Below are 71,777 nucleotides of genomic sequence, written 5' to 3'. Positions count from 1 at the left end.
CCGCGTTCCCCGCCGGTACTTCGCCCGCGGCGGCCGCCGGTGCTGGTCAGTAGCCACTTTCCTCCTTGTCCCTATCTTTCTTCTGTCGGACCTGCTCCTTCCTCTAAGGTGCTGACCTTATATTATGCAGTTATGAACTTCACTATGGTGCTATTGACATATTGTACAAGAGTATGCCTCTATCCGATTGATGTTTCGTTAATTTTGCTGTACTCCGCAAATGTGTTATTATGTATGATGCTCTGATTTGATGCACAATGTTGTTTTGGTGATGTTGAATCTGCCAATAAAGGTTTTCAAAAACAACAACAAAAAAGTGGTGAACCTAGAAGACATACACAGTAAAAATATTGCAGAGTAGATACTTTAGACATAGGGACTGTATTTTTCTTGCATTTTTAGAAAGCGTCCCTGTACAACCGTACAACATGTTATCATGATAGCAAAGTAAACAAATGAACAGCTTTATGCCAAATAGTGAAAATCCCTGTGCCTTTTTTATGACAAAGTGCCTGATTTAGAACTCGGTGGACAGGTTTCTCCATCACAATAGTGACAGATATCCCATCCACTGAAATATAAATCTCATAAGGTGTAATGGGATTTATATTTCAGCAGGCAGGATATCCGTCACCTTTTAAAACATTTTTTTTTATTCTTTTACTTAATGGATAACAACAAGAGAGAGAGGGAAAGAGGCACTCCTAAACCCCCTGTAAATTAATAAACAACAACAAAAGAGTGACTATAGTAAAACCAGGAAACTCCTGGTTAAACAAAACAACCGAGGACAAAAACCAGTGTTTGTAAAAGAACCCTCACTCACCGACCTGGTCGGTGACATGCTTCATCATAGGGTTCCACCAGAGGGGCCTAATGCCTCCCTGGTGTGCTTCCAAGCCTGGTGTACAGCGGAGCAGGAAAATTCTAGTACATGTGTGCGTGAAGTGAAAAGGAATGTGAAGTGAAAAGGTGACTGGTTCTGGCCTATCAACTAATTTATTAAAGCTGAACAATAACCATTAAAAAGAGTGAGACGGACGTGAACTGGTTCTATAAAGTAGCCAGTAACATCCGATTTAAGTGTACAAAATTGGTCGACATGTTTATGCTGGTATATGCAATTAGCTAAGCATTCTTCAGGACCTACTATCAGTTCCACGGCGGTATGCGCACCCTGAGGCGCACCCTAACCTGAGGAACAATTGGTGTAGTACAACACACAGTTATACCGGTGTGTTCTCTCGTAGAGTCGTAGACCGTTAGAGCCTGGAATAAAGAATCAAAAGAACATATATTCAACGAAAATTTATTGCGAAACAAAAGCAGGCAAGTTACTAGCAAACATACAGGCAATAATGTCCCAAACTGTAATTATGCAAAATGCATTGATGCATTTGGCAAGACACATGTATATAGGTGTTTCAAAATGTCTCACAAACAGCTATGACAGTCTGTCTTAGTTTAGCCCTATTTGGGAAGGTTTGAGTCTATGTTGAGCTTGCTAATACAGTAAACTATATGTATAGCACAACAGGGCAAACATCCCATTGGGATATGCAGGTCATTCTCACAAAAAGCTCATAGGGGCATATGTAGGTAATTTCCATTTTGCGATTCTCAAATAGCGATTTTTAAGGAATCGGTATTTGAGAATTGCAAAATGGAATGTAGGTAATAATTCGCAATTTTTTTGCAAATCTGTAAAATTCCTTAATTGCGATTAGCAAATTGCGAATCGCAATTAAGGAATGAGTGTCCCATTTATTCCTATGGGCAAAGAGGCCCATAGGAATGAATCATAGGAATGATTGGGGATACATTCTCAAATTGCGATTTTCTATGAGAAAAATCGCAATTTGAGAATCGCAATTCCAAGGGTGCCAGGGTGTCCAAAGGACACCTGTTGCACCCCTGGAATGTGCATGTAAGTACATGTGGCGCACATACATACACGCCTCATAGTTTCAAAGGCGACAACATACTCTCAGAAATGCTCATGTTAAAAAACGCTATAATCCCATGTTATAAATCGGGATCAAAAACGTACATAAATTAAGAACAACAAACACAACATTATGTGGGAGAAAAAGGCTTACATTGATTTGTGAAGTTAATTACTTCATGGGTCCAGCAGGGAGGGGAAGTGAACACCTGGGTATCTAAAGGGCAAGACACAACGGAATTATCAGCCCGTCAAAGTCCCGATAGCGAAGGTGAAAGAAAGTGCCCTCCTTTAATGTACTTACTTCCCAACTGGTGTGCTCCCGTAGCGGACCTTCAACAGTCCCCCCTGGTCAAAATATTAATGATTGTAATGACTTCCTGATACAAATACAGTTTCGCGGTCACATGATTGTGTGAAGCAACTTGTGACAGTTAAAAAAAAAAACTTTATTGGTACTGTGTGCACAAGCTGTTTAAAAGCGCTGGATATTTCATAAAGCTGTGTATTAAATGTGTGTTCTATTACCATTATACTTGGATTAAAACAACTAAAATGTTGCCCGCTCGTAAATAACAGTGGAACCAAACTTTATTAATACTGTGCGCACAAGCTGTTTGGAAGCGCTGGATCTTTGAAAAAGCTGTGTATTAAATGTGTGTTCTGTTACCATTATATTTGGATTACCGGGATCCTAAATTAATCCTAGTCTGATGTGTCATCTTTGCCTAGGATAATAAAGGTATTCATTATGACCGACAGTGCGGACCTATATTATCGTATATCTGTGAGTCTAAGCAGCAATGAAGCAGGACCAATAACTACATTAGTATTACTCAAAAACCAGCCTTAGTATCTAAGTTATACTATGTCACGCTTGATGCTTAGCAAAACGAACATCAATTGTTGCTTAATGCAACAGGCGGAAACTAGCCCTGCAAGGGTCTAAAACGGCTCTCTTTTTTAAGGATGCGAGCTAAGGGTCAGCTAGAAAACAAGGCAATCACCCACCACTATATTAGCAAAAAAACTGAAGTGTAGTAGTTATTTAAAAACTAAAACATTCAGGGGACACATTCATCTCTTCTTTAAAATATTCAGTGCACACATTTATAGAACCACAAATACTGACTACTAAATTTGGAAAGCACAAATCAACGTTTCAGGACAGAGTCCCATGGGATGTTATCATTTAGTCCCGTCTGGTGGGTGGACAATCGTTAAATCCACCTTTGTACTTTTTCAAAAAGAGACTGTTGAGAGGTTGTTCCTGGTGGTAAATGCTCTATCACTGTTCAGTGTAGATCATTAGTGGTGTGATTCAGTAGAAGAAAATGGTCTGTCAATTTCGTGCTATTTTTCTTACAACTAATATTGCTACGATGCTCACATATTCGTTGCTTGATCTTTCTCGTAGGCATGCCCACATATCTTAACTTGCACGGGCAGGTAATTAAGTAAACCACATTGGTGGAATTGCAGTTAATGTGGGATTTTTGCAACCATTACTTTCCTTGCTCCAGGTCAAGTTGTTTAGATGTAGTTGTCAAATGACAAACGCTGCACGAACCGCAAGGAAAGTGGCCCACCACCGGTGGTAGCCCCCATGCATTCAGAACAGTTGTTTGCTGGTCAACGATTTCAATCCTGGGACGAGTATGGACTAGAGTGTCCTTTAGGCTTCGTGCCCGCTTGTATGAAAAAAGAGGTTTGTCCCAGTGGTGATTATTGCTCTCCAGAATCCTCCAATGTTTGCGGATTGATTTGCTAACAGCATTGGACGCAGCATTGAAGGTAGTCACACACGTTAGCGGGGCTGGTTCTGAATCTATGGTGATATTCTCATCCAAGAGAGCTTCTCTGTTTAGATTACGAGCTCTTTTGCAACTTTTCTTGAAAATTTTGTCAGGATAACCTCGATTCTGGAGTTTCTCAGTTAGTTCGTCAGCTTGACTTTTAAAAACTGAAACCTCGCTACAAGTCTTCTTAGCCTTAAAAACTGGCCAAAAGGGAGATTTTCCCGTAAGCGAGGATGGTCGCTCGTGAAATGTAGCAGATTGTTCTTAGCCATTAGCTTATGATGTGTCCTGGTTTGTAATCTATGGCCGACTTTAGAGATTACTACATCAAGAAACACTATTTCATTCTTGTGATATGAATGTGTGAATTTCAAATGGGCATCACATGTATTAATCTAAGTAAAAACATTGAGGAGGATATTCTCAGGGCCTTGCCAGATGATAAGCACATCATCTATGTATCTTCCCCAGAAGAATACATAGGGAAGATATGGATTGAGGTCAGATAATATGTGCCTGCGTTCGAAGTCGTGTACATATAACCCGGCCACACTGGGGGCAAAAGTACTGCCCATTGATGTGCCAGTTGATTGGAGGTACAAAACACCTTAATATTCAAAAAATAAATTATTTCAGTGCCATAGTGGCACAATCAATGAAAAACTTCTTGGGTGTGGTGTACTCCCAAGTGCTGTTTTCCAAAGTGGCCTCAATCACTCTAATAGTAGAGTCCTGAGGGATACATGTATAAAACCTCTCTATACCTAGTGTTACCAGTTAAGTGGAATCTTCTGTGATCACAATGTCTCGAAGTAGAGCAAGCAGACTTTTAGTATCTTTCAAATACGTACTAGTGGCTTGAATCAGGGGTTTCAAAAAGAAATCGCAATATTGCGATAATGGTTCCAAAAGGGAGCCCATACCTGCCACTATGGGCCTCCCTGGGGGTGGCAGCCCGTTCTTGTGAGTTTTCGGCAAGGTATAGAAATATGGTATAATACCTTTGCTAGTCGTGAGAAACTCTGCCTCATGTTTTGTGATATTTCCTTGACCTTCTGCCTCATTCACTAGGGAAAAGATGGGGTTCCGAAGAGCTGGCGTTGGATCCACAAAGAGGCAAGTGTAACTGATTTGATCCGATAAGAGGCACCTGCACTCCATATCGTAGGCCTTTGCATCTTGTACCACTATACCTCCGCCTTTGTCGGCAGATTTGATAACAATGTTCCGATTGTTTCTCAAAGATTCTAAAGCCTGGAACTCACAGGCCTTCATGTTCTTAAATACAGCTGTATCCTCAAAGGCTTCAATATCGTTAAAGACAACTTGCTCGAATGCTGTGATCTCAGGAGGGATAGTGTGAGGTGGGGGTACAAAAGAAAATTTTACCCGAAATCCTGTGTCACCCCGTGTGCCTTGAGTACTTCTGTTTCTTGTTTCTCAAAAAAACTCTTAAGCTTCAATTTGCAGAAAAAATCCGCAAGTTCGCAATGCAGGTTGAAGCGATCCAGGCATGCAGTTGGTCTGAGTCCCAACCCCTTCTCAAGTACTGCTTATTCATCTGGGGTCAAGATGACTGACGAAAGATTGGTGACTAGGCTTTCTTGTAGCTGGGGCCTGCATGCTGCTCCCGTGCTTTGCTCCTGGTGTTGTCTCCCACTGCTTCTTCCTGCTCCCAATGTACTTGATTGGAGCCTCGCCTTTGATCCCGTCCACTCTAACCCCTCTCTAAAAAAGGGGGGCGGTACATATTCTGCTGAAATTGTGGGTGAGGTAGGAGAGCGGGATTCCACCCCATCATAGGGTGGGATTGTGGTGATTGGAAGGCGCTGGGATAACTAGCCCCTCCGGGTTTGGGGGGAAGGTGGCCAAGCTTGTTGATACTGTGGCTGTCTCCTGTTTCTGCCCCTTCCACGTTGGCGGGATCGATAGCTGTCCCCACTCAAGCCACTGGCAGTGGAATCATCATCAGAACCATCCGTGCTCTGGTCATTCCCGGTAGGTGGACTGTAGTCTGGACTGGTGTAAGGATAGACCTTCGTATAGGAACATCTGGTTAGGTCTTTTTGAAATTTTGGAGCTTTTGACTGAGTGAGTGAATCTTGATACTCATTTACTTCTTTCTCAGTTCATCCAGGCACTTTTTATACCCCGTCAGCGTGGTTCTAAAATGTGTCTCTGTTAGTTGAATATCAACCAACATGGCTTTAGAAAGTCTGAGGGAAGTTTTTATGATCAGCACTAACCAGTCGCGGGTACAGTGCCACACGATGTGGGCCCATTCTTTTCTAAATTGCGCATCAGCTAAAAAGATGCGTGGGACATTAGTCACCGGGAGACCTTTTGGTGCTACATTGTTCCTCAGGTATGAAGCTAAAATTGTGACATGTAGAATAGTCTGTATGCGGTTCCTTTTTTGATCAGTTAGTTTGTCCCACTCTGTAGTTTGTGAGATTGTTTGAGCAATTGAGGGGTCAGAAAAAAGTGACGGGTCTGCCAATAAGGCATCAACCTCCTCATTTGAATAAGACAAGCCTAGGTTCTCCATGATGTTGTAAATGTCGTCGCCCAAAAGGAGAGCAAAAAGTGAGAAGAGCTAAAACTGTGTTTGAATACAACGAAAGAGAAAAAGAATCTCTCACAGCTGCACGCTGCCTAATATAATGGATAATGATCCAGCGCTCTGACTGAAAAACTGTCTCAATAACGCTACCTATCACCACAATACTCACCATTAATCATGAAACACAAATAAGGCCCATAACACCAATGAGACAATTTTGAGCGACTGAATCATGTGGCCTGATTAATAAAACTACACTTATGCTATTTACACTATTATATACAACTGCAGTTTAACTGTTTTCACCATGGTTTTAAAACAATTATCATTTATAATCAAGCCACTAAAGGCGATAGAATCAACTTATGGTAACTAGATCATGAATAAACAAGACCAGCTTGTCATTTCAAATCTAATTTTTATTAACTTTATTATTCATAAAGGAAAAGTCATTTACGTTTAAAATCTTTATTTTATAAGCAATCAAGAAAGCAGCATTTTAATGAGAAAGAGAATTAATAAACTGACACTTTCAAAGCAAGATCAAAAACATGAATTATTAGCAAAATAACAGTTTCCATTCCCTAAATCTATTTCTCTGTCTGATTCTCTCTCCACCTAGAAAGGAAAAATCATTTAAAGTCTGCTGTCCTTACGTGCGCCAAAAGTCCGACAGCCTGTCAAGTCAATCAGGAATGGCAAGCAGAGAGTTTTTTCTCCACTCCAAAGGTCAGGTTTTATACCTTTCTTTCTAGCTAAACTATCAACTTTTGCATTCTTTCACGTAAATCCGATCTTCTTATTGGCTGAGCCATGTCAGTCCACTGTTAGGTCACCTCCGATTTTGACTATGTCCAGGCTTCACATAAGCACCTTTGTTTCACACTTTAACGTCTTCTAGCTTCCTCAGGATTGATACAATTTCCTGGAGTTTCAAACTTTTACTTCCTAGCCTTGGCAGTCATAACAAGTTCCTGTCCTTGAGCTTTTCTCCGAGTGCACGTTCAATTGAGCTGAATGTCTGCTTTTTCATATTATGATGAATATGCAGTAAAAGTCTTCATAGCTGCGCATGTGCAAGGCATCGCTCTGGACAAGTTTTCATCTGCGACTCTGTCTGCCAAATCACTTCTAGGCCTCACTTCGGAAACTATTATTAAACAAACACAAGACATCAATTAATTAAAGAATTGAAACCCATTCTGTTACCCACCCCCTTTGCTAATTAATCCCGTTAATTAAGTTACCTAACTGAAGCACAATTAAGCAGCATCATATTTACCATTCCTTTAGGAACTGCAGGAACTCTTTTATGCATTTTTATCACAGAAAAGACATAACATAAGCACACAAAATAAGCACATGCCATTAGTTAAACAGCCGCATTTAATACTGACAAAGACAATAGACAAGGTTGGTTTATTATTTTTCCCTTTTGCATTTTGCAACATAAAGCACATTAGTTAACCCGCGTGTACTGTTGAATGCATTTTTTAAACTAGGTTGATTAGTAATTTCCCCACATACTTATTAATTCTGTTATAATTATGAGAGATTAACTTTGCAAGTTTGAACAAAATATTGTTCATCACCTTGCTCCATCAACTCCCTCATCTGGTGATTTTAAAATCACCAAATTATACCCAAAAATTTATAAATTTTCAACCCTTGAACATGTTTTGAACTTTCTTAATATTAGTATTTCTAAACTTTAGATTCATCTGTTTTTCTGCGTTTTTCATATTGTGTTCTCCGAAACTCTTCTAATTCTATTTCTTTTTCTTTCTCCTTTCTAAGTTTGCAAATTCTTTTTTTTCAATTAAATATTTTCTTCTCTTGTGTATCATGCAACTAATTTTTAACAAAAGTATCACTATAACTATGATTATTAAAGGAAAAACTATTTTACCTATAATTGAACTACCAATCTCTTGAAACCAGTCTTTAATTGATGCAAATCTTTTACTTAAACGTTCTGAAAAACTATCATCTTCTAGAGGTTCTACCTCTTCATGTAATTCAGTTATGTTTCTAATGTACATTTCTATATCCTTACTCTTGTCTGGGATATAAGTACAGCAATGTTGGACGTGTAAAATTCCACAAACTCCACCTTCTTTTGCTAACAGAATGTCTAATGCAAGACGATCCTGCATTACCATGGTTCTTAAGGCAATACGCTCTGTATTCACTAATTGAAATCCACTAGCAGTATCTGTCGACAATCTATCAACAATTGTAGACATTCTTCAGATTTTTCCCGCATTCAGGGTTATTTCTACCATAGGTATTATAGCACCAAATATGTCTCCCATTATTTCAGAAAAACTTTCCCTTTTAAATCTATTCAGATGATTGCCAATTTCAAATGAACCTTTTGCATTTCTATCTACATGAACATTTTTGGGAAAAACTAAACCTACAAGCATGTCCCATACCAGTGGTCTGGGAGATTGTAATAAGCTTTGTTCCCACAGACAAAATAGATTCCAGGGAATATTGGATCTTTGCCTCCTTTAAATCCCCAACCCCCTATAATTCGATAAGTGTCTTCACATTGACTTGCACCAACAAAATAATTATCAAACAAAGTATTATCTCATCTAATACAAAACTTTCCACGAACAGGTGTATCTATAGGAATTGCAACATTTTCTTTTCTACCATTGAGCTTTTCATCTTCCATTTGCCAAAATATAGACTTAGTATGTTTCAACATCTCATTTTGCTTGTAAATTGCCCTTCTCTCTTCCACCAAATTTAAGAACAACTTTTCTTCAGCCCTCAATTTACATGTCAAATTATTTCTAAAAGCATACTCATAAGTGAGTTCACTAGTTACTAGGAAAAATTCCCTCATCTATTTAGCAGTTTTCACATTATTCAAGCTATCTACAACCTTTAAATTTGCAAAAAATCTCATCATAATCAGAAAAGTAATACTCCAAGCGTCCAGTCTGATTAAACAAACCAGCTATTACACCACAAGTAATGCCATAAGTAAGAGGAAGCATTTTGTAAATTACACCTTCAGACACAGAAGTAGGTAATTTTACACAAATGTAGCAATCTTTTGCATCCATCACCTTAACATATTCAGATAAAAGTCTTGAAAAGGTATTACTAGAAAAATCTCCTACGGATCTATCTTGATGAATTTCTGGTTTATGTACAATGATTTTATCAAGTTTTTTAGCTTTTTCATGATTAACCACAACTTTACTAGTCATGTTAGCTTTATACAATTCTTTATCAATTCCAAAAGGAAAAATGACAGCTAGAATTAACCAAACTAATATTATCAAGATTACACATATTGAGGAACATTTTTAACACCTTTTTAAAATAGAACATCTCGAATTATTATTAGTATAAGGCATCTTAAAAATAAAACAAAAAAATTAAAAATGACTGAATATACTCCCCTCTTTTTTTTTTTAAACAAATAATTTTATTTTCTAACAGCTTTTCTTCGACCTTATGTCATACATCAATGTGTTTTCCAGCTAACACAATTTCTTCGACCTTGTGTCACCTAACACAATATCTTCAACCTTGTGTCACCTAATTAATAAAATCAATCATTATCACTTATATCATCAAAATTATTTTGATTACTATTTACTTCTACCATCGGTGGTATGATGATGTAGGTCCACTCAGGTGACTTGTACTTCTGATTTGGCTTTATTACTCTTTTTGCTCTGCTGTTTATCACTTCTTTTCTCTTGCCTGCTTGAACTTTCTTATTTGAGACTTCTTCTTTTTAACTTGTGATCTCGTTTACCTGCTCTTTTTCTAATTTAAACTTTAGGCCTTTGTTTTCATTTGGCCAATTATCTCCTTTTCTTGATAACTTCTTTTTCGGTTCTGCCAAATTATACTCCACTCTTCAAGCTCTTTTCCTTGATCTTTTCACTTTCGACTCATCTCCACTTTCATCTGTTTCACTTTCTGTGTTTTCAGGTGATTCATTGATAATCAACTTTACTGCATCAGATTCTTCTTTAGATTCAGGAACTTCTTTACTCAGCAGTTTCACTCTGTTAGGAACATCATCCTTATAGCTGGTACTTGGAACTTCTTCTTCTTCTTCAATTACTTCCAACTTCCCAGTTTCAGAACTTTCGTTCCTGCTTCCAGAGCTTCCAATCTGCTTTTCAATACCCTCCTGATCTTGATCTTAAATCACTATTTCTTCAGCTCCTTTTTCTGCTTCTTGATCTAGCAGATCTTCATCATTTTCAGAATCTTGTATTACGATCTCTTCATTTTCTTCATTCAATGCCTCATTCGCAATTGAATTTTCCAGATGTCGACTTTCTTGTCGATCTTCAGGATCTGGATTTCTTTCAGGTTCTTTTTCTGAATCTGAATCAGCAGTTGTTTCACCTTCGTCAGGATTCTCAGGTGCTGGCACTCGTATGGTATGGCTAGCATGAATCCATCTTTTCAATCCCCTACACTTTACTGCATTTGTTGTGACTAATATCACTTGTCTTGCCTTCTGACACCTTGGTACTAGGCAATTTCTTCTTAGATGAACTTTTGTCCTCACCCAGTCACCAGGTAACAGATCATGTGCTTGTTCTTTCTCTTTTGTAATTACTTCTGTTCCCACCTGATGGAACACAGAAGTCACCACATCAGATAGGTTTTTGCAGTAGTCCATTATGATGCTCTCATTAATGCTCAACAGTTTATCAACAAATGCCTGCCTCATGACCCAACCCATTAAAATTTCATGAGGGCTCAAACCTGTTTTTCTATCTGGAATGCTTCTCAAAGACATCAAAACAAGTGGAAGTGCGTCTGTCCATTTCATTTCTGTTGCTAAACACATTTTTGCTATTCTGTTTTTTATTGTACCATTCACTTGCTCAACAACACCTGATGCTTCTGGTCTGTAAGCACAGTGTAGTTTTTGCTTTATGTCCAGAGCTTCACAAACCAATTGTAGCAATCTGTTTTCAAAATGTATACCACGATCTGTCTCGACCGTTACAGGAAATCCATACCTTGGTATGATTTCTCTCAAAAGCAATTTTTGCCACAGTAATTGAATCATTGCGGCGTGTTGGGAATGCTTCCACCCATCTTGAAAACAAACAGACTACCACCAAAACATATCTGAGTTTATTGTGAGGTGGCATGTCAATATAGTCAAGCTGTAATCTGGTAAAAGGACCACCCTCCCGTCCTATGGTTCCCATGCTCACAAAAGTTTTTCTGTTTGGGTTGATCTGTTGGCAGATAAGGCATCTCTGACAAAGGGATTCTGCAATTATTATGAATTTTGGATTGTACCATGTTTGCCTAAATAATCTAATCATAGAATCTCTGCCAATATGTCCTGGACCATGGTACATACGTGCCATGTCATTAATCATACTGTCTGGCATAACTACTCTGTCATCTTTGTAAACCCAAATTTCATCTTCTTCTCTCTGTCTGCAACCTGCTTTTAACCATGTGTTTTTCTCTTCATCATCTGCCTCATCTTGCAACTGTTTTACTCCTTGCCAAGTCTCAACTACAGATGTTAACATAAGTGAGTTCAAAACATGTTCATTATCTTTTTCCCGATTAATTGACACATTATTTTTAGCCGGGAATTTTGCTATTTCGTCAGCATATGAATTTCCTTTTGTTATGTAATCCTCTCCTTTTTTGCGTGCAGTACACTTTACAACTGCAATTTTTTCTGGTAGCTGGATTCCAACGATTAGTCTTTTGATCAAATTTGCATTTCTGATTGGTGATCCTGCAGAAGTTAAATAACCTCTTGAGACCAGAGCTGGCCATAGTCATGGACTATACCATAACCATATTGACTATCAGTCACTACAGTTATTTTTTGCTCTTTTCCCAATTCACATGCACGAATCAAAGCAATCAATTCTGCTACTTGAGCTGAACGAATTCCTTTGAGACAAGAGGCTTCAATCACATCCGCAACTGTGCATACCGAATATGCTGCATTCAGAACACCTTCATCTGTTCTTAAACATGAACCATCAACAAACAAAACAAAATCTGATTCAGCTGACAGGACATCTTTTATGTCTTGCCTAGGTTTGGTGCAATATTCTAATACATCCAGGCATTCATGATCAACTTCATTTCTGATTTCTGTTTCTGTACCATCTGGTAATAATGTGGAAGGGTTTAAATTCACACATCTCGCAATTGAGACATTATCCGAGCCAAGGATAACCTTTTCATATATTGTTAGCCTACTGTTTGTCAAATGTTGTGTTCTGCTTCTTGTGAGAAGAATATCAACTGAATGTGGTACATATACTTTTACAGGAAATCCCATTATTATTCCTTCACTTTGTTCCAGACTTACACTAGTTGCAGCTACTGCTTTTAAGCAGCCTGGTAATGCTTTTGCAACTGGGTCAAGAACAGCTGAGAAATATGCTATTGGCTTTCTCAGTCTTCCATGTCTCTGAATCAAAACTGACAATGCACATCCTTCTCTTTCACTGCAATACAGCTCAAACTCTTTTTCGTAGTCAGGCATACCCAATGCTGGAGCTTCACACAAACTTCTTTTTAACTGTTCAAAAGCTTGTAATTCAGTATCTGTTAGACTAATCGGGTCTTTTATGTCTGCTTTTGTCAGTCTCTGCAGTGGCTTTGCAATTACTGAAAATCCACTAATCCATTGATGACAATAACCAACCATTCCCAGAAACATTCTAACCTGTCTCTATGTTTTTGGAGGTTGCATTGCTTGAATCATTTTTATTCTTTCTGTTGTCACTTGTCTGACTCCTTTTGCAATTCTGTGACCAAGATATTTTACTTCTTGTTTGGAAAACTGTAATTTTGCAGGTGATACTTTATGTCCCTCATCTGCCAGATGATTTAAAAGAGTAATGGTATCTATTACACAATTATCTCTTGTTTTTGCAGCCACAAGGAGATCATCAATATACTGCACTAACATAGATTTTCCAGGTAAATCTAGATTTTCCAAGGATCTCTTTAGCAATTGATTAAAAATAGATGGACTTTCGGAGTACCCTTGAGGGATTCGACACCATACTAGGATACGCTCTTTGAACCTGAACGCAAAAATTTGTTGGCTTTCTGAATGCAATGGAACAGTAAAGAATGCATTACATAAATCAATAACCGTGTACCATTCTGCATCATGCGGAATCTGATATAAAATTACTGCTGGGTTTGGTACAATTGGGCAACATGGAACAACAATTTTGTTAACCTTTCTCAGGTCTTGAACAATCCAGAAAGTTCCATTTGGCTTTTTAATTCCCATAATCGGTGAATTACATGGGCTACTCTCAATTTCTTTTAGAACACCTTGTTTTATGAATTTGTCTATTACAGGAATAACTCCTTCAATCACCTCTGCTTTCATTTTATACTGTGGAATGTTTGGATAATCTGCTCCTTGTTTCACTGATATTTTTACTGGATCTACATTTTTCATCAAACCTATTTCATCTCCAGTGAAATCCCAAATTTTAATATTCACTGTGTCTTTTAATTCTTCAGGTAGATTATTCTTATCAAACACAGGAAATAGTTTACTTTCCTCTGCCTCAATCATTGACATTGTTAATTTATAAAGTCCATCTTCTTCTGGTGTTTGTAGCTCAATACCATCCGGCGAGCAGTATATTGCGCAATTCATCTTACAAAGGATATCCCTACCTAAAAGATTTACAGGACTGCTATCACAAACTATGAATCTGTGCTTGTCTTTAAATTTACCTATTACAACTTCAACTGGTTCTGTTAAATCTGTTTTAATTTGCTGATTAGCTACACCTACTACTTGGATTTTTTCACCAGAGAGAGGTAGGTTTTCTATTTCCACTGATCTAACAGTAGAACAGGTAGCACCTGTATCCACTAGGAAAGTAATTTTTACATCATTCACTTTACCATTTACAAATGGACCAGACTGATCTACCTCAAGAGTGGCTCCAAGCACACACTCTTCCTCCTCTCTCAGGCACCGTCAGAAGTAATCATCAGATTCACTCCCACCATCCTATTTTAACCATTATTGTTGTGACACATTCGACACATTCACTCTTGGTGATCTGTTTACCTGTTCACCTCCGTGGAATCCTGTTTCTGCACATTTACACAGTTTGGAAGTGGCGGTTGTGGTATCTGATTTTGCTGAATCACTACCTGTTGCTGTAGCTGTTGCAGCTGATTAATCTCATTCTGCATCTGTGGATTTAATGATGCATTTTTAAAATTTCTGGGCGGATTCTTACACTCGCGCTTCCAGTGTCCAATTTCGCCACAATTAAAACATGGGAGTTTCTGTTTTAACTCTTCTATATTTCCCATAAATTGTGGCTTATTATAATTACCTTTACATTTTCCTTGATTTTGGTCAACATTTTTATTTCCCAGATTTGCCATTTGTTGTTCAGCCACTTTTACCTGTGCCCACATAGCATTTTCTTTTAGCTTCTTTTGTTTTGCATCTAATTCATCACTACAGTATTTTGCTTTTCTCAAGATTTCATCTACTGTGTTTGATTGCCAACCAACTATTCCAGATCTAATCATTTCACCAATGTCAGGTCTTAAGCCATATACAAACCTGTATATAAAATGGCTCATATCTTTTTCGCTTAAATTTTCATAACCACTGTATTGTTTAAATACCAGCAGTAATCTTTCATAAAATGAATGTACTGATTCTTTTGGCTCTTGGGTTGTTCTATCTATTTTAACCCAATCTACCTCTTTTGGGGGAATCTTATTTTTCAACCACGCAATTACCTTTTCGTAACCTTTCATTACATCTGATGAAGGAGCACCTGTCACTATATGTCGAGGAGGTTCTTCTTTTGGCCAATCTATAGAAATTGTGCATTCTGTCCATACATCTGATGGGACAACTATATCAAAGAATCCATCAAGATCAATCCATAAGACTTTTGAAACTTTCACAAATCTGTCTACCTGTCGATACCATTCTACAGTTTTTTCTCTCAATCGAGGGAAATCATTCATGAACAGTAAAATGTCCTGCCTTGTACAAGGAACATGCACATACCCTCCTCCTGGTATTTCTCTCATTGGTAACTCGCTTACTACCTCTTCCTTCTTTTCTCTGATAGGAAAAGCTAAACTTGTTCTGTCTTCATCTCTTTTCTTTGTCCATTTCACTCTCCATTTACTTAGTACCCAATATTCTCAAAACCACAATTAAATCTTTTACATGAATGATTCTTCCTGTGGTATTCATATTTTCAATATCCTTTTCAGAGAAATCTACTCTGTAATGTTTCTGCAAATTCTTTTGCTTACTCAAATCTACTTCTAATTCGGCAGCCAACTCCTCTAATTGATCATATTTGTTTTTCGTTTTCCAAGTTATGCTTTTGCAATAAATAATAATTCATCATCCTGATATGCCTTCAAACTGTCAGTTCCAATCGTTCCAATTATGAATTCCTCCAAATCTGCTTTCAATTTTGCAACATCAAGTAATTGACATTCGGGGGTTTGTGTTAAATCTATTTTATTCGGACTCTTTTCCGGAGTTCCAGAGTCAGATTCTGCACCAGATGGAGTTTTACTTGACAAACTTTGATTAAAAGTTAAGTCAGGCATCATTAATTTCTCTCGATGAATTTCAGACAGATCTGAATAAAAATTTTCAGTCACCTTCTGTATTTCTGAATTTAGTGGAATAGTCAAAGCTGAATGTCTAATTTCTTTTTGATCAAATACTGGAAGAACAGGCCCAATCGTTACTGGTACTGTTACTGCTTCCATGCTTTTAGTTAACTGCTGTATTAAATCATCCTTCGAACGAAAATATTCTGAGGTGTTTGGTGATTCCTCACACCTTTCTGTTCTCATTCCATTTCTTGGGGTTACATTTCTTTGAACTAGGGTTTCATTATTTATTCTAGGGGTTTCGATAAAATTTCTATTTTCTCCTGATATACTTGAATTACATCTTGTTTCTACTCTTTCAGGTGTTTTTCTATAATCCGGATTTGTTTTAGGAGATGCCTCCTCAATAATTTCTCTTGGTGGGGCACTAGGAGAAGTCCATGTACAAACTGGTTGATAAGGTGGCGGTTTTCTAGTATAAATTTCTTCTAATAACGCATCTTCCGTTTCATTTTCTTCACTAATATTATTTTTCTTTTGAGTACTCTTTTGTCCAGTTACCTCATCAATTAGTCTCACTGGATATACACCATCACACATATCTGCACTTCTCCGTCGACGCATTCTATCCTGATGTGTTTCTCTATTAAGATCTAGTCCTGTTCTCCTTGATACTCCTCTACTTTCTCGTTGAAATTCAAACATTTCATCCTCCCATTCAACTAGAGCTTCAAATTGAGTAGGTCTAGGCTTTGGTACAAGTTTCATCATTTTTTCTCTTAAATTTTTCAAAACTGCCATTTTAAAAGATCCATCTTCTGGCCATGCTAATACACCATCATTTTCGGTATATTTCATCCAATTCTCAATCCAATTCACCCAACATATACGCTGCAGGTGTTTTCTACTTATGAATTAATCTTCCACCTCGCGTTGCAGGTTTCTTGTCAGGTTTAAGTTTATTTTTCAATTTCTGAAACCATGAAAGCTACTTTTTCTCTTTCATGTAATAATAATCCATGTTTTTAAACAATTTCCCTTACTTCGGTAAAGATCGTAGTATCCTATAACAAGGAAGTTGTTATTCCGCAACACCAACCAATCCGTGCGCGAAACTCACCAACAAACCAATCAGGTTTAGCTACGTCACTGTCCTGCTCAACCAATAGAATTACTGCTTTCAGGAAGAGCCAATCAGCTGTAAGCTTGTCCTAGTCACGTGAACCAATCTGTGCGCAAACTGTGACGTATGTTAGCCAATCATAGCGTCACTAGTGACGTATGCTGCCGCTGCAGCTTCAGACAGAGAAGCTCCGCTCCGCTCTGTAAACTCACACCTCCTTTCCAAATTTTTCAAAGCGCCATATTTACAAATCCTTCAATTGAATTCCGTTAATACCTACACAAAAAACAAACCATTTGTCTGTTTCTCTAAATAAAGTGATAGCTTTTTCAGTCATTCAAGTATTCTTTTCACGTGAAATAGACAACGCTATTTTCACAGAATATTTAAATTTGTCGATAAAGTAAGGCTACTCTACCCTTCTAGCAGGTAATAACGAACTTGTTTCCCTCTAAATGCACATACAGAGATATTTTACACCTCCTTAGAGACAATTCAGAGTTTAACTCGATCGTACATTATAAAGCATTTATGCACATCCATACGGAAAAATCCTTAACCATGCATACATAAAATCTTTAGTAGGACTCTAACCCACCAAAAGAAATTCTCTCTCGCCAGTAAGATAGACGACGCTTCCTTACCCTTCACTCAAGCTTGGATAAATTCTACTACTCTTTTCACAGTGAGTTTTATAACAGGCTCCAAGTCCCTATACTCAAAAGCTACAATTTCATAGGCAATCCTCACTATGCATCCTACCTTACACAACACTAGTCATATACGGCGATACCACTATTTTGAATCAGAACAAATGCACTGTGTAACTTCTCCTGTCACACTACTCATGCCTGCACAAAAACCAGGAATTTTCACACTGCTGGAAAAAACCTTTTGACTACATATAACAACTGAACAAACTTAACATACCTAACATATGTTATGAATCCTATGTATTTAACATGTAACATGTCAGTTACCATAGTAACCGAACTCTGCTACCAAGGAATTGATCCAGCGCTCTGACTGAAAAACTGTCTCAATAACGCTACCTATCACCACAATACTCACCATTAATCATGAAACACAAATAAGGCCCATAACACCAATGAGACAATTTTGAGCGACTGAATCATGTGGCCTGATTAATAAAACTACACTTATGCTATTTACACTATTATATACAACTGCAGTTTAACTGTTTTCACCATGGTTTTAAAACAATTATCATTTATAATCAAGCCACTAAAGGCAGTAGAATCAACTGATGGTAACTAGATCATGAATAAACAAGACCAGCTTGTCATTTCAAATCTAATTTTTATTAACTTTATTATTCATAGAGGAAAAGTCATTTACGTTTAAAATCTTTATTTTATAAGCAATCAAGAACGCAGCATTTTAATGAGAAAAAGAATTAATAAACTGACACTTTCAAAGCAAGATCAAAACATGAATTATTAGCAAAATAACAGTTTCCATTCCCTAAATCTATTTCTCTGTCTGATTCTCTCTCCACCTAGAAAGGAAAAATCATTTAAAGTCTGCTGTCCTTACGTGCACCCAAAGTCCGACAGCATGTCACGTCAATCAGGAATGGCAAGCAGAGAGTTTTTGCTCCACTCCAAAGGTCAAGTTTTATACCTTTCTTTCTAGCTAAACTATCAACTTTTGCATTCTTTCACGTAAATCCGATCTTCTTATTGGCTGAGCCATGTCAGTCCACTGTTAGGTCACCTCCGATTTTGACTATGTCCAGGCTTCACATAAGCCCTATTGTTTCACGCTTTAACGTCTTCTAGCTTCATCAGGATTGATACAATTTCCTGGAGTTTCAAACTTTTACTTCCTAGCCTTGGCAGTCATAACAAGTTCCTGTCCTTGAGCTTTTCTCCGAGTGCACGTTCAATTCAGCTGAATGTCTGCTTTTTCATATTATGATGAATATGCAGTAAAAGTCTTCATAGCTGCGCTTGTGCAAGGCATCGCTCTGGACAAGTTTTCATCTGCGACTCTGTCTGCCAAATCACTTCTAGGCCTCACTTCGGAAACTATTATTAAACAAACACAAGACATCAATTAATTAAAGAATTGAAACCCATTCTTTTACCCACCCCCTTTACTAATTAATCCCGTTAATTAAGTTACCTACCATTCCTTTAGGTACTGCAGGAACTCTTTTATGCATTTTTATCACAGAAAAGACATAACATAAGCACACAAAATAAGCACATGCCATTAGTTAAACAGCCGCATTTAATACTGACAAAGACAATAGACAAGGTTAGTTTATTATTTTTCCCTTTTGCATTTTGCAACATAAAGCACATTAGTTAACCCGCGTGTACTGTTGAATGCATTTTTTAAACTAGGTTGATTAGTAATTTCCCCACATACTTATTAATTCTGTTATAATTATGAGAGATTAACTTTGCAAGTTTGAACAAAATCTTGTTCATCACCTTGCTCCATCAATAACAACAAGAGAGAGAGGGAAAGAGGCACTCCTAAACCACCTGTAAATCAATAAACAACCACAAAAGAGTGACTATAGTAAAAGCAGGAAACTCCTGGTTAAACAAAACAGCTGAGGACAAAAACCAGTGTTTTTAAAAGAACCCTCACTCACCGACCTGGTCGGTGACATGCTTCATCATAGGGTTCCACCAGAGGGGCCTTATGCCTCCCTGGTGTGCTTCCACGCCTGGTTTACAGCAGAGCAGGAAAATTCTAGTGCGTGTGTGCGTGAAGTGGAAAGGAATGTGAAGTTAAAAGGTGACTGGTTCTGGCCTATCAACTAATTTATTAAAGGCTGACCAATAGCCATTAAAAAGAGTGAGACGGACGTGAACTGGTTCTATAAAGTAGCCAGTAACATCCGATTTAAGTGTAAAAAAACTGGTCGACATGTTTCTGCTTGTATATGCAATTAGCTAAGCATTCTTCAGGACCTACTATCAGTTCCACGACGGTATGCGCACCCTAAGGCGCACCCTAACCTGAGGAACAATTGGTGTAGTACAAGTTATACCGGTGTGGTCTCTCGTAGAGTCGTAGACCATTCGAGCCTGCAATAAAGAATCAAAAAAAGATATGTTCAACGAAAATTGATTGCAAAACAAAAGCAGGCAAGTTACTAGCAAAAATACAGGCAATAATATCCCGAGCTGTAATTATGCAAAATGCATTGATGCTTTTGGCAAGACACATGTATATAGGTGTCTCGAAATGTCTCACAAACCGCTATGACAGTCTGTCTTAGTTTAGCCCTATTTGGGAAGGTTTGAGTCTATGTTGGGCTTGCTGATACAGTAAACCATATGAATAGCACAACAGGGCAAAGATCCAATTGGGAGAGGCAGGTCATTCTCATAAAAAGCTCATGGTTTCAAAGGCAACAACATCCTCTCAGAAATGCTCATGTTAAAAAACGCTACAATCCCATTTTATAAATCGGGATCAAAAACGTGCATAAATTAAGAACACAACATTATTTGGGAGAAAAAGGCTTACATTGATTTGTGAAGTTAATTACTTCATGGGTCCAGCAGGGAGGGGAAGCGAACACCCGGTATCTAAAGGGCAAGACGCAATGGAATTATGAGCCCATCAAAGTCTCGGTAGCAAAGGTGAAAGAAAGTGCCCTCCTTTAATGTACTTACTTCCCAACTGGAGTGCTCCTGTAGCGGACCTACGTCAGTCCTCTCTGGCCCGTATATTAACGATTGTAATGACTTCCTGATACAAATACAGTTCTGCGGTCACATGATTGCGTGAAGCAACTTGTGACGCGCTTACGTCTGGCCGGCATTTGCTTGAACAACTAGAACGTTGCCCCGCTCATAATACCAGTTAAAACAAACTTTATTGGTACTGCGCGCACCACCTGTTTAAAAGCGCTGGATATTTGATAAAGCTGTGTATTAAATGTGTGTTCTGTAACCATTATACTTGGATTAAAACACCTAAAACATTGCCCCGCTCGTAAATAACAGTGGAACCAACCTTTATAAATACTGTGCTCACAAGCTGTTTGAAGCGCTGGATCTTTGAAAAAGCTGTGTATTAAATGTGTGTTCTGTTACCATTATGTTTGGATTACAGGGATCCTAAATTAATCCTAGTCTGATGTGTCATCTTTGCCTAGGATAGTAAAGGTATTCATTATAACCGACAGTGCGGACCTTTATTATTGTATATTTGTGAGTCTAAGCAGCAATGAAGCAGGACTAATAACTACATTAGTATTACTCAAAAAACAGTCTTAGTATCTAAGTTAGATTACGTCCCGCTTGATGCTTAGCAAAAAGAACATCAATTGTTGCTTAATGCAACAGGCCCTCCAAGGATCTAAAACGACTCTCTTTTTTAAGGATGCAAGCTAAGGGTCAGCTAGAAAACAAGGCAATCACCCACCACTATATTAGCAAAAAAACTGAAGTGTAGTAGTTTTTTAAAAACTAAAACATTCAGGGGACACACTCATCTCTTCTTTAAAATATCCAGAGCTCACATTTATAGAACCACAAATACTGACTGCTAAATTTGGAAAGCACAGATCAACGTTTCAGGACAGAGCCCCAAGGGATGTTATCATTTAGTCCCGTCTGGTGGGTAGACAATCGATAAATCCACCTTTGTTCTTTTTCAAAAAGAGACTGTTGGAAAGTTGTTCCTGGTGGTAAATGCTCTATCACTGTCCAGTGTAGATCATTAGTGGTGTGATTCAGTAGAATAAAATGGTCTGTCAATTTCGTGCTATTTTCCTTACAACTAATATTGCTACGATGCTCACAAATTCGTTGCTTGATCTTTCTCGTAGTCATGCCCACATATCTTAACTTGCACGGGCAGGTAATTAAGTAAACCACATTGGTGGAATTGCAGTTAGTGTGGGATTTTTGTAGCCATTGCTTTCCTTGCTCCAGGTCAAGTTAATTAGATTTAGTTATCAAATGACAAACGCTGCCCCCATGCATTCAGAACAGCTGCTTGCTGGTCAATGATTTTAATCCTGGGACGAGTATGGACCAGAGTGTCCTTTAGACTTTGTGCCCGCTTGTATGAAAAAAGAGGTTTGTCCCAGTGGTGATTATTGCTCTCTAGGATCCTCCAATGTTTGCGGATTAATTTGTAACAGCATTGGACGCAGCATTGAAGGTAGTCACACATATTAGCGGGGATGGTTCTGAACCTCTGGTGATATTCTCATCAAAGAGAGCTTCTCTGTTTTGATTGTGAGCTCTTTTGCAACTTTTCTTGATAATTCTGTCAGGATAACCTCGATTCTGGAGTTTCTCAGTTAGTTCGTCAGCTTGACTTTTAAAAACTGAAACCTCGCTACAATTATTCTTAGCCTTAAAAACTGGCCAAAAGGGAGATTTTCCCGTAAAGGGTGTGGATGGTAGCTCATGAAATGTAGCAGATTGTTCTTAGCCATTGGCTTATGATGTGTCCTGGTTTGTAATCTATGGCCAACTTTGGAGATTACTACATTAAGAAACACCATTTCATTCTTGTGATATGAATGTGTGAATTTCAAATGGGCATCACATGTATTAATCCAAGTGAAAAAATTTGAGGAGGATATTCTCAGGGCCTTGCAAGATGATAAGCACACCATCTATGTATCTTAGCCAGAAGAATACATAGGGAAGATATGGATTGAGGTCAGATAATATGTGCCTGAGTTCGAAGTCGTGTACATATAACCCCGCCACACTGGCGGCAAAAGTACTGGCCATTTTCGTGCCAGTTGATTGGAGGTACAAAACGCCTCGATATTAAAAAAAAACTTCTTTCAGTGCCAGAGTGGCACAATCAACGGCAAACTTATTATCCTAGGCAAAGATGACACCAGACTAGAATTAACTTAGGATCCCTGTAATCAAACATAATGGTACTTGTAAAAAACAAAGGTTTCCTGGGAGAAGGATAAATATAACCCCTAGGTCAGGGAAAAAGCAGTGTGAGAATAACAACCCAGGCGGTCAATAGGGACCTGTCCACATAATAATGGTAAGGCTTTTATTTAACAATATTAAAAAAGGAAAAACAATGTGACAACATAAAAGTTAAAAAGGATGAATTACATGCATAATCAGACAAACAATGCGAAAGAGTGACTAAAATAAATTATACACTAAAAACACAATGTCATGAAAATTATACAATAATCATAAAATGGAATTAATAATGAGTGTCTTGTCGACGCGTGTTTCGGCGACCAGCGCCTTCTTCAGGACGAAAATGCTCAAAACCTAAATATAGAAACATAATTACTAATCAAAAAATACATCTTAAAAAACAGAAAACATCATAACATGATCATAATTCAAAACAATACATGAACAACTCATGATTTAACAATTCACATGACATATATGCTGTCTCTAAAAATAAATGGAATAGTGGGGCCGGGACCTCATATGAAACAAGTAAAAACCCAAATGATGGGGGTATTTAGCGGTGAATCTCGGTGCTCATTTCCAGTAAAGAACATGGAATTTATAATGCTAAAAATAAAGCATGACTTTAAAGATAAGGGTGATACATAACAAGATGGTAAAAGCCAAGAAAACACAAGGATTAAATAGAGAAAAAATAACATACAGAAATCACTTGTGTCACCCAACTATCTGCGGCTATATAGATTTAAAACATTATTTGTCAGTACTACACCTAATCCCTAGCACAAAAGGAGTAATTAGAGGGTACAATGTGCATGAAAGGGGAAGGCCATTCTAATATTCACAAGGACACGCAAATGCTAATACCCTGGGCAAATATGTACGAAGTGCACTACTCTCATATGCATGGAGATGTGCAAGTCCTGGTAAATTACCACCGGCCCAGAATATGCAAATTAAACTGTGCGCATTTCACTTACTTGGAATAAAAACGATGGTGATTAATATTCACTTGAGTATCACTTTCATTAGATACTTATCCCACAATGAGGAAACGCTCTATGAAACAAGCATTGGAAATGCAATAGGTCTCGCAGCATTAGAGTTAGTGCATTTAGAATTGTTTATGGGTTTTTTGTTGTAAATCTTTTGCATTTTTTTTTTTTTTTGCCAATGCTAAAGAATTACAGATCAAAAAAGCAATAAACAATTGTAAAAGCTGTAACTAAAAATCCTACGAGACCTATTGCACTGTGTGAGGGTGAGGTGTTGAGGGTGAGTGAGGGTGGGGGTGAGTGAGGAGTTGAGTGTGAGTGAGGTGTTGAGGGTGAGTGAGGTGTTGAGGGTGAGTGAGAGTGAGAGTGAGTGAGGGTGAGGGTGAGGGAGGGTTATTGCGAGTTAGGATGAGGGGTTGAGGGTGGGTGATGGTGAGGGTGAGGTGTTGAGGGTGAGTGAGGATGAGTGAGGGTGAGTGAGGAGTTGAGGGTGAGTGAGGGTGAGTGAGGGTGAGTGAGGGTGAGTGAGGGTGACTGAGTGTGAGTGAGTGTGAGTGAGGGTGAGTGAGGGTGAGTGAGAGTGAGTGAGGGTGAGGTGTTGAGGGTGAGTTGTTGAGGTTGAGGTTTTGAAGGTGAGGTGTTGAGGGTGAGGTGTTGAGGGTGAGGTGTTGAGGGTGAGGTGTTGAGGGTGATTGAGTGTGAGTTAGTGAGGGTGAGGTGTTGAGTGTTAGTGATGGTGAGGTGTTGAGGGTGAGTGAGGGTGAGGGTGAGTGAGGGGGAGGGGGAGGCGTTGAGGATGAGTGACGTGTTTAGGGTGAAGTGTTGAGGGTGTGGGTGAGGAATTGAGGGTGAGGGAGGGTGAGTGTGGGTGAATTGTTGAGGGTGAGTGATTGAGGGTGAGGTGTTGAGGCTGATGTTTTGTGGGTGAGTGAGGGTGAGATGTTGATGGTGAGTGAAGGTGAGGTGTTGGGTGAGGCGTTGAGGGTCAGTGAAGTTGAGGGTGGTTGAGTGAGGATGAGTGAGAATGAGGGTGAGTGAGGAGTTGAGGGTGAGTGAGGGTGAGGTGTTGAGGGTGAGTGAGGGTGAGTGAGTGTGTGATGTTGAGGGTGATTGAGGATGAGTGAGAGTGAGGGTGAGTGAGGATTTGAGGGTGAGGCGTTGAGGGTGAGGCGTTGCTGGTGAGTGAGGGTGAGAGTGATTGAGTGTGAGTGAGTGTCAGTGAGGGTGAGGTAGCGTCTTACTGATTGCCCGTGAAAAGCCCAATTATCTTCTTATATGTGAAAAAGAATGAAATGCGATAGGTACATTTTACAAAAAATATTTTGAGCTTATGTGTTGTATTTATTGTTATAAAATAGCACTCGCTCGGTAGGGAGGCTACTTCAGAGCTGATAAAAACAGAATTATACATTTAATAAACTGTCATTTTTCGTCCTGTGTGTTTAAGCGTAGTTGAGACATTGACAGCACGAGTCTGAAATATAAATGAAAACAACGCAGCAGGACCCGGCGCCTTTTCATCCCTAAAAGTATTTACCATTTGAGGAAGGACAAGGCGCGAACCCGAAATGCATCGAGGGGTGTGATGTACAAGTTGCCTATCTAGAATGTGAACGATTGTCCGATAAAGTATTTCAATCAATCATGCAATAGAAGTATAGAAAATTATTTTCAGCTAAGAAAAGACAAATGCACCAGTTTACGTTGGGATGACTGAATGCCAGCCACGGATACAAGAAAAGTTATCAGGGATTCCAGGCTGCAATCGCGTAGAGTGTTAGGGGGTGTGAGGGGGGGAGGATGAGTGAAGTTATTTGCGTAAGAGAGTGTGTGAGTGTGTTAGTGTGAGGGTGAGTAAGTGTGTGTGAGGCTGAAGGTGTGTGATGGTGTATGAGGGAGATGTTGTTTTAGCGTTACTGAGCGGGTGTGAAAGAGTGTGAGAGTTTTGTTGTGTGAGGGTGATGTTAAGAGTGTGTGTATATGTTAATAATAATTAAGTAATGTGTTGTTTGTAACAAAAGGTGTCACATGTCCCCTTTGTATTACTTCTGTCTTATGTGTATATTAGTATGTAATTTTAAATGTGTATGTATTGTACTAACTATGTTAATGTTTTGTAACATGTTTGTGTAGTCTCGTTTTTATTTTTTTTTAAAAATGGCCGACGTATAGCGTCACGTCGACGTCTGCTATGTTTAGCGGTCTAGTTTATTTTTGAGTTGTGTGTGTTTTTTGTTTACGTATTTTTCTAGCCAATCGGAGCGCGACGTTTTTGACGTAGCGTTCCGATTTGCATACGTCAACGGTTGAATTCCCCATAGATCGAGAATGTTGGTGCGCGGAAGGCGTGTTCTTGTTCCGGTGGTGTTGCTGCGTCGTTTGACAGGTAAGAATGTATTCCTAAGTTTATTTTAATGTAATGTAATGTAGTATATATACTATGTAAAATTTAAATACTTGCTAAATTTATTTAATTCACTCGTAATATTTGTAAATGTTTGTAATGTAACATAAAGTAGTGTTTTTTATTGGCGATATGTAATGCATATGTTTTGTTAAACTGTAATGTAATGTATTAATGTCCTTTTTTTGGTAATTTGACATACAAAAGGGGTTTGTTTCATTTCGAAGTGGTAAATGTGTTGTAATATATTGATGTAAGTTGTTTTTTTATTATCTTTTTGTGTGATGCTGAAGTAGTCGGATAATTTGTTATTGACGTACTTGAAGTATGAAATGAAACTTTGTGTCTTTGCTGACTGTAGTATTTTTAGCAATGTATGAACGACATGTACAGTGAACTAATGTATTTTTCGTTAGATTTTTGTGACTGACTCTTTCTATGTTCGTAATATGTTTTATTGTATTTGAACTAATTCCGTCTGGATAAATGCTATTGTGTTAAGCGTTTCTTTTTTTGTGTAAATCTCGACTATTGTATTCAATGCGTCCCATTTTCCGGATGAATCGTTCTTGTTTATTTCCCTCTGAAAAATTTGATTGTTTCTGAATTTTTGTTTATTTCGTCATATTTGCTTTATATTAGACGGAATTCCGTGAGAAGAAGTGCTATTGTTGTATGCGTCCGGTTTTTTGTGTAACTGTTGACTACTGTCTTTAAACCGTCCCATTCTCCGGATGAATAGTGCTTGTTTATTGCCCGACGAAAAAGTTGCCTGTTTCACTTGTGTCTTTGTATCTCCTCGTCCTCGCTTCCTGCCACATATTTGTATTTGTTTCCTTTGTGTAATATTGTTGTAATATCGTACGAATTAAATTTACTTTTTGGCCCGAAGACTGATTAACATCCTTGCATCCTTTTAGGTCAATGATGTTAAGTTTTTTTTGTGTCTAACGTATCTGATGCTGTACTCCGTCGACCCCCTTGTTTTCCGTCCTGAAATTTCTTTATGTGTAAGAAAATGGCCTAACATTCCTCAAATTGCAGAGTGGGTGAATGCTGCAGAGTGGGTGAATGCTGCAGAGTGGGTGAATGCTGCAGAGTGGGTGAATGCTGCAGAGTGGGTGAATGCTGCAGAGTGGGTGAATGCTGCAGAGTGGGTGAATGCTGCAGAGTGGGTGAATGCTGCAGAGTGGGTGAATGCTGCAGAGTGGGTGAATGCTGCAGAGTGGGTGAATGCTGCAGAGTGGGTGAATGCTGCAGAGTGGGTGAATGCTGCAGAGTGGGTGAATGCTGCAGAGTGGGTGAATGCTGCAGATTGGGTGAATGCTGCAGATTGGGTGAATGCTGCAGATTGGGTGAATGCTGCAGATTGGGTGAATGCTGCAGATTGGGTGAATGCTGTCTATTGGGTGAATGCTGTCTATTGGGTGAATGCTGTAGATTGGGTGAATGCTGTAGATTGGGTGAATGCTGTAGATTGGGTGAATGATGGAGATTGGGTGAATGATGGAGATTGGGTGAATGATGGAGATTGGGTGAATGATGGTGAGTGGATGAATGATGCAGAGTTTCTGAAAGATGGATAGTGTGTGAATGATGGATAGAGTGTGAATGATGGAGAGGCAGAGTGCGGTTGCGTTTTTGAGTGTTAGTGTGTGTAACTGAGGGTGAGTCGTTGAGGGTGAGTGAGGGTGATGTTGAGTGAAGGTGAGGGTGAGGTGTTGAATGGTATTGAGGGTGAGGGTGAGGTGTTAAGGGTGAGTGAGTGTGACTTGTTGAGGATGAGTGAGGGTGAGTGAGGTGTTAAGAGTGAGGTGTTAAGGATGAGATGTTGAGGGTGAGTGATGGTGATGTTGAGTGTAGATGAGGGTGATGTGTTGAGTGTGAGTGAGGGTGAGTGATGGTGAGGGTGAGTGAGGGTGTGGAATTGTGGGTGAGGTGATAAGGGTGAAGTTAGTGAGGGTGAGGTGTTGAGGGTGAGGGTCTGAGGGTATGCTGTGCTGTACCTGCTCCGTGTGTGAGGGAAGCTTGCACTGTTGCCGCCTGTGCTGTACCTGATGTATGTGTGAGGAAAGCTTGCACTGCTGCTGTCGGTGCTGTACCTGTTCCATGTGTAAGGGAAGCTTGCACTGCTGTTGGCTGTGCTGTACCTGCTCCGTGTTTGAGTGAAGCTTGCATTGCCGTTGCCTGTGCAGTACCTGCTCCGTGTGTGATGGAAGCTTGCACTGCAGCTGCCTGTGCTGTACCTGATGTATGTGTGAGGGAAGCTTGCACTGCTGCTGTCAGTGCTGTACCTGTTCCATGTGTAAGGGAAGCTTGCACTGCTGTTGCCTGTGCTGTACCTGCTCCGTGTTTGAGTGAAGCTTGCATTGCCGTTGCCTGTGCTATACCTGCTCCGTGTGTGATGGAAGCTTGCACTGCAGCTGCCTGTGCTGTACCTGATGTATGTGTGAGGGAAGCTTGCACTGCTGCTGTCGGTGCTGTACCTGTTCCATGTGTAAGGGAAGCTTGCACTGCTGTTGCCTGTGCTGTACCTGCTCCGTGTTTGAGTGAAGCTTGCATTGCCGTTGCCTGTGCTATACCTGCTCCGTGTGTGATGGAAGCTTGCACTGCTGCTGTCGGTGCTGTACCTGTTGCATGTGTAAGGGAAGCTTGCACTGCTGCCGCCTGTGCTGTACCTGATCTATGTGTAAAGGGAAGCTTGCACTGCTGCTGCCTGTGCTGTACCTGCTCTGTGTGTGAGGGAAGCTTGTACTGCTGCCGCCTGTGCTGTACCTGATCTATGTGTGAGGGAAGCTTGCACTGCTGCTGTCGGTGCTGTACCTGTTCCATGTGTAAGGGAAGTTTGCACTGCTGTTGCCTGTGCTGTACCTGCTCCGTGTTTTCGAGTGAAGCTTGCACTGCTGCCGCCTGTGCTGTACCTGATCTATGTGTGAGGGAAGCTTGCACTGCTGCTGTCGGTGCTGTACCTGTTCCATGTGTAAGGGAAGCTTGCACTGCTGTTGGCTGTGCTGTACCTGCTCCGTGTTTGAGTGAAGCTTGCATTGCCGTTGCCTGTGCTATACCTGCTCCGTGTGTGATGGAAGCTTGCACTGCTGCTGTCAGTGCTGTACCTGTTGCATGTGTAAGAGAAGCTTGCACTGCTGCCGCCTGTGCTGTACCTGATCTATGTGTGAGGGAAGCTTGCACTGCTGCTGCCTGTGCTGTACCTGCTCTGTGTGTGAGGGAAGCTTGCACTGCTGCCGGCTGTGCTGTACCTGATGTATGTGTGAGGGAAGATTGCACTGCAGCTCTCGGTGCTGTACCTGTTCCATGTGTAAGGGAATGCTGTTGCCTGTGCTGTACCTGCTCCGTGTTTGAGTGAAGCTTGCATTGCCGTTGCCTGTGCTGGAGCAGCTCCGTGTGTGATGGAAGATTGTGAGATCTGGCATAACGGAAGGATTGGTAGTGCGTGCACAGCTTTGTTTTTTGTTTGTTTATTGTTGTAGTGAAAAGTTTTATGTATGCACTGTGTATGTTCTCTTTGTGTGTTTTCTTTTTTATATTTTCTTTATTTCAGGGAATGAGCTGCTACGATGGACAGGTAATGACAAATTAATTTGCATAATGTTAAAGCGTGTCTTTGTGACTTTTATACTTTTGTTTATTGATTTGCTTATTGTAAAGCTAATGTAATTATTTTATTAGGTCTCTCTGCTCGCATGTACTTTCTGCCTGGCTTCTTGCATTTGATTTTTATTTTATTTTATCAATGGCTGCTATTTCGGTGTATTTGTTGCCATGGATTGTGTTCCGTTTTGCCGTACGTGTTTTTTGGTCGCACTTGGCTTGTGTATACGTTTGTAAAATTATTTAGTGTATGTAATTAAAAGTTTTTTTTTTTTCTGTTCTAGTAAAGGGTATTACGCAATGTATTCCCTTTACGTTTGTTACGTAAGGGATGTTAGGGTTCTATTTTTTAATTGATGGTGATGTAATTATGAGCGTTACGTAATTTTTAGCCAATCGCAGCTCTACGTTGTGTGACGTAGCGTTGCATTTGACGTGCGTCAACGGGGCTTTTTCCAAATTGATGTGAATGTTCGTGCGGTAAAGGTGTGTTATTCCTCCGTGTTTGTTGCTGCGTCGTCTGACTGGTAAGATGTACATTTATTAAAAGTGAGTACATGAATTTGAATGTATTAATACGTGTGTGTATATACGTATTATTAATAATGTTTTATTAGGATGTATGAGTGTTTTATTTGTATTGCGCCATGTGTATTATCGAGTTTTGAGTTACAATATTCCTTAGTACTGTTCTAAAAGATATATGTTTGAAAAATATAGTTTTTTCGAAATGTTACATAAAGCAATGTTTATGTTTGTATGTGTTATGTCTTTGAAATTGCGTCCCTTGTTATTTCTCGCTCACTTTCCTTGTGTTTTGAATTTTTCTTGATCTTTATGCGAATGTTGGCTCGTGTTTAAGTAGATTCTTTGGGATGCATTGAGTAATCTTTGCTAGTGTCTTCCTGGTATGTAGTTTCAGTAGTTCCGTTTCGCCTGAGGTGGCACTGTGATGTTTATTTTTCCTCTGACTTAGCTTTTGCTTGTGTCATTTGTACCGGTATGTGACTTGTTTCGCCGCTATTCATTTTTTTTGTTAGTTGCTTGTTGTAGTTAAAAGTATAATGTATGCACTGTGTATGTTCTCTTTGTTGTGTTTTTTTTATATTTTCTACATTTCAGGGAATGAGCTGCTACGATCGACAGGTAATGACAATTTTATTTGCATATTATGAAAAAGTGCCTTTGTGAGTTCTTATACTTTTGTTTATGCCTTTCCTTTTATTGATGTTAATGTAATTATTGTATTTGGTTTTGCTTTGCTCGTACGTATTTTCTGTCTGGCTCCTCTCATTAGAGTGTGTTTAGTATTTTATCAATGGCTGCTATTTAGTTTTATTCTTTGGCATGGATTGAGTTTCGTTTTGGCGTACGTGTTTTTCGGTCGCACTTTCCTTGTGTGTAGTAATTTTCTCTTGCACGGCATCCCTTATGTCCATTTCTGCAGCAATAGCACATTATTAACATTCTGCAACCCCACACTACAATTGAGCGACATGAGATCATCACTCATTGCCAGTAGAGCCGTATTTAGAACTCCCCCAGTCTCATTTAGACATAGAACTGCAGTACTGTACAGCACCAAAGCATGCTTGTATAGCTGTAATTCTGTGTGCAACGTACAAAAAGTTGTTCTAAAGCGTGCACTTCAGGCTGGTGGTGTGTGTGACTGTTGAAAGCGTGGATTGATGGCTGTTTGTGTGGGTGTATGCATGGTGAAAGGATGCACTGATGACTGTTGTGTGTGTACGCCTTGTGAATGTGTCCATTGCTAGCTATTAGTGTGTGTGCCTGTTAAAAGCGCACATGTTTGGATTGTATGTCGTTTGTCTGCTGAGTAATGCTGTAGTGGTAATGAGTGGTGCTGTGGTGGTAAGTGTTTGTGTGTGGTTGTAGTGTGATAGTGTGTTGATGGTGAGTGAGGGTGAGGTGTTGAGGGTGAGTGGATGATGGTGTGAGGGTGACGGTGTGAGGGTGAGAGTGAGTGATTGTTGGCGAGCGTGAGGCTATGAGGCTTATTGAGAATGTGAGTGGGTGTGCGAGGATGTGTGAGAGTGTGTGAGTGTGGATGTGTGTGAGGGTGGGGGTGTGTGAGCGTGTGGGCATGTGAGTGTGTGGTGCTTAGTAATGCTGTAGTTGGGATGTGTTGTTCTGTGCTAGTGATGAGTGGTGTTGTGATGGTGTTTAATAATTACCACCACAGCATAACTCAGCACCACAACAGTTGCAGTTCTCCCAACAATGGCATCACTGATGTCCACGAATGCAACATGCAGCAATACCACTTTATCTTTCTGCAGCCCCACAGTACCATTGAGCAACAACACTGCTTCACTCTGCACTTCCACATCCGTATTTTGCAAACACACAGTCTCATTTTGACATAATACTGCAGTACTGATGACTGTTGTGTGTGTATGCCTGGTGAAAGTGGCCATTGATAGCTGTTGTTGTGTGTGTGTGACTGTTAAAAGCGTACATGTCGTTATTGTATGACCTTTGATTGCTGCAGTGGTGATGAGTGGTGCTGTGGTGGTAATTGTTTTTTTGTGTGGTTGTAGTGTGATAGTGTGTTGAGGGTGAGTGAGGGTGAGGTGTTGAGGGTGAGTGAGGGTGAGGTGTTGAGGGTGAGTGAGGGTGAGGCGTTGAGGGTGAGTGAGATTGAGGGTGAGTCAGTGTGAGGCGTTGAGGGTGGGTGAGGCTATGAGGGTGAGTGAGGCGTTGAGGGTGAGTGAGGGTGAGGTGTTGAGGGTGATTGAGGATGAGTGAGAGTGAGGGTAAGTAAGGGGTTGAGGGGGAGATGTTGATCGTGATTGAAGTGTTGTTGTGGTGGTAAGTGTTTGTGTGTTGTTGTAGTGTGATAGTGTGTTGAGGGTGAGTGAGTATGAGGGTGAGAGGGTGAGAGTGAGTGAGAATGAGGGGGAGGTGTTGAGGGTGAGTGAGGATGAGTGAGGGTGAGGAGTTGAGGGTGGGTGAGGGTGAGGGGCTGAGGGTGAGTGAGGTGTTGAGGGTGAGGTGTTGAGTGTGATTGAGGATGAGTGAGAGTGAGGGTGAGTGATGTGTTGAGGTTGACTGAGGCTGAGGCGTTGTGGGTGAGTGAGGGTGAGGTGTTGAGGCTGAGGGTGAGGAGCTGAGGGTGAGTGTGGGTGAGGCGTTGAGGGTGAGGCGTTGAAGGTGAGAGAGAGTGAGGTGCTGAGGATGAGGGTGTGAGGGTGAGTGTGGGTGAGGCGTTGAGGGTGAGTGAGGGTGAGGTGTTGAGGGTGATTGAGGATGAGTGTGAGTGAGGAGTTAAGGGTGATGTGTTTAGGGTGAGTCAAGTGTTGCTGTGGCGAAAAGTGTTTGTTTGTAGTTGTAGTGTGATAGTGTGTTGACGGTGAGTGAGGGTGAATGAGGGTGATGTTTTGAGGGTGAGTGAGTATGACAGTGAGGTGTTGAGGGAGAGGTGTTGAGGGTGATTGATGATGAGTGAGATTGAGTGTGAGTGAGGAGTTAAGGGTGAGGTGTTGAGGGTGAGTGAAGTGTTGCTGTGGTGGTAAGTATTTGTTTGTTGTTGTAGTGTGATAGTGTGTTGACGGTGAGTGAGGGTGAGTGAGGATGAGTGAGGGTGAGTGAGGGTGAGGTGTTGAGTGTAATTGAGGGTGAGGTGTTGAGGGTGAGTGAGGGTGAGGGGCTGAGTGTTATTGAGGATTTGAGGCTGAGTGTGGTTGAGGTGTTGTATGTTATTGAGGATGAGTGAGAGTGAGTTTGAGTGAGAGTTTAAGGGTGAGGTGTTGAGGGTGAGTGAAGTGGTGCAGTAGTGGTAAGTGTTTGTGTGTTGTTTTAGTGTGATAGTGTGAGGGTAAGTGTGGTTGAGGGTAATTGAGGCAGATGTGATGAGGGTGAGTGAGGATGAAGTCTTGAGTGTGAGTGAGGATGACGGTGATTGAGGGTGAGGTGGTGAGGGGCTGAAGGTGAGTGAGGTTGAGTGAGGGTGAGGTGTTGATGGTGATTGAAGGTGGGTGAGGGTGATGGTGATGTGTTGAGGGTGAGTGAGGGTGAGGTGTTGAGGGAGAGTGAGGGTGAGGTGTAATGTAATTATTGTTTTCGTTATTGCTTTGCTCGCACGTATTTTCTGTCTGGCTCCTCTCATTAGAGTGTGTTTAGTATTTTATCAATGGCTGCTATTTAGTTTTATTCTTTGGCATGGATTGAGTTTCGTTTTGCCGTACGTGTTTTTCGGTCGCACTTTCCTTGTGTGTAGTAATTTTCTCTTGCACGGCATCCCTTATGTCCATTTCGGCAGCAATAGCACATTATTAACATTCTGCAACCCCACACTACAATTGAGCAACATGAGATCATCACTCATTGCCACTAGAGCCGTATTTAGAACTCCCCCAGTCTCATTTAGACATAGAACTGCAGTACTGTACAGCACCAAAGCATGCTTGTATAGCTGTAATTGTGTGTGCAACGTACAAAAAGTTGTTCTAAAGCGTGCACTTCAGGCTGGTGGTGTGTGTGACTGTTGAAAGCGTGGATTGATGGCTGTTTGTGTGGGTGTATGCATGGTGAAAGGATGCACTGATGACTGTTGTGTGTGTACGCCTTGTGAAAGTGTCCATTGCTAGCTATTAGTGTGTGTGCCTGTTAAAAGCGCACATGTTTGGATTGTATGTCGTTTGTCTGCTGAGTAATGCTGTAGTGGTAATGAGTGGTGCTGTGGTGGTAAGTGTTTGTGTGTGGTTGTAGTGTGATAGTGTGTTGATGGTGAGTGAGGGTGAGGTGTTGAGGGTGAGTGGATGATGGTGTGAGGGTGACGGTGTGAGGGTGAGAGTGAGTGATTGTTGGCGAGCGTGAGGCTATGAGGCTTATTGAGAATGTGAGTGGGTGTGCGAGGATGTGTGAGAGTGTGTGAGTGTGGATGTGTGTGAGGGTGGGGGTGTGTGAGCGTGTGGGCATGTGAGTGTGTGGTGCTTAGTAATGCTGTATTTGTGATGTGTTGTTCTGTGCTAGTGATGAGTGGTGTTGTGATGGTGTTTAATATTTACCACCACAGCATAACTCAGCACCACAACAGTTGCAGTTCTCCCAACAATGGCATCACTGATGTCCACGAATGCAACATGCAGTAATACCACTTTATCTTTCTGCAGCCCCACAGTACCATTGAGCAACAACACTGCTTCACTCTGCACTTCACATCCGTATTTTGCACACCCACAGTCTCATTTAGACATAATACTGCAGTACTGATGACTGTTGTGTGTGTATGCCTGGTGAAAGTGGCCATTGATAGCTGTTGTTGTGTGTGTGACTGTTAAAAGCGTACATGTTGTTATTGTATGACCTTTGTTTGCTGCAGTGGTGATGAGTGGTGCTGGGGTGGTAATAGTTTTTTTGTGTGGTTGTAGTGTGATAGTGTGTTGAGGGTGAGTGAGTATGAGGGTGAGAGGGTGAGAGTGAGTGAGAATGAGGGGGAGGTGTTGAGGGTGAGTGAGGATGAGTGAGGGTGAGGAGGTGAGTGAGGGTGAGGGGCTGAGGGTGAGTGAGGTGTTGAGGGTGAGGTGTTGAGTGATTGAGGATGAGTGAGAGTGAGGGTGAGTGATGTGTTGAGGTTGACTGAGGGTGAGGCGTTGTCGGTGAGTGAGGGTGAGGTGTTGAGGGTGAGGAGCTGTGGGTGAGTGTGGGTGAGGCGTTGAGGGTGAGGCGTTGAAGGTGAGAGAGAGTGAGGTGCTGAGGATGAGGGTGTGAGGGTGAGTGTGGGTGAGGCGTTGAGGGTGAGTGAGGGTGAGGTGTTGAGGGTGATTGAGGATGAGTGAGAGTGAGTGTGAGTGAGGAGTTAAGGGTGAGGTGTTTAGGGTGAGTGAAGTGTTGCTGTGGCGGAAAGTGTTTGTTTGTAGTTGTAGTGTGATAGTGTGTTGACGGTGAGTGAGTGTGAATGAGGGTGATGTATTGAGGGTGAGTGAGTATGACAGTGAGGTGTTGAGGGTGAGGTGTTGAGGGTGATTGATGATGAGTGAGATTGAGGGTGAGTGAGGAATTAAGGGTGAGGTGTTGAGGGTGAGTGAAGTGTTGCTGTGGTGGTAAGTATTTGTTTGTTGTTGTAGTGTGATAGTGTGTTGACGGTGAGTGAGGGTGAGTGAGGATGAGTGAGGGTGAGTGAGGGTGAGGTGTTGATTGTAATTGAGGGTGAGGTGTTGAGGGTGAGTGAGGGTGAGGGGCTGAGTGTTATTGAGGATTTGAGGCTGAGTGTGGTTGAGGTGTTGTATGTTATTGAGGATGAGTGAGAGTTAGTTTGAGTGAGAGTTTAAGGGTGAGGTGTTGAGGGTGAGTGAAGTGGTGCAGTGGTGGTAAGTGTTTGTGTGTTGTTTTAGTGTGATAGTGTGTTGGGGGTAAGTGTGGTTGAGGGTAATTGAGGCAGATGTGTTGAGGGTGAGTGAGGATGAAGTCTTGAGTGTGAGTGAGGATGACGGTGATTGAGGGTGAGGTGGTGAATGGCTGAAGGTGAGTGAGGTAGAGGCGTTGAGGGTGAGTGAGGGAGAGGTGTTGAGAGTGAGGGTGATTGAAGGTTTGAGGGTGCGGTGTTGAGGGTGAGTGAGGGTGAGGTGTTGATGGTGATTGAAGGTGGTTGAGGGTGATGGTGATGTGTTGAGGGTGAGTGAGGGTGAGGTGTTGAGGGAGAGTAAGGGTGAGGTGTTGAGGGCAAGTGAGTGTAATTGAGGGTGGGTGATGAGTTGAGGCTGAGTGAGTGTGAGTGAGGGTGTGATTGGCAAATGTGAGTGTTTTGCATGTGTGAATAGTTATTTTAATGTGAAGTGTGTTTGTGTTTTTGTATGTTGTTGTAGTAGAATGATGCTGTTGTGGTGGTGTAGAGTGATGTTGGTGTGTTGATGAGTGATGTTAGTGTGGTGCTTCCTAATGCTGTTGTTGTGATGTGTTGATGATGAGTTGTGGTTTGTTAGTGTTCAACTATTACCACCACAGCATAACTCATCCCAACAACAGTTGCAATTCTCACAACAACCTAATTTGTGATGTCCACCAATGCAACACGCAGCAATACCACCTTATCATTCGGCCCCCCCACAGTAACATTGAGCAACAACACAGCATAACTCGGCACCAGCACAGGCGTATTTAGCACAACAACAGTCTCATTCATACATACTACTGTAGTGCGTGCAAGCTACAAAGTATGTGTATTTTGTATATGTGTTTGTAATGTCAAATGGATAGGCTGAATGTTGTATGTGGGTGTGACTATGTTGTATAAATTGAGTGTATTACTTACAATTTGCCTTTTGTATAGCAAAAAATACCATAGAAGTTGTAAAATTTGTATCCCACACTTATTTATTTATTTAAAAAAAAAATAATAATTTTATTGTTTAACTTTGTACAAAAATAAGATATCCTGGCAACATGCAAAATTTAGTCAGAACATATGTCATCGTTTTTTTCGTGCAGAATCTTTATGATTTGGCCATTACAAAAGACAACTTCAAAAGTTTGTGGCAAAAAGTGGACAAGGGCATCTCCGATGTTGTCAACTTCCTCATCTAACATAAACCATTTAATTAAGATCTGGTTTTCGATGGGCATAGATTGATATTCGTCTGTGTTTGTCACTTTTATTGTGATAATACTATTTTGCTCTGTAGAGCTTTCAACACCATAAATTAGAATGTCCATCTTTTCCTCTGGTGGGGCTGTTACCTGTTGAGAGAAAACAAAAGCAACAATTAGTTTTTAAATTTGTATACTTTATGTTTTGTGTAAGGCCTATAGTGGGTGAAAGGAACAGAGTGGTTGAAAGTGCCAGATTGGGTGAAATGGACTGAGTAGGTGAAAGGGTCCCTGTTGTTGATAGGGTTTGAGTGGGTGATAGGTCGAGAGTGGGTGATAGGTCTAGAGTGGGTGATAGGTCTAGAGTGGGTGATAAGTGTAGAGTGGGTGATAAGTCTAGAGTGGGTGATAGGCCTAGAGTGTGTGAAAGGGCCAGAGTTGTTGAAAGGTCCCGAGTGGGTGAAAGTTCCCGAGTGGGTGAAAGCTCCCGAGTGGGTGAAAGGTCCCAAGTGGGTGAAATGTAAAAGGTCCAGAGTGGGTGCAAGGGGCAGAGTGGGTGAAAGGGCAAGACTGGGTGAAAGTCCAAGAGTGGCTGAGCAGAGATAGTTGACAAAAGTTTTGTTTGTTGTGCTTACCTCCATTTTGCTATGGCGCGTTGTATTCAATATTTTTTGGCAATTGAATTCATGTACAGTGACGTGAGTCAGGGTAACATATTTCCCAATATGTATTTTAAATTGTGACGCTTCTCTCCACAGTGTCACTTTTATATCATCAGTTGCATCTTTTATTGTAATCGATTTGAGTGGGGTATCTTGCCCATTGATAAACACAGTCTTTGCATCCTCTTCCTACACAAAAAGAAAGCATTCTATTAAATAGTGACTGTAAAAACACATATTGCTAGTGCCTTGTATGAAAGGCAATATAATGTATCACATTTAACGACCCAAATGAACATCCTTTCTAAAAGATTGAATTGTTTATTTGAAAAAATGGCTTTGTAGAGAGTACTTGTGTTTGTAGTATACACCAAAGCACTGCCATCTTTTAGTTTCCAAAAGTCATACTTGCTACTATGTGTGAAGAGTGTATAATTCTAATTTTTTTGAGTTACTTATTGAAGTTACTAAAGGTGTAATGTGTGTGTAAGTCAACTATGCATTTTTTAAGTAGACATGATGACATGGGTGAGGGTGAGTTATTGAGTGTGAGGTGTTGATAGTGAGTGAGGGTGAGGAGTTGATGGTGAGTGAGGGTGAGTGAGGATGAGGTGTTACGTGAGTGTGAGGGTGAATGTAAGTGAGGGTGAGTGAGGGTGAGCGAGGGTGAGAGGGTGAGGGTGAGAGATTGAAGGTGAGTGAGGGTGAGAAGTTGAGGGTGAGTAAGGATGAGGGTGAGTGTGAGTGAGGCTGAGTGAGTGTCATTTAGGGTGAGGAGTTGAGGGTGAGAGATTGAGGGTGATTGATGTTGAGAAGTTGAGGGTGAGTAAGGATGAGGGGGAGTGTGGGTGAGTGAGGGTGAGTGAGTGAGGGTGAGGTGTTGAGGGTGAGTGAGGGTGAGGCTGAGGGTGAGGCTGAGGTGTTGAGTGAGAGTGAGGTTGACTGAGGAGTTGAGGGAGAATGGTAAAGTTTTTGAGGGGGAGGTGTTGATGGCTAGTGAGGGTGAGTTAGGGTGAGGAGTTTAGTGTGATTGAGGGTGAGTGAGATTGAGGGTGAGTGAGGCGTTGAGGCTGAAGTGTTGAGGGTGAGGTGTTGAGGGTGAGTCAGGGTGACGTTTTGAGGATGAGTGAGGGTGACTAAGGGTGAGGCATTGAGGTAAACACAGTGTTTGCGTTCTCTTCCTAAAGAAAAAGTAAGCATTGTATAAAATAGTGACTGTAAAAACACATATTATTAGTGCGTTGTATGAATGCCCATATAATGTATTATATTTAGCGACCCAAATGAACATCCTTCCTAAATGATAGCAATATTTATTGCAAAAAATGGCTTTGTAGAGAGTACTTGTATTTGTAGTATACAGCAAAGCGCTGGCATATTATAGTTTTCAAAACGCGTACTTTCTACATAGAGTGAAAGAGTGTATTTGTAGGGTGAATTAGGACTCAGGATTTCAATCTAGGAGTTAGAGTGTGGATTAGGATAGTTTATTTCTATTCTTATTTTTGTTGTTGTATGTGTGTGTGTGTGTGTGTGTGTGAGGGTGAGTGAGGGTGTGTGAAGCTGAGGGTGTGTGACGGTGTGTGAGGGAAGCTTGCACTGCTGCTGTCGGTGGTGTACCTGTTCCATGTGTAAGGGAAGCTTGCACTGCTGCCGCCTGTGCTGTACCTGATCTATGTGTGAGGGAAGCTTGCACTGCTGCTGCCTGTGGTGTACCTGATCTGTGTGTGAGGGAAGCTTGCACTGCTGCTGTCGGTGCTGTACCTGTTCCATGTGTAAGGGAAGATTGCACTGCTGTTGCCTGTGCTGTACCTGCTCCGTGTTTGAGTGAAGCTTGCATTGCCGTTGCCTGTGCTGTACCAGCTCCATGTGTGATGGAAGATTGTGAGATCTGGCATAACGGAAGGATTGGTAGTGCGTGCACCGCTGCTTGGGGTATCTGCGAGATTTGTGTAAGTAAATGGAGAGGGGGGTGAGAGTTGGAAGAGAGAGTGAAACAGGCAGAAACGTGGAGAGTTAGAAGAAAGAGCGAAGGAATCTAAGCTGCGAGATGTGGCATAACAGAAGGATTGGTAGTGCGTGCACCGCTGCTTGTGGTATCTGCGAGATTTGTGTAAGTAAATTGAGCCGGGGGTGAGAGTTGGAAGAGAGAGTGAAACAGGCAGAAACGTGGAGAGTTAGAAGAAAGAGCGAAGGAATGTAAGCTGCGCGATGTGGCATAACAGAAGGATTGGTAGTGCGTACACCGCTGCTTGGGTGTACTGTGTGTGTAAGGCAAGTATGCATTTTTTTAGTACATATGATGACATGAGTGAGGGTGAGGGTGAGGGTGAGTGATTGAGTGTGAGGTGTTGCGGGTGAGTGAGGGTTAGGGTGAGTGAGGGTGGGTTTGAGGGTGAGTGAGGATGAGTGAAGATGAGGTGTTATGTGAGGGTGAGTGTGAGTGAGGCTGAGTTAGGGTGAGGTGTTTAGGGTGAGTGAGAGTGAGGGAGTGTTGAGGGTGAGAGATTGAGGGTGAAAAGTTGAGGGTGAGTAAGGATGAGTGTGAGTGTGGGTGAGTAAGGGTGATTGAGTGAGGGTGAGTTGTTGAGGGTGAGGCTGATGTGTTGAGGTGTTGAGTGAGAGTGAGGGTGACTGAGGAGTTGAGGGAGAAGTGTAGAATTTTTGAGGGGGAGGTGTTGAGGGCTAGTGAGGGTGAGTGAGGGTGAGTGAGTGGGAGGTGTTGAGGGTGATTGAGGGTGAGTGAGATTGAGGGTGAGTGAGGCATTAAGGGGGAATTGTAGAGGGTGAGGTGTTGAGGGTGAGTGAGGGTGAGGTGTTGAGGGTGAGTGAGGGTGAGAAGTTGAGGGTGAGTAAGGATGAGGGTGAGTGAGGGTGAGTGATTGATGTTGAGGGTGAGGCTGAGGTGTTGAAGTGTTGAGTGAGAGTGAGGGTGAGTGAGTAGTTGAGGGAGAAGTGTAGAGTTTTTGAGTGTGAGGTGTTGAGGGCTAGTGAGGGTGATTGAGGGTGAGTGAGGAGGAGGTGTTGAGGGTGATTGATGTTGAGTGAGATTGAGGGTGAGTGAGGCATTAAGGGTGAATTGTTGAGGGTGAGGTGTTGAGGGAGAGTGAGGGTGGGGTGTTGAGGGTGAGTCAGGGTGACTGAGGGTGAGGCATTGATGTAAAGACAGTCTTTGCGTTCTTTTGGGAAACCCAAAAAGAGCAAATCTATAAAATAGTGACAGTAAAACCACATAGTAGTAGTGCGTTGTATGACTGGCAATATAATGTATTAGATTTCACGACCCAAATGAACATCCTTTCTACCATATTGCATTTTTTTTTTAAAAAAAGGCTTTGTGGAGAGTACTTGAATTTGTAGTATAGCCCAAAGCACTGGCCTATTATATTTCCCAAAACTCTTACTTTCAACATAGTGTGAAAGAGTGTATAATGCAACCTTTTTTGAGCTTGTTAGTGAAGTTACTAAGGGCACGATGTAGGTAAATCCCATTTACCTATTTTGAAATACCGAATAATACCGATTTGGTATTTAAAAATGGGTAAATGGTATGTAGGTCCCAACATCTGTATTCGTACCGAATCCTTAACAATTCTTAAAATACCGAATCGGTAAATACCGAATAGGTAATGCCCATTCATTCCTATGGGCTTTGAAGCCCATAGGAATGATTAGGCATTATCGATTTGTTATTTACCGAATCGGTAATTAAAGAATTCAGAAGGGTGCAGGGGGTGTCACTTTGACACCCTCTGGCATCCCCAAAAAGGGCACAGGTGCCATGTGGCAAGCATACCTGCCCTAAGAGCAGGTCTGCCTGTCACATGACATAGGTGTGCTATTTAGACTTGCAATTTAAAAAAGTAAAAAATAAATAAGATATGTCATTTACAATACTAATAAGTCCAACTTTTCAAATGCGAGACAATATTTTTTTTTAGTTGACATGATGACATGTTTGTGTTCATACTTACGGCAATTATTGTCCCTGAAACGGTCATCAGGCTTTTTAGACTTGCCCGTTTTATTTCCTTGATGGGAGAAGCCGATGGTGCAGGCGGATGCAAAATGTTGTTTGCTTGTTGGATCAGGCCATCCTCGATTGCCATTGCAGGAAATTTGGTTACTTTAGTTTGTTTTGTAATTAAAATTGTTTTGTTTTTGATAATAAAGTTTCGTATCAGTAGTCCACAGTTATTTTTCGTTTGCTCATATAAATTTTCTTGGTAACAAGTACATTTTATTGTTCCAGTTTTATCTGCTAAAGCCAAATGGAATAAAATTTTCTGCTCTTGTTTAGCATTTTTGTACGTAGTTTTCCCTGAGCAGTTGATGACATTAACTCTTATTGGTTTCTGGTATGGTTTGTTGTCATCGGTATTAATGTTCATAATTTCTTCAATAGACATCATCTGAAATAGAAAATGTGACATAACATGTTAAATACAAACCCATATTGCTTTATGATCACTGTAATAGCATTCTAAAGTACCATAGTTGTGTAGTTGGACATTTGTATATATATGATCTAAAATGGATTGGTAGTTAGTTGTGTAACTGTTAATGAGTTGTTGACATTGTAATTGCGTTTCAAAGAATCCAAGTAATTGCTTGCTGTTTGCATTTTGTTGAGATACATCCACATTGAAATCACCTATAATAATGAATTTGTGTGTGGGGTAAAAATCCGTAATATTTGTGATGAAATCAAAAAGAGAAGTTATACTTTTTAGGGGTGGTCTGTATAAAATAATAATAAGGTAATCTGTGTTACCAATCTGTAGAGTAAAATGTAAAATGTCAATCCCTTCAAGTGTCTCATAAATAGGCAATATAAATAAATCTTTTTTGTAGTACATAATCATTCCATGGTTTGTGTTGTATGTATGAAATTTATCAAATATAATGTGATGATATTGTTCTATCGTGAAATCATTAGCTGTAGCATTTCTTGTAGTGTTGATCTCAGTTAAGCAAATAATGTCTGCTTGTAATATATTGCTATCCGCTACCATAGATGAAAATTTTTTCTGTAGTGATCTGATATTGTGTGCAATGATATTGAAATGTGCACTGTATGTATGTAACTGTGGGATATGTATTTCAAGTGGCATTTCTGTCCTTAATCTGTGCATTTCCTCATTAACTTGTGGATGTACTACAATTTTACGTTCATCAAAATTGTGTACATATACATTTTGTATTGATTTTGCCCTGCTAATAGCAACATAATGCAAATGATGAATCTTGCTGTTATTAAAGTGTATATAAAGTGGTTCGAGAGTTGCACCTTGTGTGCGATGTATAGTGCGTGCTGATGCTTGGCGTAAAGGAAATTGCTTGCGTATAATGGTAATAAATTTTTTAGTGTATTGGAAATGTCTAGCTATAGCATGTATTGGTGTCCATGTATTTTGTATTTGTGAATGAAATAAGTGTTTATATTGTTGTCTGGTTGTTTGTCCTATAGTGGGATTGTCAAATAACAACCAAACGATAATAGGTGTATTGTTAATCAATTCAACTAATTGTACAACACCAGTTGCGCCATTTGTTAAACCATCATTGACATCCACATTGCAACTTAAATCATAACGAAGTTGTAAGGCAATGTGTAATGTATGTGAAAGGCCCATTGTTTTCTGTGGATCTTTGGGCAGTTGCTTAAGAATCGTTTTTTTCACATTTTCAGACAAATCTGAACTGACGGTATCGCTTGCTACTGTTATGTAGACTGGATAATCTTTGCAATGTTGTTCTAAAACCTTTTGGTTAATTTCATTAACTTCTAGATTAGTTGACATGATATATGGAATTGTTTCTAATAAAGTCTCATCAGGTTGTATTTCCCTTTGCTTAATTTGTGAAATATCTTCCTCAGTATGCTTGCCTTCTCTCAATCGGTTTAGTAATTCAGCAAATTGTAGATCTTCTTTTTGGCGCATAATTTTTGTTAATTCAAAAATTTTAAAATGTTCTTTCCATAAGTTAGCACTTAAAGGACCATACATTTGTGTAGAATCCTGAAAAATGTATCTGTCAAATACAGGTTTTAATTGGTAAAAGTCACCAATGGCTAAAATAGAAATTCCTCCAAATGGTTCATTAGATGATTTAATTTCTTGAAGCCTGTTATGTATAAAATTCAACATATTGTGTCCTACCATTGAAATTTCATCAATAATAACAACTCTAACATGCATCATTTCCATTTGTAGAGCAGTTCTATGTTCATGACTCAGTTGTTTATAAGTCAAACTTTGCGACACAGGTATTTTGAAAGTGCTATGCAGTGTTTTTCCATTAATATTATGGGCAGCCTTTCCTGTTGGAGCAGTAAGTAAGATATAAACATTATCTGGATTTTCACCGGCCTTAGTGTTATAATAGCGTAGTAAAGTTTGATATAGTGCAGATATTACAAAACTTTTCCCAACACCAGCCCCTCCAGTGCAAAAAGTATAGCATGGAGTGCTTGTAGTTTTAAACCAATGCAAGTGATGGTAAACAAAATTAAGTTGTTCCTCCGTTAAGTTTTGCATAAGTTGTTGGTATTTTTCATTGGGTAAAATAACGTTAGTTAAGCTTTGTTCTTCAGTTGTAGTTCTAATTCCTAAATCTAGAGCCAAATCATATCTATTATTATGTTCTGGATTTTGGTCTTCTGTCTGTATATTAACAGTTGGTGATAGAGGAGGTGAAATTACATTTTCATGACACTGTTCATGAATAATGTTTGTAACTTCGCCATGCTGTTTGTTATAGATTTTTAGTTGTGTGTCAACAAATGATTTAACTTCCAGATACCTCTCATAGTAAGTTTCCTTGTTGATTAGTATTTTTTCTTCTTCCCTCCATGGATAGTGCAACATTAATATTTCTCTATAATACTCTTCTGGTTCATTATTTTTGCTAAATCTGCAAAAGCGTATTATTTTCCCTTGTCTGCGCTTATTTAAAGCATAATCATAATTCTGTTTCTTTTGTTGTTTATTTCCGTGACTACATTCTATTTCTAATTCTTCCTCATCTGAGCTGTAAAAGTTTTGTTCTGCAAGTAAATCTTCGCAATCATTTATTTCTTTCCCATGTGTTTTTTTCTTCACATAGTTGAAATCAGCCGCATAGTCTGCTAACGTGCACATCTCTAATGATTGTGGCCGTTTGCAGTACTTAATAATAATATTTTCACATTGAATGTCAGTTGAATTTTCGGGCAAGTTATTAATAGTTTCGATATCGCGCATTAAATAAGTTCTTTTCTCTGGACGGCTAGTATTAATAAATACAAATGATCGTGAGCTTTTCCGTAATGGTATTTGAAGAATTAGATATGCTGCTTCTTGAGCACTAATTTCTGTGCAGTTGAGGAATTTGTTTCCTATTTGTTTAAGTTGATCTTTGATATTACTATTGCTTGTTACCTCTTTAGCAGCTTGCGCTAGAAGTTTGCTAATTCCTCTTTGCGATTTACTGATATATGAGATAATATAGACTGCACAAGCATAAGGGTCTAGTATAAACTGCAAGTCTATGTTTGCTCGCCAAGCTTCTAAAAGAGTACTATTGTAGTTATTGATGAAGCATTCGCCTGGTGTTCTTTTTAAAAAAATAGTTGTTTTTTGTAAGCTAGTTTGTATAGAAGTAATATATTCTTTATCATCCATTTTAATGAACTCTAAAAAGTCCTCAAAAGAAAGTGTATTAAAAGTAGTATTATTCATAGCTTCATGTATTATTTTCATATTATCTTGCCATTGCTTATTTGTCTCCTCAAGTGTTAATGGCTCTAATATGAGCGTTCTTGACATTGGATATTTGGGATATTGATATTTGCATGTCCGTTGCTGTTTACGTCTGCAATTTTTGGTGTGACCATGCCTTTGTAGATTTATTAACGGTTGTAAAACAGGGTCCTCAGACTTATGACAAGTGATATATTTGTCAATAAAGCTATTGACTTCTTCGACTGGTGAAACACCATACAATGGTGCTTTGTTTACCCAGAGTAATGCATGTATATGTGGAGAACCTCTTTGTTGGAATTCGACTCTGTAAAAGTAGTCTACTATTTCCCCAATTGGATTAGTGCCATTCAGCAAAACACAATTAAAGAATTTCCTAACTTGATAGTCAAACTGTCTTGCACATGTTATTGGATCTTCTTGTATTAATTTACTTTTAGTTTCCCAAGACATGTTTAAGAATTCTTCCTCTGTACATTCCTTTAAGTTTCTAACTCTCAATAGTATATTTATTAAATGGTGCCATTTTGTTTCAGCAGCAGATAAAGTCAAAAAGAAAGTGGGTATGCCAAGTTGCCTTATCATTGCAAAAATATCTTTTTTGCAACCTTCCCAATATGGAGGTGAACTGCGTATAGTTTTTAATACTTTGTACCCCTCATTAAACTGAAAAACATTGGCAATATTACATTTAATGTCTTTAGCAGTTATTTTATTCCCATCTGTAAAATGTTTTCTGATGGAAATGTTGATTTTACCATGGATCTGCTTAATATGTAATTTCTTCAGTTTAAAAAACATATTACTAATAGATTTAGCGACTCTTCTATCATAACTCCTTAACTCTGCTTGGCAAATAGTACTATAATGTACCGGTATGTGTCTTTCCTTATTGTTAGGCCTTCGTTCACCACAAAAAATAGTAGGGAAAGCCAAAAACTCTGAATCTTTATCCTCATATAAACCTCTTGGCGTGTTATGTTCAGCTGGAGCGAAACTTAACACATTCAGCGAATTACTAGTAATAGTTTCATTTGTTAACATAGTATCCAAATTCCCAGCTTCTATGTTGTCAGAACTATCAGATGAATTGTTTGTCTCAGAAGTCTCATTGTGAGATTCTATTTCTGGAGGTATATACTCCCAGTCAGGGTTAATCGTAACACCATATTCATTAAACATTGTACTATTTTTAGCTAGCCAAGTAGCTGCCTTTTTTACTGTATTTGGTCTAATATTCTCATAATGTGTATATGATTTATAGATTAATTTCCTTTTTAATTTCACTGGGATTGTCATGGCGTCATTAATTTGCCTTGGTAAAATTGTAACAGTTGTCATAACATCTGCAGGTACATTAACTACTGCTCCTGATAATGATTTTTGAAAACCGCGTGGCAGACTCCGAATTTGTAAGAATGGTATCCTAGGTGAAACTAATCTTTCTTCTAAATCATATAATTCTAATTCAACTGGTACATTTGGGAAGCCCATGCCATTTACAATAGAACATGGTGGTATTTTGTTTTTGCGAATGTAATAATAGCAAGTCTTACATATAAAATTGGTTTTCTTGTTACTAATGTTACACTTGTTGAAAATTTCAGATTGGCTAACACTGTGTATATTTTGCAACGTTTGTTTATGCCACAGTTGATTGCAAAGAGTACAAATGTACTCTGGGCCATGCAATATTTCCCGGTGGAATTTGCGAATGATTGTATGGATTTGTTTACCTCGTTTCTGTCTTTGGCCCTGCGTGAAGATGGGGATGTTATTATCAGTAGCACTTAGTTGACTGTTGGTAATGTCTTCTTCAGCTGTATTAACTTTTTTTCTTTGTACAACTTTAGTTGGACATGTACTTGAATCCCTTTTTCTTTTCCGAGACTGTTTATTTGTTCCCTGTATAGCTTTACTATTACCTGGTAATTGTGCTAAATGATTACTATTGCTATTCCCTCCCTTACTTTTATTCAGTAAATCATCAGAAGACATTGATGTTGATGTTATCGTCTGATTAGGAGTACATTCAGTAGTATGTACCCAAATTTTTCTTTCTTGCGGTAGGTGACTATTTTTTTTATGCACAGTAAGTGCTTTTGTAAAGGATTTCCTTTGAATGACTTTTATATCTATTGGTGTTAATTCAAATTGGACACATTGCTCAGCCTGATGTGTAAAGTTATATGCTAGTTTCATAACATATTGAATTAGGCCTTCAAACGAATTAAATGCAATTGTAACACATGTTCCGTTTGAATGAGGCATGCCTTCATGGTCCCTACTATGTGAATCAAATACAAAGTATGATTGCATATGTTTGAAAATAGCTATTACATAAACATTCATACAAAGTAGAACACCACAGTGCTTATTAATAGTAACATTTAATGCTGTGCTAATATCTGGGTAGGCTTTATCAAAACGTTTAAGGACATCACCGTAGTAAGCATTCCGTAGCAAAAGTGAATATATCTCTTGATTGTGGTCTATATACCTTGGCAGGTCATCTGGATGCATAAGTGTTTCGTTGTTAATAGAATGCATTTGGAGATATAAAGCGTCCCCACGGTCCATGATATAATGCAGATCATTAGAGTTCCAAGTAGTTACTGGCTTGCATAAATTGTGCAAGACAGCAAAAGCACTATTTGGTAAGCATTGCTTACCTTGTGATTTGCTATTAAATTTGCTATTCCCTTGATGGTAACTTGCTTTCAAGCATCTCTGCATTTTATAAGTTATACTGAAATGTTGTTATCAACAAATGTAAATTAAGAAGGTTTGTGAACTAACAAATTTTTTTGGGGACTGTAAGGTCAGAACTTTTAAAAAATTTTAAACTAAGTGGCAAAGTAGTATTTACCTTAACTTCTGTTTCTTTTGTTGTTGTTTTAATAATCTGAAAGGAGAAAAAAAATACATAATGTTTAGAAGAGATTTTTTCGAATTTTTCCCATAAAGGGCACATTAACATGTAAATAGTGTTTTAAAGACCTGTTAAGAGCTCTAGTGCTGCTGTGAGTGTATGCGCCACGGGTGGCACACAGGCAGGGTGAGATGATAGAGGGAGAGAGAGGGAGTGTTAGGAAAAGGGGGACAGAGAGAGAGTGAGTGAGTGCGTGAAAAGTTCATACTGAGAGACGTAAAAAAATGTGTGTGTGTTATCTTGTAACTTGGACTGGTTAATGTGTTGCATTGAATCTGAGAATGAATGCGCTGTGCGTGTAATATTGAAAATGTACCCAGTTAGTGTGCAAGTAATGTAGAAAGATAGAGAGGGAATAAAGGGGAGACAAATGGAGAGTTATATACAAAAACAGAGAGGAAGGGAAAGTTAGGGAAAGGAAGGGAAATGGAGGGAGAGGAAGAGAAAGGGAGTGAGATGCAGGGTGATAGGGAGGGAGACGGAGAGGGAGGGAGAGAGGAGGAAAAAGAGAGGGGGAGTGAGACAGAGGGAGGAACACAGTTAGAGTGAGACAGAGGAAGACAGGAGAGAGGGAGGGGGAGCTATAGAGAGGGAGAGAGAGCTATAGAGATGTAGGGAGACCGCGAGAGAAAGAGAGCGATAAAATTATGTGTATGCCGGGAGGGCTCAGTGCACGAAGCCTTCGGCTGCAGGGTCCTGTGATTAACTTCATGGTCAGTTTTATGTTGTAGCTGTTGCCCCGACCCTTAACCACTAACCCTGCCCACACCGACGCGTTCCTTGGACACAAAGTAAACAGTAAATTATTCACTGAGTGGCGTTGCGTGGCTGAGTGGCGTTGCGTGTGTGAGTGGCGTTGCGTATGTGAGTGGCGTTGCGTGGCTGAGTGGCGTTGCGTGGCTGAGTGGCGTGGCTGAGTGGCGTTGCGTGGCTGAGTGGCGTTGCGTGGCTGAGTGGCGTTGCATGTGTGCGTGGCGTTGCGTGTGTGAGTGGCGTGTGTGAGTGGCGTTGCGTGGCTGAGTGGCGTTGCGTGGCTGAGTGGCGTTGCGTGGCTGAGTGGCGTTGCGTGGGTGAGTGGCGTTGCGTGGGTGAGTGGCGTTGCGTGGGTGAGTGACGTTGCGTGGGTGAGTGGCGTTGCGTGTGTGAGTGGCGTTGCGTGTGTGAGTGGCGTTGCGTGTGTGAGTGGCGTTGCGTGTGTGAGTGGCGTTGCGTGGCTGAGTGGCGTTGCGTGGCAGAGTGGCAGTGCGTGGCTGAGTGGCGTTGCATGTGTGCGTGGCGTTGCGTGTGTGAGTGGCGTGTGTGAGTGGCGTTGCGTGGCTGAGTGGCGTTGTGTGGCTGAGTGGCGTTGCGTGGGTGAGTGGCGTTGCGTGGGTGAGTGGCGTTGCGTGGGTGAGTGGCGTTGCGTGGCTGAGTGGCGTTGCGTGGGTGAGTGGCGTTGCGTGGGTGAGTGGCGTTGCGTGGGTGAGTGGCGTTGCGTGGCTGAGTGGCGTTGCGTGGGTGAGTGGCGTTGCGTGGGTGAGTGGCGTTGCGTGGCTGAGTGGCGTTGCGTGGCTGAGTGGCGTTGCGTGGCTGAGTGGCGTTGCGTGGCTGAGTGGCGTTGCGTGGGTGAGTGGCGTTGCGTGGGTGAGTGGCGTTGCGTGGGTGAGTGGCGTTGCGTGGCTGAGTGGCGTTGCGTGGCTGAGTGGCGTTGCGTGGCTGAGTGAAACAGTCAGAAACGTAAATGGAGAGGGGGGTGAGAGTTAAAAGAGAGAGTGAAACAGGCAGAAACGTGGAGAGTTAAAAGAAAGAGCGAATGAATGTAAGCTGCGAGATGTGGCATAACAGAAGGATTGGTACTGCGTGCACCGCAGCTTGGGGTATCTGCGAGATTTGTGTAAGTAAATGGAGAGGGGGGTGAGAGTTGGAAGAGAGAGTAAAACAGGCAGAAACGTGGGGAGTTAAAAGAAAGAGGGAATGAATCTAAGCTGCGAGATGTGGCATAACAGAAGGATTGGTACTGCGTGCACCGCTGCTTGGGGTATCTGCGAGATTTGTGTAAGTAAATGGAGAGGGGGGTGAGAGTTAAAAGAGAGAGTGAAACAGGCAGAAACGTGGAGAGTTAAAAGAAAGAGCGAATGAATCTAAGCTGCGAGATGTGGCATAACAGAAGGATTGGTACTGCGTGCACCGCTGCTTGGGGTATCTGCGAGATTTGTGTAAGTAAATGGAGAGGGGGGTGAGAGTTAAAAGAGAGAGTGAAACAGGCAGAAACGTGGAGAGTTAAAAGAAAGAGCGAAAGAATCTAAGCTGCGAGATGTGGCATAACAGAAGGATTGGTACTGCGTGCACCGCTGCTTGGGGTATCTGCGAGATTTGTGTAAGTAAATGGAGAGGGGGGTGAGAGTTGGAAGAGAGAGTGAAACAGGCAGAAACGTGAATCTAAGCTGCGAGACGGAGAGGGAGGGAGAGAGGAGGAAAAAGAGAGGGGGAGTGAGACAGAGGGAGGAACACAGTTAGAGTGAGACAGAGGAAGACAGGAGAGAGGGAGGGGGAGCTATAGATGTAGGGAGAGCGCGAGAGAAAGAGAGCGATAAAATTATGTGTATGCCGGGAGGGCTCAGTGCACGAAGCCTTCGGCTGCAGGGTCCTGTGATTAACTTCATGGTCAGTTTTATGTTGTTGCTGTCGCCCCGACCCTTAACCACTAACCCTGCCCCCACCGACGCGGTCCTTGGACACAAAGTAAACAGTAAATTATTCACCTGCGAGAAAGCTTGTGAGTAGCCATGTAATAGAGGGTGTGGGCGAAAGTCCCCTTGATCGTGTGTATGAAAAGTTTGTTGTGGTGTGGCGAAGTGTTGCGAACGGATTATGACTGTACTATTCCCCCTAATGTTCCAATGTGCCTGTGAATAGTGTATTAAGTGTAAGGTCAAGTTTTATTTTGGGTAGGCAGCTAATCCTGGCTAATGTGTTATTGGATGTGTGATTGTGAAAATGTAATACTAGTAGTTGTACGAGCGGCTGTTTCCGTGTGTCAGCTTGTAACTTGGATTACTAACTGTGCAAGTAAAGCTGCGAATGAATGCATTCTGCGTAAATTTTGTAAAGTGTTGCCTGTTTACGTGCACATTAATGTGCAATTAGAAGTTCTGACTGAAAGTTTGGTGCTGTAGTGGCGAAGTGCTATGATGTTACATTGCGTAGGAGTTGCACGTGCTGTATAAGGGTGGCAGTCAGTGTTTTGCCTAATGTGACAGGCTGTGTGTGATTAGTGTAAGATGAAGTGTTTTCCCTAATGTGACAGGGTGTGTGTGATTAGTGTGCTATAGAGAGGGAGGGAGACGAAGAGAGAAAGAGCGAGAAAATTATGTGTATGCCGGGAGGGCTCAGTGGACGAAGCCTTCGGCTGCAGGGTCCTGTGATTAACCTCATGGCCAGTTTTATGTTGTTGCTGTAGCCCCGACCCTTAACCACTGACCCTGCCCCCACCGATGCGGTCCTTGGACACAAAGTAAACATTAAATTTGTCCCCTGAGAGAAAGATTGTGAGTAGCCATGTAATAGATGGTGTGTGTGAAAGTGCCCTTGTTCGTGGAATGTGTGCATGAAAATTTTTTTGTGGTGTGGCGAAGTGTTGCGAACGGTTTATGGCTGTACTATTCTCCCGAATGATACAATGTGCCTGGGAATAGTGTAGTAACTGTAAAGTGAAGTGTTTATTTTTGTAGGCCGCAAATCCTGGCTAATGTGTTATTGGGTGCGTGTTTGTGGAAAGGTAATACTAGTAGTTGTACGAGCGGATGTTTTCGTGTGTCAGCTAGTAACTTGGATTACTTAATGTGTGCCAGTAAAGCTGCGGGTGAATGTTGTAAAGTGTAGCCTGTTTGCGTACAAATAAATGTGCAATTTGAAGTTGTTCCTGAAAGTTTGGTGCTGTAGTGGCGAAGTGCTATGATCTTAGATTGCGTTTGAGTCGCACGTGCTGTATAAGGGTGGCAGTCAGTGTTTTGCCTAATGTGACAGGCTGTGTGTGATTAGTGTAAGATGCAGCTCTGTTGACTCTTGAGTACAATCATCCAGTTTACTGTTTTGCTATGAAGCTGTAAATGAAAGCATAATGAGTGTTCTAATGTGGTCGCACTCATTTCGGCGTGCGTGTGATATAGTATGTGTTCCTAACAGTGTGTGCATGAAAAGTTAATAGTAATAGATGTAAAAAAAAGGGTGGGTATGTGTCATCTTGTAACTTGCACTGGTTACTGTGTTACATTTAATCAGAGAATGGAAGCGGTATGCATGTAATCTTGACAGATAATCTGACAAGGTGTGTGTGAGTAGTGTAAGCTGGAGCTCTGTTCACTGTTCAGTCCGATCATCCTGTTTACTGTATTGCTGTGAAGCAGTGAAAAAAATAGTAAGGAGTGTTCTGTTGTGGTTGCACTCAATTCGCCGTGCGTGTTATATAGTATGTGTTCTTAACCGTGTGTGCGTGAAAAGGTAATAGTAACAGACGTAAAAAGGTGTGTGTGTCATGTTGTAATTAGGAGTAGTTACTGTGTTGCATTAAATATAAGAAAGAATGGGTGTGTGTCAAACTTATGTTGTGCCTTGAATTATTGGAAGGAATGTTCTGTGTGGCGAGTCGGAGTGTTAGGAACGGAAGTAAAAATTGTGTAGAAGAGTGAACAGTTGGCTGTACTTACATGATATATGTTGGTGCGCAGTTTCTTTGCCCCTATCAAGGAAATGTTGAAAGCGTACCAATAACCTACAAGAGATAACGATAAAAAAAACAATATGTATCGGTTGGTTTAAACAAAGGTATGACCTGTTTGAGAAATTACGTAGTCCTTTGCTAAGTATTACCATAGAAAATGTAGATTTGCAAACAAACATGTCGCAGAATAATTTAACAGAGGTGCGATGTTGATATAGTAACAGTTGTAATAAACGCAAGTAAATGTATCAATACTGTCCCTTAGATGTATAGAAATAAAACTTGCATGCACTTACGTTCTAAGATTGAATGCCGTAAATTTTCAGTGGCTGTTGGTCGATAGCAGCAAGTACAGCGCCGTTCTGTAAGTCGAAGTTCTGTCCTCGCAGGTAAAAAGAGAGTATGACTTAAAGTGACCCGTCCCTCTGCTTAAATAGGGGGTAACGATGCAAGAATATATATTTTTTTTTTTGGTTTAAGAAAGGATCAAAGCTTTTAGTCCTTCCCTTGCCCCAAGGAAAAGTCACACTAGCTGATGTGCGCGACTTGGAAGTGTGAATGTTTGAATGTGTATGCAGATGGAGTTTCGACATTGGCGCGCCAGTAGACTTCCCTGGGCAACTCCCTTAAGGCCACATAAGATTTTGCTCGGAACTGACAAAGCAAAGGGCCTTTTTTTTTTACGTTAGTGTAATGACACTTCAACTGTCTGCTCGAAGTTACACTTAAAAATGGCATATATAAAGCATCCAAAGTATACAAAGTTTCACTTTTAAACATACAACTCTTGTAATATACTGGCTCAAAGTTGTGGCGTTTATGTTTAGTATGAAAATACTGAAAATTGCTGCGGATGCGTCCATAAATGTGTGTGTGCCAACGTGAAAATACATTGAGTGAATGAGAAAGATGGTCGATGATTTTCTTTGGCAAAAAATAAATGTAAAGACAGGTGTGGTGCTGAACGGGTCAGAGGCCGGATGCAATGTTTGCCATAAAAGTTGTGTTCTTCGTTTTATTATGAAAATCGTGAACATTGCTGCGTAAGTGGCGTGTGTGTGGCGTTGCGTGTGTGTGTGGCGTTGCGTGTGAGTGGCCTTGCGTGTGTGAGTGGCGTTGCGTGTGTGAGTGGCGTTGCGTGTGAGTGGCGTTGCGTGGCTGAGTGGCGTTGCGTGGCTGAGTGGCGTTGCGTGGGTGAGTGGCGTTGCGTGTGTGAGTGGCGTTGCGTGTGTGAGTGGCGTTGCGTGGCTGAGTGGCGTTACGTGGCTGAGTGGCGTTGCGTGGGTGAGTGGCGTTGCGTGGGTGAGTGGCGTTGCGTGGGTGAGTGGCGTTGCGTGGGGGAGTGGCGTTGCGTGGGTGAGTGGGTGAGTGGCGTTGCGGGTGAGTGGCGTTGCGTGGGTGAGTGGCGTTGAGTGGCGTTGCGTGGCTGAGTGGCGTTGCGTGGCTGAGTGGCCTTACCGTAATTCGACTTGAACTGTCTGCTCCAAGTTACCCTTCAAAATAGCATGAGGGGTTGAGGGTGAGTGAGGGTGAGTGAGGGTGAGGCTGCTGCGGATGCGCCCCTTAATGTGTGTGTATAAGAAATATGGTAGTTATCCAAAAGAAGGCAACATCGGAAATGTTCCACTGAAGGCAACATAAGAAATCTTTAGTCTGTACAAGCGTCGACGTAGAATAGGCCGATTTTAAATACCACGCTGTAGAGGGAAGTTGTGAAATACTAGACATGGTTATGTGAAGTAAATAATTTTTGTTAAAAAAACATCACGTTTCTAGTGTTAGTATTTTCGTTCAGTGGGATTGTTTAAGTTTAGCGAAAAAGCATCAGGTTTCTAGTGTTAGTATTTTCTTCCAGTGACTTTGTTTTTGGGGGGGTTTGTTGTTGTTCTCGAGGTAACACCCGGCTCGCATCCTGCTGTTCTAAATTAGCACATCCCCAAAGGAACTTCACAAGTGATTACAATCTTGAACACGGCGCTTAAAGTAGTCTAGCATCCTGGAGTTTTGGTAACGAAAGCCTTGGAGTCTGTGGCCTGGCTTTGTGTTCATGTAAATGGTATTAAAGAATGGTCCCAGCAGGTCCGTCGTATTGTTGGGGGTTATGGCGGGTTGCGAGGACTGTTTAGTCACGTGGATGTGCTAGAGGCTCTGTGATGTCACTCTGTGTCGGAGGAGGGAAATAGTAGGCCCGTTGAATTGAACTGACTCTGTGTGTTTCATTCCGTTTATAAACATGTCAAAATATTACATTTTTTTTAGGTGCAATGCTATAGATACAAGCGCTATTTTTGGCGTAGCAGGCTGTAGAGGGAGGGGTGGGAATAGTAGGTCTGCTGATTAGGGAATGTACAAGGCCATGTAGCTTGTAATGCGTCTGTCATTATTTCATTTTGTAGACGATTTCACTTTCAAGTCTTTTTGTGTTCTGAGAGCCTGGCTGTGTGCAGGGACAGAGAGGGGAGGTGCTGGCGTCTGGGGAGGGGGAGTTGAATTGCGAGCCTGGATGTGTACGGGAACAGAGGGGAGAGGTGCTGGCGTTTGTGGGTTGTAATATTAACTGTTTTTTAGGTGCAATGCTATACATACTAACGGCGTTGCGTGGCTGAGTGGCGTTCCTTGGGTGAGTGGCGTTGCGTGGGTGAGTGGCGTTGCGTGGGTGAGTGGCGTTGCGTGGGTGAGTGGCGTTGCGTGGGTGAGTGGCGTTGCGTGGGTGAGTGGCGTTGCGCGGGTGAGTGGCGTTGCGCGGGTGAGTGGCGTTGCGCGGGTGAGTGGCGTTGCGCGTGTGAGTGGCGTTGCGCGTGTGAGTGGCGTTGCGCGTGTGAGTGGCGTTGCGCGGCTGAGTGGCGTTGCGCGGCTGAGTGGCGTTGCGTGGCTGAGTGGCGTTGCGTGGCTGAGTGGCGTTGCGTGGCTGAGTGGCGTTGCGTGGCTGAGTGGCGTTGCGTGGCTGAGTGGCGTTGCGTGGCTGAGTGGCGTTGCGTGGCTGAGTGGCGTTGCGTGCCAGAGTGGCGTTGCGTGCCAGAGTGGCGTTGCGTGCCAGAGTGGCGTTGCGTGGGTGAGTGGCGTTGCGTGGGTGAGTGGCGTTGCGTGGGTGAGTGGCGTTGCGTGGCTGAGTGGCGTTGCGTGGCTGAGTGGCGTTGCGTGGCTGAGTGGCGATGCGTGGGTGAGTGGCGTTACGAATGAATCTAAGCTGCGAGATGGTTCCATAGGCAGTGCATGACGGTGTGCTATGACGTATTGTTGGAGCGGTGTTATTCTAACGAGGCTTGCGTGGCTGAGTGGCGTTGCGTGGGTGAGTGGCGTTGCGTGGGTGAGTGGCGTTGCATGGGTGAATGGCGTTGCGTGGGTGAGTGGCGTTGCGTGGGTGAGTGGCGTTGCGTGTGTGAGTGGCGTTGCGTTGCGTGGGTGATTGGCGTTGCGTGGGTGAGTGGCGTTGCGTGGGTGAGTGGCGTTGCGTGGGTGAGTGGCGTTGCGTGCCAGAGTGGCGTTGCGTGCCAGAGTGGCGTTGCGTGCCAGAGTGGCGTTGCGTGGGTGAGTGGCGTTGCGTGGGTGAGTGGCGTTGCGTGGGTGAGTGGCGTTGCGTGGCTGAGTGGCGTTGCGTGGCTGAGTGGCGTTGCGTGGCTGAGTGGCGTTGCGTGGCTGAGTGGCGTTGCGTGGCAGAGTGGCAGTGAGTGGCTGAGTGGCGTTGCATGTGTGCGTGGCGTTGCGTGTGTGAGTGGCGTGTGTGAGTGGCGTTGCGTGGCTGAGTGGCGTTGCGTGGGTGAGTGGCGTTGCGTGGGTGAGTGGCGTTGCGTGGGTGAGTGGTGTTGCGTGGGTGAGTGGCGTTGCGTGGCTGAGTGGCGTTGCGTGGCTGAGTGGCGTTGCGTGGCTGAGTGGCGTTGCGTGGGTGAGTGGCGTTGCGTGGGTGAGTGGCGTTGCGTGGGTGAGTGGCGTTGCGTGGGTGAGTGGCGTTGCGTGGGTGAGTGGCGTTGCGTGTGAGTGGCGTTGCGTGTGTGAGTGGCGTTGCGTGGCTGAGTGGCGTTGCGTGGCTGAGTGGCGTTGCGTGGCAGAGTGGCAGTGCGTGGCTGAGTGGCGTTGCATGTGTGCGTGGCGTTGCGTGTGTGAGTGGCGTGTGTGAGTGGCGTTGCGTGGCTGAGTGGCGTTGCGTGGGTGAGTGGCGTTGCGTGGGTGAGTGGCGTTGTGTGGGTGAGTGGCGTTGCGTGGGTGAGTGGCGTTGCGTGGGTGAGTGGCGTTGCGTGGCTGAGTGGCGTTGCATGGCTGAGTGGCGTTGCGTGGCTGAGTGGCGTTGCGTGGCTGAGTGGCGTTGCGTGGGTGAGTGGCGTTGCGTGGGTGAGTGGCGTTGCGTGGGTGAGTGGCGTTGCGTGGGTGAGTGGCGTTGCGTGGCTGAGTGGCGTTGCGTGGCTGAGTGGCGTTGCGTGGCTGAGTGGCGTTGCGTGCCAGAGTGGCGTTGCGTGCCAGAGTGGCGTTGCGTGCCAGAGTGGCGTTGCGTGCCAGAGTGGCGTTGCGTGGGTGAGTGGCGTTGCGTGGGTGAGTGGCGTTGCGTGGGTGAGTGGCGTTGCGTGGGTGAGTGGCGTTGCGTGTGTGAGTGGCGTTGCGTGTGTGAGTGGCGTTGCGTGGCTGAGTGGCATTGCGTGGCTGAGTGGCGTTGCGTGGCAGAGTGGCAGTGAGTGGCTGAGTGGCGTTGCATGTGTGCGTGGCGTTGCGTGTGTGAGTGGCGTGTGTGAGTGGCGTTGCGTGGCTGAGTGGCGTTGCGTGGGTGAGTGGCGTTGCGTGGGTGAGTGGCGTTGCGTGGGTGAGTGGCGTTGCGTGGGTGAGTGGCGTTGCGTGGGTGAGTGGCGTTGCGTGGGTGAGTGGCGTTGCGTGGCTGAGTGGCGTTGCGTGGGTGAGTGGCGTTGCGTGGGTGAGTGGCGTTGCGTGGGTGAGTGGCGTTGCGTGCCAGAGTGGCGTTGCGTGCCAGAGTGGCGTTGCGTGCCAGAGTGGCGTTGCGTGCCAGAGTGGCGTTGCGTGGGTGAGTGGCGTTGCGTGGGTGAGTGGCGTTGCGTGGGTGAGTGGCGTTGCGTGGGTGAGTGGCGTTGCGTGGCTGAGTGGCGTTGCGTGGCTGAGTGGCGTTGCGTGGCTGAGTGGCGTTGCGTGGGTGAGTGGCGTTGCGTGGGGGAGTGGCGTTGCGTGGGGGAGTGGCGTTGCGTGGGTGAGTGGCGTTGCGTGGGTGAGTGGCGTTGCGTGCCAGAGTGGCGTTGCGTGCCAGAGTGGCGTTGCGTGCCAGAGTGGCGTTGCGTGGGTGAGTGGCGTTGCGTGGGTGAGTGGCGTTGCGTGGGTGAGTGGCGTTGCGTGGGTGAGTGGCGTTGCGTGGGTGAGTGGCGTTGCGTGTGTGAGTGGCGTTGCGTGGCTGAGTGGCGTTGCGTGGCTGAGTGGCGTTGCGTGGGTGAGTGGCGTTGCGTGGGTGAGTGGCGTTGCGTGGGTGAGTGGCGTTGCGTGGGTGAGTGGCGTTGCGTGCCAGAGTGGCGTTGCGTGCCAGAGTGGCGTTGCGTGCCAGAGTGGCGTTGCGTGCCAGAGTGGCGTTGCGTGCCAGAGTGGCGTTGCGTGGGTGAGTGGCGTTGCGTGGGTGAGTGGCGTTGCGTGTGTGAGTGGCGTTGCGTGGCTGAGTGGCGTTGCGTGGCTGAGTGGCGTTGCGTGGGTGAGTGGCGTTGCGTGGGTGAGTGGCGTTGCGTGGGTGAGTGGCGTTGCGTGGCTGAGTGGCGTTGCGTGGCTGAGTGGCGTTGCGTGGGTGAGTGGCGTTGCGTGGGTGAGTGGCGTTGCGTGGCTGAGTGGCGTTGCGTGGCTGAGTGGCGTTGCGTGGCAGAGTGGCAGTGAGTGGCTGAGTGGCGTTGCATGTGTGCGTGGCGTTGCGTGTGTGAGTGGCGTGCGTGAGTGGCGTTGCGTGGGTGAGTGGCGTTGCGTGGGTGAGTGGCGTTGCGTGGGTGAGTGGCGTTGCGTGGCTGAGTGGCGTTGCGTGCGTGAGTGGCGTTGCGTGCCTGAGTGGCGTTGCGTGGCTGAGTGAAACAGGCAGAAACGTAAATGGAGAGGGGGGTGAGAGTTAAAAGAGAGAGTGAAACAGGCAGAAACGTGGAGAGTTAAAAGAAAGAGCAAATGAATCTAAGCTGCGAGATGTGGCATAACAGAAGGATTGGTACTGCGTGCACCGCTGCTTGGGGTATCTGCGAGATTTGTGTAAGTAAATGGAGAGGGGGGTGAGAGTTGGAAGAGAGAGTGAAACAGGCAGAAACGTGGGGAATTAAAAGAAAGAGGGAATGAATCTAAGCTGCGAGATGTGGCATAACAGAAGGATTGGTACTGCGTGCACCGCTGCTTGGGGTATCTGCGAGATATGTGTAAGTAAATGGAGAGGGGGGTGAGAGTTAAAAGAGAGAGTGAAACAGGCAGAAACGTGGAGAGTTAAAAGAAAGAGCGAATGAATCTAAGCTGCGAGATGTGGCATAACAGAAGGATTGGTACTGCGTGCACCGCTGCTTGGGGTATCTGCGAGATTTGTGTAAGTAAATGGAGAGGGGGGTGAGAGTTGGAAGACAAACTGCTTACAAGCATTTACAAAGAGCGGATAAGTCCCAATACTCTTGCAATGCTTACAAATGGGAGACCTAAAAATTCAAATGAAAAGAAGCGAGACGGGTCAATTACATGTTCCCTCCAAGCGCAATGCCGCTGCCAGCAATACCAGCATCAAAGAAAACAAGACGGAGGGAAGAGAGGGGAGAGGGGAGAGGGGAGGGGGGAGGAGAAATGCGACACGGCGGGAAGGGGCAGGCAGGATGACTCAGGGGAGGGGGCGGAGCGGGGCAGAGCGGCATGTGGGTGTGAACAAGCCGGGCCTTTGAAGTGAAGCTAAGCTTCACTTCAAAGGTGTCGGAGGAATGCGGGCGGCTGTGCACGCGCTTTTAAGCTCAATGCACATGCGCATTGAGCTTAAAAGTCACGGGCACTGCAAGGAATCGCCACGATTCCTTGCAAGTTAGATAAAGTCTGGTTGAGCCCCTATAGTCTCGCTTGCTCGATGCGCATGCGCATCGACAGGCGAGACCTAAAAACAGTGAAGTAACATGTCACTGATTAAATATCGTGTCACTGATTAAATAACGTCAAAGGTGGTGCTAGGCAAGGGAGGTACAGCAACTGCACAAAGCCCTGATTACAATCTGTATATATAGCGCATAGGCGCGCATGGGGATCAGTCTTTGCATGTAGAAGGAATATCAGAAGTAATGATGGATACAATTAGTCATGTTTAAAGGGGAACAGGTGAAATGACCCTAGTAATGCAAAACGAATATCTGATAAATAACCTGATCTAAACAGAAAAAAGACAGTAACTTACACATGCAGACGTTTTCTGTGCATCAAACGAATTCAACTTCAAATAGGTACCCACATCAGTGTTTCAAATTTCTTTTTGGGAATCCTAAAACGCTACAATGTGCAAAGATAAACACCTCACTATATTGTAAACAGAGATAACACAAATTAATCTCCACTGTTATTCATTAAAAACGGCTCTCAGTCAAATCCTACCTCAAAAACTCATTTCTATATGTTCAACTTCGATTGCAGGAAAACACAAAATATATTATAGGGATCTTCCTCGCGCTCCTTAATCGGGAGAAAGAATCTAAAAGATATAATGATAACTAATGTAACTCATTAAATAAAGCCAAACAAAGTTTACGGTAACAAATACAACATAGAAAGGAATGGGAAACGGTACCTAGTCTATAGAGCAAGTCTGCCTCGCCTCCACCGTTTCTAAACATCAGATGTGTACATATCGGTCAAGGAAACAGTGATCGATACTAAAAATGAAAAGATTTTATTATTAAAACGATAAAGACGGCCAAATAGTGCTCATGCACACCAAATTTATATCACCATACCTAGTGAACGAACTAATATGAAAGCATACCTCCAAAAAGTAGTTACTTATTACGGCTTTGAATGTCCGAATTCCGTGTAGCAGAAGATAAAGCATACAAGAACCGATACTGAAAAAATAAAAATGAAATAAATAAAATAAGGCCTTATAGATAATCTAAATATGCGACAACGGTTTACCTACAGGCAAGGAAGGAACCAAAGTATACCGAACGTAATTGGAGCGTACCTGTCATTAAAATTCGGAGCCGCGTATGGAGGCAGGCTGAAACATCAATGGTTTCCGGGTCACAATGGACGTGGCGATTCACAATATGCGCCAGCAAGTGAAAAGCCCGGTCTATAAATAGGTGTGTACACAATAACGTCGGTGCCTCTGCAGGTCACGTGATCGGGGCCTGATACTCAACTAATAAAAATGGAAATAAGACTAAAAGGTACGTTGTATCTATAGAAGTGCCGTAACAAAAACGTCAGTGCCTCTGCAGGTCACGTGATCGGGGCCTGATGCTCAAAAGGTAAAGATAGAGATAAGACTGAAAGGTACATAGTATCTATATCAGTGCCGTAACATATAGTAAACAGTTATCTATAAAATTAATCTATTTAAATTTATAATATTGCCAAGTTGTCGAAACTGGCAATATAGAAAAAATATAATGTGAATTCAAAGGGAGTCCCTAAACCATCACTCCCTGCAACAAAGCTGGCGGCTCATAATGGAAGATGTCAAGGTGGCGAGCAGCTTTTAAACATACAAGAACTGGTACCAATTACAATATAATATAACGTGAGGGTAGTAGCATGAGCTAGATATACCATATTAAAAAAATACAAAAAAAGCCAACAACAAACGAAGTATCGACGGCACAAACAATAGTAATTGTCAATGTCGTTGATTGACAAGAATAATATCACTCATTGTTGACTCTATACTAATAGATTCAGTAAAGATACCATACCTATACAGGGTCCAATATGGACTTAGAGGTGGAGAGAGAGGAAACTGTTATGACCCACTCATGAATAAAAAAGTAGTGAGTGCTCTGCAAGGGGGTGGCGATAGAAGAGATTACACGAGGAATTTATGTTATAGCATTCTCCCAAGATATCTCACTATTGAGGCCGATGCGGAAGGTGTCCAAGGAAAATATCCAGAACACCTCCCGCTTCTTCCGGACGTTCTCGCCACCTTTACTGTCTGGCACATTGATTTTTTCTAAGATGCGCCACTTGAAATCATCTGGACCATGTCCATGGTCTGAGAAATGTTTCACCATCGGGGCTGAGAGTTTCCCAGTCCTTATGGCGGAACGATGCTCCGTCAAAAGTACTTGGATGGGCCGGGCAGTCTCTCCTACATAGCCCTGAGAGCAAGGGCACAAGATAAAGTATACCACATTTGCAGTTTTACAGTTCCACATATTTTTGTCTACAGCAGTGTAGCCATTATATGTGAAGGATTCTCCCTCTATGATGCTAGAGCAAGATTTACAACTAGAGCACCTAAAGGTACCTTTCAGGACTTGGTTGATGTGTACTGACTTTTGGACCAGACAGTCATGTTTAGATTTGCCTTGTAATCTTGAACGTACTATATGGTCTTTTATGTTTTTATTCTGCTTGTGTGCAAATAGGGGTTTCTCTAATTTAAGATCCCCCGTGCTGTTACTGTTCAAGATATGCCATGAGGAATTAATAACTTGTTTAATCTTGGCGTCCAAAATTGAATGTCTCGTAATACAGACCAACTGTTTCATCTCTTTGTCCGGTTTAGCCCTCAACAAATAATCTCTATCATAGTAGAGGGCTCTTTTATAGGATTCCCTCACAAGCCTGTGAGGGTATCCTCTCTCTAAAAATGTACGCTTCATATCGACTGCCTGTCTATCGAAATCCTGGAGGTCGGTACAATTTCGCAAGATGGCGCCCGCTTCGTCCCCGAGGTCCTGAAGCGGCCGTAGACCTGGAGAGGCCGGCGCCTCCGACGTCACTGTCTTTCTCCTTTCCCCCCTGGGGAGGTGAAGCCAACGCCGGCTGCCTGAGGGACCGAGGACACTTGGAAACTCAACAGGCGACGCCCTCCGGGACCGCCGCTCTCCGCCACGGAGCCTCGTGAAAGAGGGGGGGCGGAGGCTCACATCGCGCTGCTCGAACTCACACGGAACTCCACCGTTCTGGTCCCCGGCTTCAGCAGCGAGCGGACCTAAGTCCACCACACTGGGAGGAAATCGAGCCCCGCCCGGGATCGGGGAGACAGCGTGAGCGGTGGCACGGAGCTCGGGCTGGCTACCGGACAGCCGGCAGGGCATACAACTGGTGACGGAGGCAATGGTGCCTCGGGGAACTGACGACCCCGGCGGTATATTACTGCCTAGCGGTGACCCCTACCCCCCTCCCCTCTCACCTCCGAGAAAAGGGCTGCTGGCTCCCGCCCGACCTATTGCCTCTGCGAACTGTGGGAAGAAGGGACGCACTGGGTACCCGCGCCACGTGGCGCCAGCGGAAGGCGCCATTATACTCTGGCCCCGGTGCCCTTGCCGAGCCTGCGAAGCCTCACAGATACTCTCCTTGGTTTTCTGGACTTTCGACGGATGGTCAGACCTCCTTGGGCGACTACCCGTCTCTGCGCAGCTGGAGTCCGGATGGCTGAGGTATACACTAAAACTGTACCGCGTCGACACGGATCCATTGACAACGATCAGGAGCACACCGCTTACCCTTCCCCCGACTGAGGGCCCGCCAAGGCTTCCGTTGGAGACTACGACCACTATGGGGAAGCCGAGGGGTGCTAAGGGAGGCACTCAGACTGCCTCAGATGTGGAGGCGCCTGATAACGATGAACGTTTATATCCGGAGAGACCGTGGAGTCCGCACCTTCAACAGCAGCTAGACAGGATCTTGGTGGCGATCACTGATACACGGTCGGCCCTTCAACAGGACATTGCCCAAGTCGCAACGAGCCTGGGCTTGCTCAGGGCGGACCACGGCAAGCTCTCGGACAGAGTCAAAGAGGTGGAGAGCTCGGTGGGACTCTTGGAAACCGCACAAAAAACTTTGGGCGCTACCATGAAGGACGCCCTGACCCACATAGATGCGCTGGAGAGACGGGCGGAAGATGCGGAAGGGCGTAATAGGAGGAATAACATTCGTGTAGTAGGCCTACCAGAAAAAATAGAAGGTGAGGACATGGTGGCGTATCTGGAGGACTGGCTAAGGACTGTGGTGGCACCAGAGGGGTTTTCCTCCTTCTATACTTTGGAACGGGCACACAGGGTGCCAGCCAGACCGCCGCAGCAGGGCCGGCCCCCACCCCCGGTGGTGGCGCGGCTACTTCATTTCCGCGACAGGGATTTCCTTCTCAATGCCGCCAGACGATTTGGACCATACCAGGTGGGAAACAGTCGAGTGAACATTTTTCCAGATTACACATATGTGGTTCTGAAAATCTGGATTCATATAATTATACTGGACTCGAGAAATAAAACTTCGTCGAAATATGACGAATTTGGTATCAAAAGACCGAGAATGACGAGTACATCATGTACATGTATTCTCGGCGTGTTCGAGTGACGATTTCACCTCGAAATCGTCATTTACATTCTGAACCCTTGGCTCCCATTTATATGTTGCCCTTTACATAGGCCTTAATCCAGTTGAATTTGATTCCACAAGGACACGTACTCCTTAATCGACTTTTCCCTGACCTCAGTACAAGTTGAAACCATTGCCCCAGGCCGAACTCGTTAGGTCAGTTCCCTCCCAGTGGCCAAGCAAGATAGCATCTAGGCTCAACCAGCCATAAAACCATTTCAGCGCGCACACCTGCCATATCTCGCTCACATCTTTTTCCACTCCTTTGCTTCACTTACTTTATGGTGGGGAGGTGCCCGTTTTTATTAGGGGTCCAGTGATATCTGATGAAATGTTGGGCCTTGCCGAATGATTTGTTGTAGGCAGCACAAAGTGAAATATGGACATGTCATCATGACTCTGCTTTTTCTTTGAACCAGAATATGTTAACTATTTACTTTACAACCAAGAATGTTTTGCCCAAGGCCCAAAACTGTGTATAAGAAGAGAAGCCTGACTTCATGAAAGTGTGCAGTCTCCTGAGAACATACCCGTATTGTACTTCTAGGACACCTGTTACCTTGGTTGCAGCCAATAAACTAATCTTTGACTTCACCTAGAAGACTCTGAAGTTTCTGTAGGTCTGGATCAGGAGAACCCGAGGTCTCTGGGTGTTGATTCCCTGGCACCGCTGGGTTACCGGTTCTGTGCCGGTTCTTAAAAACCCAGTACCTCAGTTGGCGCCCAACGTAGGGCGATTCCAGTGGTACCAGTCAGCCAGAAGATCGTGAGGAGCTTCGTGTGGAAATTCCGGAGGACGGCCAACCACCTCATCGACCCCTGCATGTCGACGTGGTCCGAAGGTCTTTGCTGCGAGGTTCCCCGCTTCCCGACGGCTACAAGGACTGCTGCCCTGGCTATCGCCCTGATTTGGACCCTTGAAGTTTTCGGTAGAGCGAAACACTGAGACGAGTCTTCTGGTGACGTCATCGAGATAATTTCAGTTAAGTATAAGTGGAGCGTCTCCCAGTCCTTAGTTGGACTTACTTTGTGGTATCTTTGGGATACAAAAGGTTTTGTATTGGTACTTGCAAGCACCATAACCGAAGGACTTGTGTATTCACGAGAAATATCGTAATCGATAATCCTTTGAAGTTTGGAACTAGACTAGAGAGCGAGGATGCCTAGTCTTAGACTTGGGAATTTATTTTGTCTTGGTAATAATAGGGACTCTCGATTGGAGGACTCATGTCCGGTTCCTCCAGTTGGAACTCCGACTTACGAACTGTATGTAAAACATGGGGTAGGCCCCATCACCTACAACGAAGTATGGATTAAATACACCAGGAAAGATGGTGTTTTAAAATGGCCCAAATATGGTAGCTTTGATTCTGAAATCTTAGACAACCTTGAAGTTAAACTCTTCAAAATGAAAGCCCGGCCGGCGATGTTTGACTCTTTCCGCTTATGGCGCAAAGAAGCCAAACAAAAAGAAATTAAATTAGCTAAGAAAAATAAGAGAGAAGGGGGACTTTCAGTAATGCAAGCTGCTGTGCAGTTTAAAGATAATGAGGAAGAGCAGATGAATGAGCAGTTGCACAGGCAACGTAAACTGGCAATAGATAAGTGTTATCCAGTTTTGCCGACTCTTCAGCAGGAGGTAGCGAAAGAGCGTGAAAAAGACCCATTAATGTCACATTTGCTGAATTCACCACCCCCCTATGCGCAGAATGCCACAGCACCCCCGCAACCTTTAGTTGCACAAGCTGCACCTCCTGCTCCTCAACAGCACCCACCAGCTGTTCTTCAGCTGGCTCCTACTTCTTCGGTTCGGTGCAGCCTCCTCCAGGCCCACTGACCACTTCTGTTTCACCTGTGTTTTCTACGATTTTGCCTACTGTACTCTTTACGTCTCCTAATGCTCCATCTACGATTTTTCCTAGTGCCCCCTCTATTTCCCTGATACCTCTTCTGCTATCTCTACCCCTGCCTTATCTCACCCCGTTTTTCCATCTGTTTTTCCTTCAGTTTCACCTTCCGTTTGGCAGAAAATGGCCAGCACTGTTACTAATCTTCTTTTACCTCTTTTCGGGTCGCCTACTACGACCCCTAACATAGGAAGAAGACAGTTGCGAAGTCAACTGCCTGATTATCAAGAGAGAGATTCCCTGAATAGTTTAGCTCGGAAATGGGTTATGGACACTGCAAAATATGATGTACAGTCAGTCATGGAAGTCTTCCATCAATGGGAAGCAGCGACACAGAGATATGTTTTCGAACAGATGTGTGTTTTTCTTGGTGAGGATTTAGAAGACAATGATCAGGAATGCATCCCACAAGAGATGTGTCGTGTACGGTTTAAGTTTGGAGAGGGTATGATTGTAGGTCTCGATGTGGAAAAGGCAGTTGAAATGCTATTATCATATCGGAGTAAGGGAAACAGTTCTGGGTCACCATCTGAATCTAATACATCCAGTAGGAAAAAGGCACGACAATACCCTATGAGAGAAGTTCCCCCACAGTGGAGAGAGGGTGACGCGACTGCTGTCCCACCTGTTCTGCCACACTTCCAGCGTGTATGGGTACATGTCCCATGGAAGCGAGCTGAAGTTTTAGCACTCAAACAAACATTACCAGATCCGCGTAAAAATCCTGCAGGGTACTATAAAGAATTGTCACAAACTGCTGGGTCATGTATAATGAATTTAGCTGATATCGATATGTTATTTGGGAATGTTGTTCCACAGCCTTTATGGGGTAAAATTCATCATGTGGATCATGACCAGGAATTAGGTGACACATGGGCTAATATTACTGCTGCAGATGCCCGCCAAGTTGGTGGTGCCAAGCCTGAGCCTTTGATAGCAGAACTCCCTGGTAGAATAGTAGATTACATGAAAACAATAATGCCTGCAATACGCGTAAATTGGGATAAGTTGTCTGCATGCAAACAAAAGAAAGAAGAAACCGTTTCAGATTTCTTCACCAGATTCGAAGAAACATTCATTGACCACAGCGGTCAAGATATGACCACCAAAGGTGGTCAGAGATTGTTTGTCGATAAATTCGTGCACAATCTGCTTCCAGAATTGTGTAAGAAATTAAAAGATTCAGAAAGTTCTTGGGCAGTCTCATCTTCAGCGCAGATATTAGCTACTGCGCAATACTACGAGAATAGAGACAAAGATGAGAAAGATAAAGTAGAAAAGAAAACTAGAGAACTCAAAACGAAGGTTTTGCTACAGCAAGCCTATCCACCACGTGGTGGTGGTAATCAACATAATAATGGCCAGAATCACTACCAGAATACTTTTCAGCAGCCTCAACAGTATCAGAGAAACTCGCAAAGATTCGATTACACTCAACCCCGTGTAGGTCCCAACCAGTGTTTATATTGCAAACAAGAGGGTCATTACAAGTATAATTGTCCTGCCCTGTCACAACGTGCAAATGGAGTTTCTGGTGTTAGAGGTCGTGGCAGTCAGCAAGCACCTAGAGGTAGAGGGCGTGGAAACGCCCCACAGGACACACGTCCCCTTCCACCACAAAACTCTATGAACAGGTTTGATCAGCAAAATAACGTGTCTGACAGTACCGCTCAATACTATGTTGAAGATTATTACACAGAAAATGAGCAGTGGGAGAATGATGACTGCTAGGACAGCCATAGACAAAGAGAGGGAGTTGTTTCAGTTCCAGTAGATCAGAGTGGACCTTACGTTGAGGTGATTACATCAGGTGTGTCAGAACTTTTTCTGTTGGATACTGGTGCTACAAAGAGTTCTATTATGCACTCCAAACTCCCTGGCGCACCTTTGTCTGGCGAAATGAACGTTTCTGTAGGTTTTTCTGGCGCCTCGGTTAGAAATCCGATTTCTGACCCTTTATCTCTTTCTGTTGGTCCTTGTGAATTCGAAGCACCCCTTATTCTGACAACAGGTTGTGGTGAAAATTTGCTAGGATTAGATTTGCTAAAAAGATTGTATGCGACTTTGTATTGTTCTCCTTCAGGAGTACAACTCACTTTAGGTAAGAAAGTGGTTTCTCCCATGTATTTGTCGAGAGATGCACTTCCAGCAGAATTGGCACTTCTCCCAGATATTCTTTGGGCTACTGGTCCTAATGATGTAGGTCTTTTAGAAATTCCACCATATGTTGTAACATTGAAGTTGAATGTTAAAATCCCACGAATTCCACAATACAGAATATCTAATGAGGGTGAAAAAGCTTTGCTAGCGATTGTTTACGAATTGATTGAAAAGAATGTGATTGAGGAAACACGAGGCAATGTTTGCAATAGTCCTGTTCTGCCTGTTTTAAAACGAACTGACCCTTCTCAGCCACCTGTGTACAGATAGTCGTGCCACAATTCCCAGTTGTCCCCGACATTACCACATTATTGACTATGATCCCAGCTTCTGCTTCATGGTTTTCAGTGATTGACCTAAAGAATGCTTTCTTCAGCATCCCAATTGCTGAGGAGAGCAGGGATATTTTTTCCTTTAGTTTAGGAGGTCGAAGCTTCCGCTTTAAACGCGCTCCTCAAGGCTACTGTGAAAGCCCCTCAATATACAGTCAAGCTCTGAAAACTCAGCTTGACACGATTGTTTTGCTTAAAGGTGCCACTCTTGTACAGTATGTGGACGATTTACTCCTTGCTGCAGATACTGAGAAAATTTGTAAGGAGGCCACATTGACATTATTGCGTCATCTGTGTGATCTGCATCACAAGGTGTCACTTTCCAAGCTTCAATACTGCCGACAAGAAGTAACCTACTTAGGTCACCTCTTATCGAAAGAGGGAAGGAAACTGATCCCAGAAAGAATTCAGGCAATAGCGAAATTGAGTGTGCCAAGAACACAGAGAGAAGTACGTGCTTTCTTGGGCATTACATCGTACTGTAGACAGTGGATTCCAAATTTTTCGTTATTGGCCAAACCCTTGGTGGCATTAACGTGTAAAAATGCACCCATTCCCATTCCTTGGTCTGAAGAGTGTCAGAAAAGTTTTCTCGAATTACGCACAGCATTATGTTCGGCTCCTGTGTTAGGTAACCCCAACTACAGTAAGCCTTTCACATTGTATGTCCACGAGAAGGAGGGTTGTGCATTATCTGTGCTGACTCAGTTATTCGGAGATAGACAGCGGCCATGCGCCTATTTTTCGGCCACTTGGGATCCGGTAGCACGAGCATTGCCGAGTTGTTTAAGGGCCACAGCAGCAGCAGCTGTTTCTATTCGACAGTCTGCAGGTCTAGTAATGAATAATACACTAATTGTGAGGGTCCCGCATGCAGTAGACACATTGTTAAACAGGACCAAGACACAGCACTTAACTAGTGCTCGACTGTCCAGTTATGAATTGACGCTGCTAGCGAGCCATGTGCATATAAAAAGGTGCAGTACTTTGAATTTAGCCACGTTGTTACCAATTGCAGAAGAATCAGATGCTTTAGAACAGCACGATTGTTTCCTCACAACAGAGGAAGAGACAAAAGGGAGAGTGGATTTAGTTGACACTCCTCTTGCTGAAAGTGATGGTACATTATGGGTAGATGGTTCATGCTTTAAGCTCCCAAATGGGAATGTGACTGCAGCATATGCTGTCACAACTTTGCACACAGTCGTCGAAACTGCACGAATACCACATGGTTCAGCTCAAGCCGCAGAACTAGTAGCACTTACGAGAGCATGTGTGTTGTCTAAAGGAATGAAAGTGACTGTCTACACTGACAGTCAGTATGCATTTGGAGTGGCTCACAGTTTTGGACGATTGTGGAGAGAACGTGGATTCCTGACTTCGCATGGAGCTAAGATTCAGCATGGTCAGTTGGTGAATGAGCTTCTTGAATCACTGACCTTGCCCCTGCAAATGGCGATTGTGAAATGTAGTGCTCACAAGAAGGTGATTGATGATGTTGGTCGTGGAAATGCATTTGCTGATGAGACCGCTAAAGAAACGGCAAAGAATGTGATGAGCCGAATGTATGTTGCAGGCCCTGAAAGATGGACTGGTGAGGTTGGAATATGTGAGGACACAATAGAGAGTGTGAAGTCCATCCAAGCTGAGGCCACAGAGAAAGAGTTAAGCACGTGGAGAGAGAGTACAGGAAGAATGGATGCAAATGGTTGTTGGGTTGAATTGACAGAGCATCAGAGATGGTTGTTACCCGATGCATATGTGCTTGCAGTGGTTACAATGGCTCATGGAATGGCCCATATCAGCGTGAAAGGGATCTGCGAGTTGTTGGCCCCAGTGTGGAAGAATTCAGGGATTCCCAAGTGTGCAGAGAATGTTGTCAAGAATTGCATGGTATGTCTGAAGCACAATCCTGGTAGGGGAACCCCAACTCCAGCTGGTCATTTTGCACCTCCTACGTATCCGTTCGAGGTTTTGCAGCTAGATTTTATACATATGGAGAGGTGCAACAACTTAAAATACGTGCTCGTTGTTGTTTGTGCCTTCTCAAGATGGGTAGAAGCCTATCCCCTAAAAGACAATACTGCCTTGTCCACAGCAAAAGCCCTTGTCAAAGAGTACTTCCCCAGGTTCGGAATGCCTAGAATGGTCTGGTCTGACAACGGAAGTGAATTTGTGGGTCGTGTGATGAAAAGAGTGTGTGAAGGGCTAGGCATTAGGCAGAAGTTCCACGCTGCAAATCACCCCCAATCAGCTGGATTAGTGGAATGTTACAATGGCACGCTAAAACTTAAATTGGCCAAA

At 42.9% G+C, this 71,777-nt stretch overlaps 1 protein-coding gene across 2 annotated transcripts; it reads right to left on the bottom strand.

The window, feature by feature from the left end:
• Positions 1–37,364: 37,364 nt before the first annotated feature.
• Positions 37,365–53,784, bottom strand: LOC144791106 (uncharacterized). 2 transcript variants are annotated; one of them, XM_078665771.1, is made up of 5 exons: positions 53,550–53,784; positions 48,802–48,837; positions 42,162–42,599; positions 38,161–38,376; positions 37,365–37,675 (listed from the first exon to the last, which is right to left on the bottom strand). In XM_078665771.1, exons 3-5 carry the CDS (start codon positions 42,597–42,599, stop codon positions 37,391–37,393), a joined length of 939 nt encoding a protein of 312 aa, XP_078521897.1. In that variant the 5' UTR covers positions 48,802–48,837; positions 53,550–53,784; the 3' UTR covers positions 37,365–37,390. The 2 variants fall into 2 exon arrangements, with proteins under 2 accessions (XP_078521897.1, XP_078521896.1); XM_078665770.1 differs by lacking the exons at positions 48,802–48,837; positions 53,550–53,784 and having other exon boundaries at positions 42,162–42,781.
• Positions 53,785–71,777: the final 17,993 nt, after the last annotated feature.

The sequence above is a fragment of the Lissotriton helveticus genome, chromosome 11 (assembly GCF_964261635.1).
Source record: "Lissotriton helveticus chromosome 11, aLisHel1.1, whole genome shotgun sequence".
Lineage (NCBI taxonomy): Eukaryota > Metazoa > Chordata > Amphibia > Caudata > Salamandridae > Lissotriton > Lissotriton helveticus.
This window is presented reverse-complemented; position numbering and strand designations above follow the sequence as displayed.

What these genes read in the sequence shown, in the direction of transcription:
- LOC144791106 (XM_078665770.1), bottom strand. Translation starts at nt 42,620, where the DNA reads ATGTCACATTTTCTATTTCAGATGATGTCTATTGAAGAAATTATGAAC. An exon ending in TTTCAGGGACAATAATTGCC is followed by an intron (nt 38,377 to 42,161) that starts GTAAGTATGAAC and finishes CTTTTTGTGTAG; the next exon opens with GAAGAGGATGCAAAGACTGT. An exon ending in CGCGCCATAGCAAAATGGAG is followed by an intron (nt 37,676 to 38,160) that starts GTAAGCACAACA and finishes TTCTCTCAACAG; the next exon opens with GTAACAGCCCCACCAGAGGA.